This window comes from Oncorhynchus gorbuscha, linkage group LG08 (assembly GCF_021184085.1).
Source record: "Oncorhynchus gorbuscha isolate QuinsamMale2020 ecotype Even-year linkage group LG08, OgorEven_v1.0, whole genome shotgun sequence".
Taxonomy (NCBI): Eukaryota; Metazoa; Chordata; class Actinopteri; order Salmoniformes; family Salmonidae; genus Oncorhynchus; species Oncorhynchus gorbuscha.
In genome coordinates, this window is record NC_060180.1 from 30,144,287 (window position 1) to 30,216,375 (window position 72,089).

A 72,089-nucleotide genomic window follows, 5' to 3' on the forward strand; every position below is an offset into this window, starting at 1 on the left:
TGATTTATTCCTTCATTATGAAATGCAGTCATGTTTTGTGTCTATAAAGCTGGCATCTACACATTTCTATCTATCTACATAACTGACAGATACAGCAACCTGGACTCGGGTGTAGACAAAACAGAGTAAATGTAAATCCGGGACACTGCAATTGGTATGATATGTTATGTTTTGTATTGGTATGTATTCATTTGTGGATGTCCATCATCCATTTCATATGGTATGTTATGAATTACAATTCGTAGGATGTATTAAAGTTGCTAATTAGCTAAAATGCTAAAGTTGTCCGTGATAATATTAGAACACGCAACCTTTGGGCTGCTATTTTTTGTGTTACACACTCACCCAACTTTAGTTTTGGCCTTAATTAACCTTCTGTTTTATGTAACCATACCAAACAAAACTAATCACACTAATTTGCTTGTCCCAGATTTACGTTTACTATGTTACGTCTAGCCTATGAGACCATGCTGGGTATAGAGCACAGGTGGCCAGTGGCACCTTAATTGGGGAGGACGGGCTCATACTAATGGCTGGAACTGAATCAACAGAATGGTATCAAGCACATCAAAAACATGGTTTCCATGTGGTTGACACCATTCCACTCACTCCATTCCGGCCATTATTATGAGCCGGCCTCCCCTCAGCAGCTTCTTGTGGTATTGAGGTAGATCAGGTTTGATTATGATGTCAGTTATTACAATGTCATAATATTTCACCACAATCTTCCCTTGGTTTTAGAAAATCAAGTTGTTCAACAGCCTTAAAAAAACAGGAAAAATCAAGTCGTTACATCTTGGGTCGATACCAGAGAAGATAGTATAGGAGAGCATTTCAATTGACCTCCCCTTGATACTCCCAAGGAAATGTATGAATGAACACATCAACTTTTGTTTCAATATTCATTCTTCCAAAGAGCAGCACAAATATTCATTTTGGAATATTTCAAAATCCGACAACATAGCAATGTATAATACCACAAATATCCATTGTATTACTAATATACACTGAGTGTACAAAACATTTGGGACACCTGCTCTTCCCATGACAGACTGATCAAGTGAAAGCAATGATCCCTTATTGATGTCACCTGTTAAATCCACTTCAAATCAATGTAGATGAATGGGAGGAGACAGGTTAAAAAAAATGTTTAAGCCTCAAGACAATTGTGACATGGATTGTGTGTGTGCCATTCAGAGGGTGAATGGGCAAGACAAAATATTGAAGTGCTTTTGAACGCGGTATGTTAGTAGGTGCCGGGAGCACCAGCAACGCTGCTGGGTTGTTTATGCTCAACAGTTTCCTGTTTGTATCAAGAATGATCCACCACCCAAAGGACATCCAGCCAATGGCAGGCCAGTGGTCTAAAATGGGTCACAGATGAAAGAGGACAAAGGAAGGTTGACACGAATTGTGCAGAGCAACAGACGGGCGGGAAACAGTTAGTCAACTGACAGTCCAGTACAACATTGGATCCAAAGACCAATAAAATAATGCACAACTCGTCGTACATTGACACAAATTGGGTAGAACAGCAGACAACCTTATAGAGTTGCGGCTGCAGTGGGCTCAGGAACAAAAAACACTGGATACTGGAGAATTGGAAAACATTGCATGGTTTGATGAATCCAGTTCCTGCCATTTAATGCTGATGGGAGGACTAGGGTATGGAGAAAACAACGAGTACATGCATCCATTATGCCACGTGTCAACATTGCACACAATGGGCCCATTGGTAAAAGTGGAGCAACATTTCAGGACATCTGAGGGCCAGCCAACGAGAGCGTACAGGTCGCAATGGTGGGTAGTATATGGGGCTTTGGTGACAAAACGTATTGCACTGTGATAGACTGGAGGCTATTTTGTAAATGACATCGCCAAAGCCGAGGATTGGTAGGATGGTCAGTTTTACAAGGGTATGTTTGGCAGCATGAGTGAAGGATGCTTTGTTGCGAAATAGGAAGCCAATTTTAGATTTAACTTTGGATTGGAGATGTTTGATATGGGTCTGGAAGTAGAGTTTACAGTCTAACCAGACACCTAAGTATTTGTAGTTGTCCACGTATTCTAAGTCAGAGCCGTCCAGAGTAGTGATGTTGGACAGGCGGGTAGGTGCAGGTAGCGATCGGTTGAAGAGCATGCATTTAGTTTTACTTGTATTTAAGAGCAATTGGAGGCCACGGAAGGAGAGTTGTATGGCATTGAAGCTTGCCTGGAGGGTTGATAACACAGTGTCCAAAGAAGGGCCAGAAGTATACAGAATGGTGTCATCTGCGTAGAGGTGGATCAGAGACTCACCAGCAGCAAGAGCGACCTCATTGATGTATACAGAGAAGAGAGTCGGTCCAAGAATTGAACCCTGTGGCACCCCCATAGAGACTGCCAGAGGTCCGGACAGCAGACCCTCCGATTTGACACACTGAACTCTATCAGAGAAGTAGTTGGTGAACCAGGCGAGGCAATCATTTGAGAAACCAAGGCTGTCGAGTCTGCCGATGAGGATGTGGTGATTGACAGAGTCGAAAGCCTTGGCCAGATCAATGAATACAGCTGCACAGTAATGTTTCTCATCGATGGCGGTTAAGATATCGTTTAGGACCTTGAGCGTGGCTGAGGTGCACCCATGACCAGCTCTGAAACCAGATTGCATAGCAGAGAAGGTATGGTGAGATTCGAAATGGTCGGTAATCTGTTTGTTGACTTGGCTTTCGAAGACCTTAGAAAGGCATGGTAGGATAGATATAGGTCTGTAGCAGTTTGGGTCAAGAGTGTCCTCCCCTTTGAAGAGGGGGATGACCGCAGCTGCTTTCCAACCTTTGGGAATCTCAGACGACACGAAAGAGAGGTTGAACAGGCTAGTAATAGGGGTGGCAATAATTTCGGCAGATCATTTTAGAAAGGGTCCAGATTGTCTAGCCCGGCTGATTTGTAGGGGTCCAGATTTTGCAGCTCTTTCAGAACATCAGTTGAACGGATTTGGGAGAAGGAGAAATGGGGAAGGCTTGGGCGAGTTGCTGTTGGGGGTGCAGTGCTGTTGACCGGGGTAGGAGTAGCCAGGTGGAAAGCATGGCCAGCCGTAGAAAAATGATTATTGAAATTCTCAATTATGGTGGATTTATCAGTGGTGATAGTGTTTCCTATCTTCAGTGCAGTGGGCAGCTGGGAGGAGGTGTTCTTATTCTCCCTGGACTTTACAGTGTCCCAGAACTTTTTTGAGTTAGTGTTGCAGGAAGCAAATTTCTGCTTGATAATGCCCCGTGCCACAAGGATAGGATTGCATCCCTGTGGAATGCTTTCGACACCTTGTAGAGTCCATGTCCCGACGAATTGAGGCTGTTCTGAGGGAAAAAGGATGTGCAACTCAATATTAGGAAGGTGTTCCAAATGTTTTGTACACTCCATGTATATTGTATTTTTCCTTAGAGTCAATCTCTGACTACTATCCTTCAAACAGCACTAAGCATGACATCACTTTCCTATGGTAATGAAGAAACCTAAATAAAAGGCACGCATTTCTTAACATTGCAAGGTGGATGGATACTCATTCAATAGATATGACATTTTAATCAATGTCGATTTTTATTGTGCTTCAAATGCAAGAAAGAATTTATAGAATATTTGTTATTAAATGTTTACATTATTTTAAGGATACTTGAAAAATACAATGTTCAGACTGGTATGTTGACAATATTGGTCTTACAGTGAAAAAAACATTATTTGTGCCAATTGAGCTGAGCAACGGGTTTAATACAGAGCGCTGGTGAGTCCTTACTCCACCTACTCCATTCTCTGCAATGCAATACACAGCATATGAGTTACAATATTGGTCTTACAGTGAAAAATAAGTAGGGTCTGTAGAATCTGTATGGTATAATTTCATGGGCATTGAATAATACGGAGTGTTGCTGGCCTTTTACTACACCCATTCCATAGGACACAATGCACATCGGCAGTCTTTTTTTACCCCTCTAAGCCAATATGTAATTTATAGGCCAACAGTGTATTGCGTTGGGACTGTTGGAATGGGTGGAGTAAAAGTGCTGGCTGGGTATGTAGACTCAGTCCCCCCAAGAAATAAAACCCTATTTAGATTCTACAGACCATATTGAGTAATCCCTACCCCACTTTTACAGTGGCATTATATTTCTTCTCTATAAACCAATATGTAACTCATATGCTTTGTATTGCATTGCAGTGAATGGAGTGGGTGGAGTAAGGACTCACCAGCACTCTGTATTAAACTCATTGCTCAGCTCAATAGACCAATTTAAAGTTGTGTAGACGAGTAATCCAATTACATATACTTGTATTTGACTAAAAGTGTATTTCTTTACGTATAGCTTCGACAAACCATTTCTGTATGGACTTCGCTTTGTGCACAGGGGCAGCCAAGAAGAACGTGTTCAAACATTCATTCATTCCTTGTGCTGTTGAACTACTTAATGCAAAGTCAATTGTATCGGTATATGTACTTATCTATCGAGTACAGTTGGGACAGTGGTCGTTTGTGACTGAATTAATTAATGTCTTCCATGTTGTTAGTATATGTAACATGATGGACTGACTGGTTTAAATGTGTATGATGTGAGAATGTATGTATGTGAGAATGTATGTGAGAAAAATGTTCATCCTGGATGGACGATAAAGTTTTCTTCTATTCTATTGTCATGCTGAAACAGGAACGGGCTTTCCCCAAACTGTTGCCACAAAGTAAAAAGTACAGAATCTTCTATGTCATTGCATGCTGTAGCATTACGATTTCCCTTCACTGGAACTAAGGGGCCTAGCCTGAACCATGGAAAACAGCCCCAAACCATTATTCCTCCTTCAGCAAACATTACAGTTGGCACTATATGCATGCGGGCAGGTAGCGTTCTCAGCAAAGTCGCCTCTTCACTGTTGACGTTGAGACTGGTGTTTTGCGGGTACTATTTAATGAAGTTTCCAGTTGAGGACTTGTGAGGCATCGGTTGCTCAAACTAGACACTAATGTACTTGTCCTCTTGCACAGTTGTGCACTGGGGCCTCCCACTCTTTATATTCTGGTTAGAGCCAGTTTGCGCTGTTCTGTGAAGGGAGTAGTACACAGCGTTGTTCGAGATCTTCAGTTTCTCGGCAATTTCTCCCATGGAATAGCCTTAATTTCTCAGAACAAGAAGAGAATGACGAGTTTCAGAAGAAAGGTCTTTGTTTCTGGCCTGTAATCAAACCCACAAATGCTGATGTTCCAGATACTCAACTGGTCCAAAGGAGGCCAGTTTTATTGCTTCTTTAAATCAGAACAACAGTTTTCAACTGGGCTAACATAATTGCAAAACGGTTTTCTAATGATCAATTAGCCTTTTAAAATGTCAAACTTGGATTAGCTAACACAACGAGCCATTGGAACACAGGAGTGATGGTTTCTGATAATGGGCCTATTCCATAAAATAAATCAGCCGTTTCCAGCAACAATAGTAATTACACTGTATTTCTGTATTATTTTAATGTACAAACAAATGTTGCTTTTCTTTCAAAAAACAAAGACATTTCTAAGTGACCCAAAATTTTTGAACGGTAGTGTACGTGTTCGTGAGATATATTAGCGTGTAGCCCAAACTGTTCAGACGCTACAGACAGAAGTTGGCAGATCATCTGTACCGACTTCAAACGAGTACCAAAACGCTTGTGGGGGTCGTAGAGCACAACATTGTGTTCGTGATAGTTTCATCTTTCCATATAGGGGTAACAGTTTGTAGGTCGTTCACAGACATTTTCGTGAGAAGACTGATATTTTGGAATGTCTCATGGTCTGACAAACACAGCTCTGGCTCTGCCACCTTTCACCGCAGATGCGGAAGTGCGACATCGGCGGATTAAGACGTGAAAATCGTCTCTTTGGGGTTACAAATAAAAGTACGTCAAATGATCAAGACATTTTCTTAAAAGGTGGTTGCAATGCTGTGAAAAACAGTTGTACTGCATATTCCCCGAGTTTAACGTGTCTTTGTAGGGGGACTCTTATTTTGAATTAAAAACATCTGCATAATTTCCTACTGCCACAATAACAGTATTCAATTTCTAGATACATTGTCAGTTACATGTAAAATGTCTGAATTCAAGTAGATCCCAGGTATAAACAAATAAATGTGACATTTTCATTAATAGCACCCCCCCAACCCAACGACTACAGTAACTCAGATCCGCTTCTCCCTCTCTTTCCCATCTCCTCGCCATCAGTTAAAATGTTTTTTTTTGAGCCTCAAATTCCTCTCCATCAACCCAGACTTCTCCTCCTCTGCCTCACCCTCACTACAAGTAGTCAGGTGTGAGTCTCCTCTCCCCTTCTCCTTACTCCCATTATCTGTAGTCTGGTTTAAGTCTCCACGTCCCCTCCTGCCCCTTTGCCCTGTGGAAGTTACAGATGTTTCGGAGTAGTTCTCTGAAGACAGGGGTCTGGGTGTGGGTCAGTCTGGGGGTGAAGTGGTCCAGGACCTCCTTGGTGCTGGCCTGTCCATCCACAGCTCCCTGGAATGCCACAAAGTTTCTCAGCTCCACCAGGAGTTCATCGTGTTCCGTAGGGGGGGCAGGAGGGCCTGAGGGGATACGGGCACCCCCCTCTTCCTCTTCTCCTTCATCCCCTTCTCTCTGGGGCAGGCTGAGGTGGTTCCTATCTTTCATGCGGGCCAGTAGAGTGGAGGAAGAGAGGGGGGCCGTAGTAGAGGAAGAGCCTCCCACCTCTACCCCTTCTCCACTGAAGTGACCCCCTGGGATGGGTTTCCTAGCGATGGTTTTCTTGATGATGGCAGCATCCTACACAGATAAAGCAGACACACTGGGTTACAACAGAGAACAGAATAATGAAGAACATGGAGAACAGAGAATATCTGACTATATGTTTCAGCAGGGTCATGTTCATTAGGCACCTAACAGAGGTAAACAGACCAAAACATGGAGGGACTTCCTGAATGTGTCCAATAAGAAACACAAATTTCCATTTCCATCTGCAGGTTCCATCAAGTTGAATTTAACACTTTTTAAAGACCTGTTCAATGCCAATTGAAATGTAATTTAATACCAATTGAGGTCTGCTAATATTCCCATATTTCTTCACACCGTCACTAATAGAAAAAAATGTGTAGGCTAACCATCTTCTGATGGCATTCACAGTGCTTTAATAAAGATGTGCAATAGACTACTGAGATGGTATTCAAAACTTTTTTCATCTAGGCAGGAATGCATGATTCAAGATATGTTGATGTGCACTGCAACCTAATCCTGTGATTGTAATGCATTTTAGGTTGACAATTAGTCCATTGTCATATTTTACAGTTAAAATAGGTCTCTATTTTTTGTTCAATAGAGATTCATTTTCCTACATCTTTACGTGCACTAATATCACAGATTAACATATTTGGTGTTAATTCACCTGGGTAAGTGGAAAATAAAAAACACATTAGCTAGATCACTACCTCGAAGTATAATTTTCACTGGAAGTAACCATGTTTTAATCTAACAGTAAAGTAATGACGAACCCCCCCCCCCCAAAAAACGTCGCTTCATAGCCTAATACCCAGTGAGGCTAATGCGCTCGCAGAGGCCGATGAGCTCGCAATGGACAATGCTAATTTTGCGTGCGCCGTATCGCAGATCCATATCTCGGTTGTAAAATAGACAGCTGAGAAATAAAAAAACAATATACCTGCACAAAGCTGAGAACATCCTCTCTTCAACTGTGACGAGTATTACCAGGGCCTTAAACTTTTTTCTATACCAGCCACTGTGGTTGGTAGATTAAAAATCTAGCAGCAACTTTGATTTGTTTTTGGCATAATTACACAAAGACAAAGAAAATGATGAGCATGCTTAGTAATGTTTCTAAAACAAGACATTTATTATTAGTAAGAAATAATGTGGTATATTGCTTGATTTAATATAATATTCTGTGACCTGAGTATTTTAACTAAACAAAAAAATCTGACAAAACACTTTAGCTGCCCCTTTAAGGTAACCTTGGTAACAGGGCTGCCGGAGTCATCACATGTTCCCGTGAGAACGTCACTAGTTGAGGCTAACAATGTCTCTTTTTGCTAGCAGCGAGAGCAAACTCAAACATTGAAAAGCAACCTAGCTTGTGAACAAAACAATGTAAATAGCCAAGAAACACGAGGACAAAGTCTCACTTTAGTAGACTTCAGAGTACATTAGACCAACTTTTATGCCTGTACCCAATAAAAAAACAAATCTTTCAGTGGTCACAGCCCCCCAGACAGGCAGAGTTGCTGTTGCAAGGGTGGGATTGCTACAACCTTAGGATTCAGATTTCTTTGTGTATTAGTAGATATGAAACAAAATGGCAGAAATACTTTGAAAACAGCTACTGCAGCATTTATTTTGCTATAAAATCACACACTTTAAAAAAAATTAAACACTCACACTGTAGAGCCCTGAGAGTTACCACACGCCAATGTGGCTGGTGAATTAGACATTCTTACCTACCAATGCCAAAATCTACCTGCATTTGTCAGGTGGCGGGTGTTCATTTTATGCCCTGAATATTACACAGGATTGCTGTGTTTTTCTTATCGCTAGAATCAGAACACTTTTTTTCCTCCAAAATAAGTGCAGTGGAAAAGGAAGTTAAAAGTGGCTCGCTCATTATCACTGCAGCAGGTCCTGGCGAAACAGGAACATGGGCAGACACTTTCATTAGAGGAATTATGAAGACAATGCACTATACTGTTTATTTTGCTGTGGTGGCAACAATAAGCAGCTGCACAACATTGCGGAAACACAGTCGTCTCCGGTTGAATTTTTTAAGACCATTGAAAACTGACATTAAGACATTTTAAAAGCCTTTCATTTAGCTAAATTAATTTAAAAACATTTTTTTTAAGGACCAGGAGACACCCTGTGAAAAACATTTTATTTTGTGTGCCCTAATACAAATATGTTGTCTACCTCAGTGGTGTTGAGGTGTGTAGTTACCTTGCATTTGTCCTGAGCTGGGACAACTGTAGCAGGAGGAGCAGACAGCAAAGGATTCTTCTTCTGACCAAACCTCTTCCTGTAGACACACACAACCACCCACACACCTATTCAAACTACAATACCCATAATCCTCCACTCAATGTGGAAGTCTACAGTGATAGCCTGTGTGTGCGTGTACCTGGCTGGAGCTGGGGCAGGTTGGTTGTAGGGCAGTCTACAGTGTTGTCTGGAGACCTTCAGAGCTTTCAAAGCGTCTTTAGCTACTCTGTTAGCTTCAGCTTCCACCAGGACAAAGTCTGGGTTAGACGCCTCCATGATGGAGTCATGCTGCATTACACTGTGGATACCTAGAGAGGAGAGGCCGAGAGAAGAAGGTTAAAGAGGCACTGGGTAGCTCTACTTTACCCTGTGATTGTAGGACAAAATCATTGACACAAATTGTGGTTTAAACACCACATAGAAAAAAAACACACACGCAAAAACACCGTTTGGTTCATGCTAGTTCATCTTCTACGGTTTAAACGAAGAGCTTCACCTTCAGTCCAACAAAACTTCACCTGGCAAATAATGCCTCATGTGCAGAGGTACCCGATTTCTTGAAACGCGTAAAGGAAAGTACGATAACACTTTATAATAACTTTCCTGAATAAGCATTAAAGCGACATAACTACCAACAAAAATATATTTCATTACTTGTAAACATGTATTAACATAAAAACATACCCGACTTCTTGAAGAGTTTGGCCAGTACGTAGTCGTCGCTCTGTCTCTGGTCCTGTTTCTCCGGCTGCTCCTCGCGCTCCTCTTGTCCTTTGTAGCTCCTCTTCTTCACCAGGTAAGAGATGCGATGACCCTCGACCTTGGCCTGTTTCTGATTCCCGTGTTTGTTTTTAGGTCCTTCTATTGTCGAGTCACAGTGCTTCCTCTTCTCCCGGTGTTTGTAGGGACTGGGGCCAGGTCCTTGAGACTCTCTGTGTTTGTGTGGACTGTGTTTGTCTCGTTGTTTCTGTGTGCTGGGACTGACGGAGTTCGTGTGTGAATGTTTGTGTGGGTTTGGGCTGGTCACGGGTGAGTCTCTGTGTTTGTGGGTCAGAATGGAGTTTTGGTCTCTGTCTGGGTCTGTGAGTATATGAGCATTGCTTCCCTCCTCCCTAGAATGCTGTGTGTCACATTCTGTCTGGGACTGTCCAATAGGAATATCTGCCTCGCCCTGGTTGGCTTCCTGGCTGTCCTTATTGAGAGAGATGTTACTGCGAAGGGGGGTGGTCCTGTCTCCAGGCCGGGGCGATGGGGAAGGGATGGCTCCACCTCCAGTGGAGCTAACATTGTGATTGGTTACAGAGTGTCTATGGTTAGACCTTGGTCTGACTGGCTTCTTAGGAGCTTGGACATCAGAACCGGTGCCTACACAATGAGTGGAAATAAAAACGAGTGGAAATAAAAATGAGTGGAAATAAAAACAGGCGGAACCGTGTGTGTGTGTGTGTGTGTGTGTACCTGCAAATATAGCGCTGGTCTCAGTGCCCTGCGTCCCGTCAGGATTAGATAGGGTAAACAGCTCGTAGATGTCGTTGGACTTGAAGAAGCGTCGCTGTTTGGGGTCCTTCAGAATGCGGTTGGTCAGGAAGTGTTTGAAGATTTGCCTGAAGGGAAAAACACCAGAGGTGAATATTAACACAGTCTCTCCTGGTGGTGTTGGGAGGAGAATCTCAATAGTTCAGTTTATCACAGGTGAAGAGCTACTTGAAACGTGGACACAGTAAAAGGTCCAGAAGTAATTGTAGCCCTGTGGTCGGTCAGCTGTTTGTTCACCCACACACACAATTGCTAATAACCTATCTGCAATCGCCGACTATATGTGACAAAGTGAAAATCTGAAGCCCCGACCCTAACCCGATAATATAGAAAATGCGCTGTATGCTACAGTCCGATGGGCGGGATGATTTTGAGACCGGTTACTGCTTATAATTTCCAACTTCTTGGTAGGCTATTTGGGAGTCAAAATTTTGCCAACATTTGGTGTATAATTTTACTGCAAGAAATGCTCAATTCTGCAGGAGTTAATATGCGAGAGGTTATAGATTTCAGTGTCCACTTAACCAGTCTGAATAGTACGCTACAGTTCCCTTTGACGTGCCATAGGCCTATTTGACAACCTGTCTTGTGACTGTGGAATTTGTATAGTGCTCTCACAACGACACACATAACATAGCCGGCACTGCTATCAATATATATTTTTTAACCACTTCACCAAATCTTTCCCAAACATGACTTTTCTGGCCTCGCTTCTCTAACTTCAACTCTCCATTGAACATAAATTGTTACATTTACGTTTTTCCACTTGATGCATTCAACTCAGACATGGTTCTTTCTGCCTAACTTTTCCCAGCAAGTGTTCTATGCCACTAGGGGCTCTAAAACTATTGTTATACGACCAACACGTACGCTTACAAGTCACTCCCTTGGCCTCCCTTCGCAAGAAGTGCCCGTGACACACTCAGTGGAGAAGTGGTCCAATGAAGCAGAGGCTACATTTTACGGGACAAGAAATGTGTTTCGGGACTTCGCCAACATCGCCAACTTTTACCACCCCGTCACCGGCTTCATCAGAAAGTGCACCGATGATGTTGTCCCTACAGTAAAGGTCAGATGTTTTCCCAACCAAAGGCCCTGGGTTAACACTGAGACACACGTTCAACTAAAGGACAGAGTCACACTACACATAGGGCTATTGCAGCCAACGTAGCTAACCGTGAGGCTAAGGAAGTAGCCACGGTCACATGACGAAGTCCCGCTACAACATCCGTAGAACCCCCAAACATGCAAAAAAGACGATACAGGAATAAGGTGGAATCCTATTGCACTGGCTCCAATGCTCAATGCATTGGGCAAGGACGAAAATGCATTACGGATTATAAAGGAGAAACCAGCCAACCGTGAGCTACCCAACGATGCCACTCTACCAGATGATCTTCAAGCCTTTTATGTACTCTTCATTGACAATTACCGCAAGCCTTGCATAAGGGCTCCCGCTGTTCGGGATTACTCGCTCTCCGAGGCTGACGTGAGTAAGACCTTTAAACGTGTCAACACTCATAAGGCCACTGAGCAAGACAGAATACCAGGGTAGGAGCAGACCAGCTGGCAGGTGTCGTAACGGATATTTTCAACCTCCCCTGTTGCAGTCTGTAAATCTCCACATGCCTCAAAATGACCACCCATCGTTCCTGTTCCCAAGACATCTAAAGTAACCTTCCACAGTGCCCTGTAGCGCTCACATCTGTAATCATGAAATGCTTAGAAAAGGCTGGCCATGACACATCCACACCATCACCCCAGACACCCTGGAGCCACTCTAGTTTTCATACCGCCTCAACAGATCCACGGACGACCCCATCTCAATTGCACTCCACACTGCCCTTCCCACTTAGACATGAAGGGGAAAATCCTATGTGAGAACGTCTTTTATCGACTATGGCTTAGCGTTCAACACCAAAGCCCCCTCCGAGATTGTCACCAAGCTTGGGACCCTGGGACTGAACACCTCCCTCTTCAACTGGATCCCGTCTTGACCGGCTGCATCACTGCCTGGTGTGGCAACTGCTCCACCCTTGTCCGCAAGGCCCTACAGAGGGTGGTGCGGACATCCCAGCACATCACTGTGGGCGAGCTCCCAGCCATTCAGGACATACACACCAAGCAGTATCTGAAGAAGGCCCCAAAAAATTGCCAAAGACTCCAGCCAACCCTGCCATAGACTGTTCTCTCTGCTTCCGTCCAACAGGCAGTACCAGAGTATCAGGTCTCGGACCAATAGGCTCCAAGAGAGAGCGAGAGCCTCTACCCCCACCGTGGACTGTATGCACTGACAGTGCACACGCTCACAGGTCTCAACCCAAACACGCATACACTGACACTCACCACCACCCTGCTGCTGTAATGTTTACTACTGTGATTTATCCATCCTGCGACCAGTCACTTTCTCCTAATCCCTGCCTACATGTACACATCTACCTCAGTTAATGCAGTATACCTGCACCTAAACTGTATTTCTCGTGTTTGTTTTTATAGTTCTCCTATTTTGATATTGAATTACTGCACTGTTGAGAAGGGTTTGCAAGTTAAGCATGCCACTGTACTTGTGCATGTGACAAATAAAACTTGAAACTAGAGCGCTTGCAACGTCAGCGTCGCGGTTTCTTTCGTAAGTCCATATACGAAATTGTATGCACGAAATACTGTAAATCGCTTTGGCTGAAAGCATCTGCTAAAATGGCATATTATATCATAATGGGGCCTGAGAAAGTAAATGTTACCCTTCTTGATGCCTTTGGCTAAATGCAGCGAGCTCAGATATATGCAAAGTCTGTATTTGAACCCCTCAGGAAGTGAGTGCTAAACCTCGGTGATTGGCTAGTGATATGAATAAAGTGTCCCTCCTTCCCTTCCTACCTGTGGTAGATCTTCTCCTCAATGGTCCCGGCGGTCAGTAGTCTATAGACAGTCACCTCCTTTTTCTGACCGATCCTCCAAGCTCGCTCTCGAGCCTAGAGGACAACAACACAGGGACATGGGGGTGAGAGTGTGATAAGAGTGTGTGTGAGATCCTCCACATACGCGCATCGAGCCTAGAGGACAACAACACAGGGACATGGGGGTGAGAGTGTGATAAGAGTGTGTGAGATCCTCCACATACGCGCATCGAGCCTAGGGGACAAGACAATAGCAGGAGATTCATGGTTAGGCAACGACTGACTGGTCACAGATATGTCTGTGTACCATGGAGTCTGTCGACCCTATGGTCAGCGGTGTGTGTACCTGTGTGTCAGTGCTAGGGTTCCAGTCGGGGTCATAGATGATGACTCGGTTGGCTCCGGTCAGGTTGACTCCCAGCCCCCCCACTCTGGTGGTCAACAAGAACACAAAGATAGACTTGTCCTGGAGAGGAGGAGAGGACAAATTAGGATATAATGGTGGTCAAAGCAAAACAATTTCTTATAGTACTTTTTAAAATCACTCATCAGGACACGTCTGATCATGGGACCATATGCGAAGATACCCAAAGACACTGGGCAGCAGGCTAGACAATATGACGTTTCCACGCTAGCAATCTAACCCCCAGCGCTAAGATTTTTTTACTGAAAGGTCTTTTCACACTACTGAGCCGAATCGAGACGATCCAAACCTCAGCTGTACTGAACAGGCCTGATTACGCGTCAACCATAGTTGCTGGTTTCATATTTTCACAATGTGAAAAGGAAATATCTGAGCCAGCACAGTTTGGTTCAGGTCTGCAAGAAAGACCCTTACTTCGTTGTATCGAGCGATGAGAGGCTGTCTGGAGGCGATGGTGGTGGTACCATCCATTTTCACATAGGTGTAGCCATTCTCCCTCACAAACACCTCCAATATCCCCAACATCTAGAAAGAGACGGCGCGAAAGAGAGGAAGAAAGAGTTGTGGATTAGGCCTAACAGGATTGTCAAATTAATATTCTATGGAACTTGAGACCCACCTAGTCATTGTGTCTCCCCCCCCCACCAGCACACACATACCTGTCTGGACTGTGTGAACAGCAGGACTCTGTGTTGCTGTTTAAACCAAAGTCGGAGCAGTGATTCCACCACCATCAGTTTGCCGGAACGTTTCCAGAAGCCAAAGTGTTCCTCTTCAGTCAGTTGGTCCTCTGGTATACCCTTCAGGATCTTGGGACCCCCTGAGAACAGGTCCGGGTGGTTACACATCTTACGCAGTGCTATCAGGCCCGAGAACACCTGGAAATGAAGTATAAAAACACAATATATAAATGCATTAATAAATAAAACAGTCACTGTGAACTAGGAGGATAGTGTTCCCCAACTTTGTGGTAGAACTGTTTTATTTGTCAGTCGATGTGTCACAGGATAGCTCACAAAACTTAAGGTTGATCATAGCACAAAAACATTTGGTAAACACAGCATTGATCGATTTTTTGCTTCTACCTGGTTAGGATCTACAAAAAGAAGCAAGCTAGAAAATAATATGCTTTCCAGTCAACAACATTACATTTGATTATATTTCCATGATCATATTGATGTTGGTCCCTTTAAACAAACACATTTTCAGACTAATTATTTCCATAAGGGTCCTAATGAATGATCCGACATAACTAATTCCCTGCAGAAGGCAAAGAGTGCGTTGTGCGTTTGCAGTGCACTAGCCAAGTGCTGCATTAGTAATGTGGGTTAATGGATTCAGAGACCACATCAAGGAGAGGACTGACCACTGAGAGTGTGTGTGCGCGCGCACAAGGAAATATAGAGCAGTGATGAAGAACGGTTGGTGTAAAAGCCTTTCCTCGGGTCAGAGATACACTCAAAAACCACTGTAGAGCATTCCTCTGACCAGGCATCAGTTATCATACCACTGACCTTACATATCCTAATGTGAATGACACACCGAGATAACATACAGGTCCCTATAGAAAGCTTTATGCATGCAACATGTCGAGCAAAACCCATAGAATGGCATATCTCAACATTATAGACCATCTCGGGTAGTACTCCAGTGTTTGTGTTAAATTATGAATAAGGCCCATCTTTTTCCTGGAAGAATAACCGGCTTAACCTGAACTAGGTACTCGTCTTTCAGTGGGATGCCAGAACGTGCATTTCCAATCCAGATCATAACTTGAGATATATTAGCCCCGATCCACCATCCTGACCACTGCACTTTTGTTTTCGTTTTCACAGTGAAACAGAATGTAAGCTCGCAAGATCAGGATGGTCGTACGAAACAATATATATACATGGGCCTTAACATGAAAATGAAAATCAGCCTATGGTTACAGCACAATAATTTGTATAGACAGACAATTGACTTGACTGTTCAAAGCCAAAAGGTCAATCAATCAAAAAATGTTGATAGATACAATTCTCTGATCAATAACAAAAAGAGCCTCAGTGCAGAAAGAGGAGGAGGAGAGCCAGCTAAGAGGTAGATGAGAGGATATGGAGAGAGACTCGCCTGCATATCTCCATTCAGTATTTGGTAGACCTCTTTGGAGTCCAGATAGCCCTGATACACCTCACGCTGCGCCTCTGTTAGCCTGCAAAACAAAACCTGGAGAAACACAAGCCTTCACTTTAAAACCCCTTGATGAAACAAGTGTGTGAGCGGAAATCAAAGACAAGAGGTTTCAGCCTAGAGGCTCTGTCCCAAGGGAGACAATTAATGAACTGAACAGAATAGTGTGTGTGTGTGTGTGGGGAAATCTGACCGGCAGCATTTGAATTTAATGGACATTTGAGAAGTTTACCAGACCCACATGCATTGGGTGCGTTACCTGATTATGGCGTCCACTCACGGTGCTCAGAATGACAGAAATCACATTTAGAAATCACATTTATCTCCCCAATTTTTGTGATCTAATCTTGTATCATCGCTGCAACTCCCCAACGGGATCTGGAGGCGAAGGTCGAGTCACGCGTCCTCCGAAACATGACCCGCCAAGCTACGCTTCTGAACACACGCTCGCTTAACCCGGAAGCCAGCTGCACCAACGTGTCGGAGGAAACACCGTTCAACTGACGACCGAAGTCAGCTTGCAGGCACCCACCGCCCAAACCCTCCCATAACCCAGATGTCGCTGGGCCAATTGTGTGCCGCCCTATGGGACTCCCGCTCACGGCCAGTTGCGAGATCGAATCCCAGGCTGTAGTGACGCAGCAATACTGTGATGCAGTGCCTTAGACCACTGCACCACTCAGGAAGCCCATGGTTATCATCGTAACACAACATGCAACGGTGTGCACTTCTTACCGAATTCCGATGCGCACTTAGAAGATGTTGGAATAACTGCCACAATGTACTTTCCCTCAGCTTTTCCTCATGAGGACTCCAGATGTGGCCAGTGCAATAAATTGCAATGTTTGTACTGTGAGACGCCTAAGACAGCGCTACAGGGAGACAGGACGGACAGTTGATTGTCCTTGCAGTGGCAGACCATGTGTAACAACACCTGCACAGGATCGGTACATCTGAAAATCACACCTGCGGGACAGGTACAGGATGGCAACAACAACTGCCCGTGTTTACACCAGGAACGCACAATCCCTCCATCAGTAGTCAGACTGTCCGCAATAGGCTGAGAGAGGCTGGACTGAGGGCCTGTAAGCCTGTTGTAAGGCAGATCCTCACCAGACATCACCGGCAATAATGTTCCCCATGGGAACAAATCCACGGTCGCTGGACTAGAAAGGACTGTCAAAAAGTGCTCTTCGCTAACGAGTCGCTCTTTTGTCTCACCGGGGGTGATGGTCGGATTCGCGATTATTGTCGAAGGAATGAGCATTACACCGAGGCCTGTACTCTGGAGCGGGATCAATTTGGAGGTGGAAGGTCCGTCATGGTCTGGGGCAGTGTGCGTCAGCATCATTGGACTGAGCTTGTCATTGCAGGCGATCTCAACGCTGTGCGTTACAGGGAAGACATCCTCCTCCCTTCCTGCAGGCTCATCCTGACATGACCCTCCAGCATGACAATGCCACCAGCCATACTGCTCGTTCTGTGCGTAATTTCCTGCAAGACAGGAATGTCAGTGTTCTGCCATGGCCAGCGAAGAGCCCGGATCTTTATTCCATTGAGCACGTCTGGGACCTGTTCGATCGGAGGGTGAGGGCTAGGGCCATCCCCCCCAGAAATGTCCGGGAACTTGCAGGTGCCTTGGTGGAAGAGTGGGGTAACATTTCACACCAAGAACTGGCAAATCTGGTGCAGTGCAGTACTTAATGCAGCTGGTGGCCACACCATATACCAACTGTTACTTTAGATTTTGACCACCCTTTGTTCAGGGACACCTGGGAAGCGTGCTACAATTACCAGTTGAGAAATACAAATAGTATAAAACACACAATCGAATTTAGATTTGTAACGGAATGATTGGGCTTATAAAAGCACAAAATTCAGTCCAGCAGCATTGAATGAGATTTTGAGAAGCTGTCCGACAGATTCTCCGCTCATAGGCTCTGTATCTGTACTTTTCTCCAAGACAAATTGGCCAGCGGCAGTTTTATTTATCAGCTAAATTTTTTAAAATTATAATAATTACAAAAATCTGCCAAAATCCGACCAATGGTGTAGGTTTGTGAGATCCAACCAGATATTAGCTAGCCACCCTAATGAAGACCTGCTCCTCTAATCAACGGAGAAACAAATGATTACACTAATGAACAATGTGCGCACAGGTGGTCTTGGCTGATTTCTTTTGATTTTCCCATGTCAAGCAAAGACGCACTGGGTTTGAAGGTAGGCCTTGAAATACATCCACAGGTACACCTCCAATTGACTCAAATTGTCCATTAGCCTATCAGAACCTTCTAAAGCCATGACATAATTTTCTGGAATTTTCCAAGCTGGATAAAGGCAGTCAACTTAGTGTATGTAAACTTTTGACCCACTGGAATTGGGATACAGAGAATTATAAGTGAAATAATCTGTCTGTAAACAATTGTTGGAAAAATGACTTGTGTCATGCACAAAGTAGATGTCCCAACCGACTTGCCAAAACTATAGCTTGTTAACAAGAAATTTGTGGAGTGGTTGAAAAACAAGTTTTAATGACTCCAACCTTAAGTGTATGTAAACTTCCGAAGTCAACTGTATACTACTGGTCAAAAGTTTTGAAACACCTACTCATTCAAGGGTTTTTCTTTATTTGATTATTTTCAACATTGTAGAATATTAGTGAAGACACCAAAACTATCAAATAACACATTCAATAATGTAGTAACCCCTTCCCAAAAGTGGTTAACAAGTCAAAATGCATTTTATATTTGAGATTCTTTAAAATAGCCATCCTTTGCCTTGACAGCTTTGCACACTCTTGGCATTCTCTCAACCAGCTTCAGCTGGAATGCTTTTCCAAGAGTCTTGAAGGAGTTCTCACATATGCTGAGCACCTGTTGGCTGCTTTTACGTCACTCTGCGGTCCAATTAATCTCAATTTGGTTGATGTCAGGGGATTGTGGTAAAGTAAACTTCTGACCACCTGGAATTGTGATACAGTGAATTATAAGTGAAATAATCTGTAAACAATTGTTGGAAAAATGACTTGTGTTATGCACAAAGTAGATGTCCTAACCAACTTGCCAAAACTATAGGTTTGTTAACAAGAAAATGTGGAGTGGTTGAAAAACTAATTTTAATGACTCCAACCTAAGTGTATGTAAGCTTCCGACTTCAACTGTATAAAACCTCTGGTAAAACCCCAAGATGTACCCATTAAAACTAGCAACGGTCATCAAAATTGAGAAGGTAAAAAACACATTCTGATAAATGTAACAGCTACATAATGAAGTAAGTCAACTCAATTTGTAAAAACCCATCAAATATGGACTATTATTGCACAATGAGAAAAATAAAATCTCAACATTTTGTTGGGAATTCAGGTATTTAATTGAATGTCAAATATAAAAATGTTGAGTTATTTGTAATCACACATGCCAACATTATTAATCCATATATTACGCTTTGTTGTCATTATCATCTAAAGAAACATCAACAACTTTCTAAATCGGCAAAGGGGAACACTTACTGGAAAGAGACCGTTTTCTATTCTCTCATCACGTACTGTAGTTGCCCATCAACTTTGAAAAACACGTGGGTCAAAATCCATGTTGTTCTACGTCTACAATATCTGATGGTACCGGCATCCTTTCCCCCCCGATAGTGGAAAGTCCGGAAGAAAAGGTGGTTTAGCACAGGTATGAATATGGTCCGTTTCTATTTTGAAAGCAATCGGTCAAGTGACAGCCAGTTGTCCAATGTATTATCCACTTCTCAAACACAGCCAAATAATGGTTAAGAATGGTGTATTCTCAGGTGGGCGTGGCTTGCGCCTTGCTATTAAAATGGCGCACAGGAACACGGACAGTCACCGCGAAAACGGAGCCGACTACGGGTTCAGTTACGGCGGGCGGACAGCGCCGATCTAGACGCGGCACAACTCATTAATGGGCACATTCTACATACCTGTGGTTCGTTGAGGTTTGCTTGGCATTGTGCAGGAACAGGTTTGCAGTGTGATACTGCCTTGTTCTTTATGCTAGTATTCTTATTTCCCAGTTCCTCAAGAACGTAGAACAGTAAACTGTAAAAAGAATTGCAAAAAAGACTACAGCCTTTTCTGGTATCCGCCACATGAGGGACAGAGACACGCACCTGTTCATTCTTGTCAGGTAAAGAGAGGTTGGCCTTCACGTCAGCCTTCATCCGTCTGAGCAGGTAAGGGTTAATGGTATCCCTCAGAACACACGCACACTTATACGCTGTCTGGACCTAGAAAAACACAAAAAGACAACGATTCAAGACACGCGCACAATTTTACACAGTCTGGACCTATAACAAACAAGACGCACAACAAAGAGTTACAACAAATGACAGCAAAGACACCAACACAATGGTTCAACAGCCCCTTGGGTAAACATACATGACACACACACGCGCCTTCTGAAGGGTCAGATGAACAAACACTTGACCACGACACCTATAATGGAACATTTGTCCTGGGGCATGTTTGTCGTTTAGCCCCCCCCCCACCTCCCTCTATCCACTCCTTCCCTCTCAGCAGATTGGGCCATTAAACATTGATCAGAGTGCTTATGGTGGTCTCTAGAGGGGGAACTCTCTCCCTTTCATCAGCTGCCTATAGTGTGTGATCCAGTAAACGGCTTCAGCCCAGGGTCACGATTTAACCCTTTAAACCGTTTGTTGTCATCCACCTCACTGGGGGGGGGGGGTGAGTGAGATCAGGGGGGACAGCCAGCAGGGGGCAAAAAGTGTTATAGCTGCAGGGCACTATATAACACAGAGCTAGAGAGGAGAGGGAGGAAGAAAGGGAGAGAGAGAGAGGACTATGGAAAGAAAGAGCGAGGGAGAGCAAGTTGAGGGTGGGGAGACGGAAGATGGACACAGATGGGGGGGTGAGAGAGAAAGAGAGGAGCGAGAGAGGGGTAGAGCTATAGAGAGAAAGAGTGCTTTGCCCGCTCATCATTTAATAACTTCAATAATTAGTAAAGGTTTTTTATTATCGACAGCGGAAACACGGATGGCCATCTAAAAGCAGCTAAATAATTAAATCCAGTCAATGTGTGTGTGTTACCTCTAGAGCCAGTTAAATAATTAAATCCAGTCGGTGAGTTATTAATGACTGGACACTAATGACTGAGGATCATCGTTTAGCAGCTCACCGCCTCTTTCTCTGTCCATCCCTTCTCACCCCCCCTGTCCATCCTCTTCCTCCCTCTCTTCATCCCCTACCTCTCTTCCATCCCCTCCATGTGAATAAAATCCTGATGTCAAATCCTGAGAAATGACCTTTTGTAACAATAGTAAGATCAACTCCCTTCTTCCAAAAATGACGAGAGCGCCAAATTGTGTGTCCGTGTGTTACCTGTACAGGTGAAGCGTTGCTGTAGCCCCCCATGGTGATCGGTACAGAGAACTGTTCCATAAAAATAGGCAGCGTGCCCAGTTTTCCAGGGAAGACAAAGTCAAATAGACTCCACAGCTCCTTCAGATTGTTCTGCATAGGACTGCCAGATAGAATGAACCTATGAGGAGTACGGAACTAGAGACGGAGAAAGGGAGTGAAAGAGCGAGAGATGAGGAGAGAGGTAGAGAGAGAGAGAGAGAGGGGTGAGTGTGAGAGAAAAAGAGGGTGAGAGAGGAGAGGTAGAGAGAGGGGTGTGTGTGAGAGAGAAAAAGAGGGTGAGAGGGGTGTGTGTGAGAGAGAGAGGGGTGTGTGTGAGAGAGAAAAAGAGGGTGAGAGAGAGGGGTGTGTGTGAGAGAGAGAGAGGGGTGTGTGTGAGAGAGAAAAAGAGGGTGAGAGAGGAGAGGTAGAGAGAGGGGTGTGTGTGAGAGAGAAAAAGAGGGTGAGAGAGAGGGGTGTGTGTGAGAGAGAGAGGGGTGTGTGTGAGAGAGAAAAAGAGGGTGAGAGAGGAGAGAGAAAAAGAGGGTAAAAGGGAAGAAAAAATCTTGATTAGCAGCATGGATGGAACAAAACACTATACCACATACTTATACTGTAGCTATCCAGGACCAGGGTTGCTGACCAACGGTTTATTGAGCTGTGTGAGGGTACCTGTTTGCAGGCAGTGGTAACTCCAGCGTGAGGGTTGCGGATCTTGTGTCCCTCGTCCAGTATAACGTAGTGCCAGCCGTCGTATCTCTGCAGGGTCTCCTGCATGATCCTCACGGCTGAATACGACGTTATCAAGACACCATGACATGCTGCCATCTCTGATATCAACTTCTCCTAGAGCGAGACAAATCAGCCCCCGCATCACTCTCAAGCGCCAAAATGACTCTCCGCCACACAGAGTGCCTACGCAGTTTCAACATTTAGATAATAAACCATTTCACCTTTCCATTGAGTTAACGATGGTGGATTGGTTGATTTCCAGTTAAGTACAGAAAAGTATCATCCAACCCATCAGGTATCTCCCTGCACCCTCATATGCCATGTCTTGAAATATGCAGACAGATTAAAAGTACATTTACAATGTAATACTTCTGACATTCACTAACTTTGGGACTTTATAGCATTCCCAGAAGGCATGGATTATTGAGTTATTGTTAGTTGTACTGTAGAATGAGAATATTGTCATGTGTAAATTTGAGTTTATTAAGCATATATTAACTGTAATTGTGTTATGTTCCAACATTCCCATCTTGTGCCAATGTCAGTTCTTTTTAAGTCTTGGTTCCAGTAGTATTTTTTCCTAGGAGATTGTCAGTAGTATAGGCTCTCTATAAGGTTTGGTATATCTTACCCAGCACATGAATATCCTATTCTGACTCAAATAGGGATCCCACAAGACTGGAAAGGGGGATACCTAGTCAGTTGTCCAACAATGTATTCAACTGAAATGTGTCTTCCGCATTTAACCCAACCCCTCTGAATCAGAGAGGTGCGGGGGTGGTGCTTTAAATCGACATCCACGTTTTTGCCTTCAATGTTGAAAAGATAACATTTACATTTCTTGAATTAAACTTTTGAAAAGATCTACATTGGTCAGTCCAAAATTGCTTTTTAATTCTGTCATGGAAATACATTTATTTCCTATTATCACGTCATTAAAAAGTTTCTATGCCTTTAGTTTTCCATGTAGACCAATTTATCTGTGAATTCTGAAAAGCTATACAAGGATTGTTCCATGGGGGTGTTTTTAGGGAGTGATATTGGTGCTTTTTCGTTTCGGTTTCTTCCATATTGTTACAGTGTTCTTAACTATGAAGTTGTTAATGTGCTTAGCTTTATCCTTTGATAATAAACACGTAAAATGATTCTGGGGATGAGCATCCTCTACATGTACCCAGTGTTCCTCTTTAGTGCACTTAAATAAACTCAGCAAAAATGGCCTTAGCCCTCACCCTCCGATCCAACAGGTCCCAGATGTGTTCGAGGGGATCCGGGCTCTTCGCTGGCCATGGCAGAACACTGACATTCCTCTCTTGCAGGAAATCACGCCTAGAACGAGCAGTATGGCTGGTGGCATTGTCATGCTGGAGGGTCATGTCAGGATGAACCTGCAGGATGGGAGGAGGAGGTCTTCCCTGTAACGCACAGTGTTGAGATTGCCTGCAATGACAACAAGCTCAGTCCGATGATGCTGTGACACACCGACCCAGATCATGACAGACCCTCCACCTCCAAATCGATCCAGCTCCAGAGTACAGGCCTCGGTGTAAAGCGCATTCCTTCGACGATAAACGCGAATCCGACCATCACCCCTGGTGAGACAAAACCGCGACTCGCCAGTGAAGAGCATTTTTTGCCAGTCCAGTCTGGTCCAGCGACGTTGTTGCCTGATGTCTGGTGAGGACCTGCATTTACAACAGGCCTACAGGCCCTCAGTCCAGCCTCTCTCAGCCTATTGTGGACAGTCTGAGCACTGATGGAGGGATTGTGCGTTCCTGGTGTAACTAGGGCAGTTGTTGCTATCCTGTACCTGTCCCGCAGATGTGATGTTTGGGTGTACCGACCCTGTGCAGGTGTTGTTACACGTGGTCTGCCACTGCGAGGACGATCAGCTGTCCTCCCTGTAGCGCTGTCTTAGGCGTCTCACAGTACAGACATGGCAATTTATTGCCCTGGCCACATCTGCAGTACTCATGCCTCCTTGCAGCATGCCTAAGGCACATTCACGCAGATGAGCAGGGACCCTGGGCATCTTTCTTTTGGTGTTTTTCAGTAAGTAGAAAGGCCTTTTTTAGTGTCCTAAGTTTTCATAACTGTGACCTTAATTGTCTACCGTCTGTAAGCTGTTAGTGTCTTAATGACTGTTCCACAGGTGCCTGTTCATTAATAGTTTATGGTTAATTGAACCATTAAAGCATGGGAAACAGTGTTTAAACCCTTTACAATGAAGATCTGTGAAGTTATTTGGAATTTCACGAATTATCTTCGAAAGACAGGGTCCTAAAAAAAGGGACGTTTCTTTTTTTTATTGAGTGTACATGTCGCAAGCAAAAGCCCTGGGTGGTTAATACACCTTCAGACTTACGTGCTGGCCAAACCAGACGCGCCTGTCTGCATGCGCACGTTGACTTTGTTCAGCCACACCAGAAGCGATTAGGACACGCAGATTGTTTTGATATCTCAAACTCTGAACCAATTATAATAATTTGTGTACAGGTCAAATTTGCATTAAACATTTATGACAATCTAGCTTGCTGTTGATAGCTAATTTGTGCTGGGATATAAACACTGGAATATTTTATCTGAAATACACAAGGTACTCTAACTCTGACAATTAATTCAGATAAAACGGTAAACCGAATTTGTTTCTTAACATCATTGCTCCTCCATCCTACAGGCTTCTTTTTCTTCGTTGGACTTGATATGGCGGTTGGCAACCAACTTTACAGCATTACTACAACCGACTGGAGTATGGACATCAGTTCATCTTTCAATCACCCACGTGGGCTCCTAAAAACCAATGAGGAGATTTGAGAGGCTGGACTTGAGTGTCACAAATAGAACCACCTATTTTCACTCGCTGTCTCGCGGGAGCAGTGTGGGTGCACTGATTGAATAACATGTATGTGTCCATTTATTTTGCGACGCGAGCAGTGTGGTCAGCATTGTTAGGAAGATATAAAACGTTACTTAATTCTTTGACTTTTATTTGCCCTTTAAAAAGAATGTATTCGGTGGGGTAAATTGGTATTACAGAGAATAAAAATAAAAATGTATGTATTGTGTAGAACAGATATGCTTGTCTTTCAAGAAGAAGAGGGAATTGTGTCAGCTCTACTCATTACATTTCTATCATTGAAAACATGTCACCTTCACTGAACTCCAGTCCTCACACCGCCAGCTGATGGTGACGCATTACTTCGCAGTACCATAGAGACTGGTTAATTAAAGGTGCATGTGGAGTTTGTAGCTCTTCACTATTAAAGAAGGGGGAGGCATGAGGAGCCAACTCTGCATAATCCGTTCTTTGGTGCCTCCCCAAAGGAAACCCCTTTTAAAAAAAATACTAAAAAAATAAATAAAAAACTTGCACCCCCAGAGGGGTTGGGTTAAATGTGGAAGACACATTTCAGTTGAATGCATTCAGTTGTACAACTGACTACAGTAGGTATCCCCCCCCCCAGCCCAGCCTGCATCACCCATTAATCACTGTGTCACACCCACACAACTTGCTGGGTGCGATCTACAGTGTAAAGTAATTAATATCTACCAGTGTACCACTAATTAATTTACATCTCCCTCAGAGTGGAATCCTCCACAAAATGCTGACAGGAGAAAAGATACAGCACAAGAAAAACACCTGAATACACATCCCCTACCTTTGTTTGGGTGAAGGATCCCGTGTCGTGTAGGACAGCCACTCTGAATGGGGGCCACCAGGTGTGAAACTCACTGACCCACTGGTGCATGACTGTAGCTGGACACACTATCACTGTAGGACCTAGTCCTTGGTATCTGGAAAACACACACACACACACACATAGGATTAGGTAAAGTTCGTGGTTTGTGTTTCAGTCAGGCTGCTGGCATGTTATGGTTCATTCACACCGACATAAATAGCCAAATTAGGGCTGTGACAGACTTGGAAAATGAGGTTACGGTAGTTGGCCATTACCGTTCAGGTTCGTACACTTGTTACATGGACATGCGGCTTAATAAAACCCATTTGAAACGAGCAATTAACACTTCCCTATTATCATGGCATTTTATTCTTATTATTCGGGTTATTACAAATACGGAAATGCCAGGATGGAGGATCTGTTGCATATTGACACAACATTAAACAAAAGAAAGATATACAGTTGAAGTCAGAAGTTTACATACACCTTAGCTAAATACATTTAAAAACTCAGATTCACAATTCCTGAAATTTAATCCAAGTAATAATTCCCTGTTTTAGGTCAGTTAGGATCACCACTTTATTTTAAGAATGGGAAATGTCAGAATAAAAAGTAGAGAGAATGATTCATTTCAGCTTGTATTTCTTTCATCACATTCCCAGTGGTTCAGAAGTTTACATACACTCAATTAGTATTTGGTAGCATTGCCTTTAAATTGATTAACTTGGGTCAAACGTTTCAGGTAGCCTTCCACAAGCTTCCCACAATAAGTTGGGTGAATTTTGGCCAATTCCTCCTGACAGACCTGGTGTAACTGAGTCAGGTTTGTAGGCCTCCTTGCTCGCACACGCTTTTTCAATTCTGCCCACAAATTTTCTATAGCTTTGAGGTCAGGGCTTTGTGATGGCCACTCCAATACCTTGACAGTGTTGTCCTTAAGCCATTGCATTGTGCCACAACTTTGGAAGAATGCTTGGGGTCATTGTTCATTTGGAAGACCCATTTGCGACCAAGTTTTAACTTTCCGACTGATGCCTTGAGATGTTGATTCAATATATCCACATCATTTTCCTGCCTCATGATGCCATCTATTTTGTGAAGTGCACCAGTCCCTCCTGCTCCAAAGCACTCCCACAACATGATGCTGCCATCCCCGTGCTTCACGGTTGGGATGGTGTTCTTCAGCTTGCAAGCTTCCCCATTTTTCCTCCAAACTTAACGATGGTCATTATGGCCAAAACGTTCTATTTTTGTTTTATCAGACAAGAGGACATTTCTCCAAAAAGTACGATCTTTGTCCCCATGTGCATTTGCAAACCGTAGTCTGGCCTTTTTTTTATGGTGTTTATACTTGCATGCTATTGTTTGTACAGATGAACGTGGTACCTTCAGGCGTTTGGAAATTGCTCCCAAGGATGAACCAGGCTTGTGGAGGTCTTGGCTGATTTCTTTTGATTTTCCCATGACGTCAAGCAAAGAGGCACTGAGTTTGAAGGTAGGCCTTGAAATACATCTTCAGGTTCACCTTCAATTGACTCAAATTATGTCCATTAGCCTATCAGAAGCTTCTAAAGCCATGACATTTTCTGGAATTTTCCAAGCTGTTTAAAGACACAGTCAACTTAGTGCATGTAAACTTTTGACCCACTGGAATTGGGATACAGAGAATTATAAGTGAAATAATCTGTCTGTAAACAATTGTTGGAAAAATGACTTGTGTCATGCACAAAGTAGATGTCCCAACCGACTTGCCAAAACTATAGCTTGTTAACAAGAAATTTGTGGAGTGGTTGAAAAACAAGTTTTAATGACTCCAACCTTAAGTGTATGTAAACTTCCGAAGTCAACTGTATACTACTGGTCAAAAGTTTTGAAACACCTACTCATTCAAGGGTTTTTCTTTATTTGATTATTTTCAACATTGTAGAATATTAGTGAAGACACCAAAACTATCAAATAACACATTCAATAATGTAGTAACCCCTTCCCAAAAGTGGTTAACAAATCAAAATGCATTTTATATTTGAGATTCTTTAAAATAGCCATCCTTTGCCTTGACAGCTTTGCACACTCTTGGCATTCTCTCAACCAGCTTCAGCTGGAATGCTTTTCCAAGAGTCTTGAAGGAGTTCTCACATATGCTGAGCACCTGTTGGCTGCTTTTACGTCACTCTGCGGTCCAATTAATCTCAATTTGGTTGATGTCAGGGGATTGTGGAGGCCAGGTCATCTGATGCAGCACTCCATCACTCTCCTTCTTGGTCAAATAGCCCTTACACAGCCTGGAGGTGTGTTGGGTCATTGTCCTGTTGAAAAACAAATTTTAGTCCCTCTAAGCCCAAACCAGATGGGATGGTGTATCACTGCAGAATGCTGTGGTAAACATGCTGGTTAAGTGTGCCTTGATTTCTAAATAATTCACAGACAGTGTCACCAGCAAAGCACCCCCACACCACCTCCTCCATGCTTCATGGTGGGAAAAACTCAAATGCAGATCATCCGTTCACTCACACCGCGTCTCACAAAGACACGGCGGTTGGAACCAAAAATCTCCAACTTGCACTCCAGACCAAAGGCCAAATTTCTACTGGTCTAATCCATTGCTTGTGTTTCTTGGCCCAAGCAAATCTCTTCTTCTTCTTCTTGGTGTCCTTTAGTAGTGGTTTCTTTGCACCATGAAGGACTGATTCACAGTCTCCTCTGAACAGTTGATGTTGATCTGTGTCTGTTACTTGAACTCTGACTGGTAACTCATAAACTTATCCTCTGCAGCAGAGGTAACACTGGGTCTTCCATTCCTGTGGCGGTCGTCATGAGAGCCAGTTTCATCACAGAGCTACACATGGTTTTTGCGTCTTATAGTAATAGTGGACTGTATTTTCTCTTTGCTTATTTGAGCTGTTCTTGCCATAATATGGACTTGGCATTTTACCAAATAGGGCTAACTTCTGTATACCTCCCGTACCTTGTCACAACACAACTGACTGGCTCAAACACATTTTATTTTATTTAATCTTTATTTAACTTGGCAAGTCAGTTAAGAACAAATTCTTATTGACAATGACGGCCTAGGAACAGTGGGTTAAATGCCTTGTTTAGGGGCAGAACGACACATTTTTACCTCGTCAGCTCGGGGATTCGATTTAGTAACCTTTCGGGTTACTGTCCCAATGCTCTAACCACTATGCTACCTGCCATCCACATTGTGGAAAGAAATTACACAAATTAACTTTTAAAAAGGCACATCTGTTAATTGAAATGCATTCCAGGTGACTACCTCATGAAGATGGTTAAGAGAATGCCAAGAGTGTGCAAAGCTGTCATGATTAAAAAAAAAAAAAAAAAAAAAAAAAACTTGAATGAGTAGGTGTTCCAAAACTTTTGACCCGGTAATGCGTGTCTACCGGTACTCTATGCCTATCAGTTGACTTCCCTGTAATACAAAAAAGCAACACAGATCCTATTTTGACGCACAAAACCATTCAAATGAAATCCGATGGGTTTTCTACTTTACCCAAAATATTCACATAATGTCACAAACCCTGCTGTTGCAGCCATTCGATGGTAGTGGCATAGAAATATGTTCTTCAAAGAGAGGACGCAGTAATGAGACAAAGTAGCCTAAGCTACTGAAAAAGCCAAGATTAAATCATGACAGGAGCGTTTGATTCTTAAACCCCCCCATAAAAGCACCTGTCAATCAAATGCCACATGCGTTGATGCCACAAGCAATAGAATGAAGATGTAATTGACAACGATTAAGATAGAAAGAAATACATGCAACATGCCCATATGTTGGTCATAGTGACGTGGATCAGAAAACCAGTCAGTATCTGCAGCGCGACACATCTCCTTTGCATAGAGTTTATCAGGCTGTTGATTGTGGTCTGTGGAATGTTGTCACACTCTTATTTAATGGCTGTGCGAAGTTGCTGGATCTTGGTGGGACCTGGAACACGCTGTCGTACACATCAATCCAGAGCATCCCAAACATGCTCAACTGGTGACATGCCTGGCGAGTATGCAGGCCATGGAAGAACTGGGACATTTTCAGCTTCCAGTAATTGTGTACAGATCCTTGCGACATGGGGCCGTGCATGAACATGCTGAAACATGAGGTGATGGCAGCAGATGGTCTGCCATCTGCCCTGTACAGTTGAAACCGGGATTCATTTGTGAAGAGCACACTTCTCCAGCATGCCAGTGGCCATCGAAAGTGAGACTTTGCCAATTGAATTCAGTTACGAAGTCGAACTGCAGTCAGGTCAAAATGATGAGCTTCTCCGATTTGGTTTTGGACAGTTTGGGCAAAAATTATTCGGCTGTGCAAACACACAGTTTCATCAGGGTGGCTGGTCTCAGATGATCGAGCAGGTGAAGAAGCCGGATGTGGAGGTCCTGGGCTGGCATGGTTATACATGGTCTGCGGTTGTGAGGCCGGGTTGGACGTACTGCCAAATTCTCTAAAACAACGGAGGCGGCTTATGGTAGAGAAATTAACATTAAATGATCTGGCAACAGCTCTGGTGGACATCGGTGGCATTATGTTGAGTAACAAAACTGCATATTTTAGAGTGGCCTTTTATTGGCTCCAGAACAGGGTGCACCTGTGGAATGATTGTACTGTTGAATCAGCTTCTTGATATGCCACACCTGTCAGGTGGATGGATTATCTTGGCAAAAGAGAAATGCTCACTAACAGGGATAAACACATTTGTGTCCCAGATTTGATTGAAATAAGCTTTTTGTGCATATGAAAGATTTCTGGGATCTTTTATTTCACGGGACTAACACTTCGCATGTCACGTTTATATTTTTGTTCAGTGTGAATGGATGTAAAAAATAATAATAAAAAAAAAAATGACTTTGTTGACTTACTGTGTGACGTGAAGAAGAAAACAAATGACAGAAGCCCAGCTTATTAGTGGTGGTGAGTTAAGACAATCAGAAATCAGACATCCCCAAACGGGCACTTTCCTACATTTACCGTCCAGGTACTTGTGTGAGCGCTCAGGCGCGCACACTGCGTAAAAATTACCAGGAAAGAGAAACAAGACACAAGCTCATTGCTTACATGGAGCAGGTCAATTATGCTATGTAATAAACCAAAACGTGTTTTCCATAAATGTAGCAAACAACATTTCTACTCCGAGAATGAGAACTATAAATGAATGACAGGGTTTATCAATAAATTGTCTGTTTTACAAATGGTAGGCTACCACATGGGCATTCATAAAAGTGCTTTGCGGGCCAACACAGTATTTTACATTTACATTTAAGTCATTTAGCAGACGCTCTTATCCAGAGCGACTTACAAATTGGTGCATTCACAGTCTAGGATACTATTCTACTTAAGAGGGGCGGCAATTTTATTTTACTCGCATAGGGCGGTATATTGGCCAGGACCGGGCAGATATGAGGATTGGCACATTGTCCATTTGACATAACATTACCGCATTACAGGCCTCAGAGCCAGAACAACCTTGTCGACTGCTTTAAAAAAAAAGATGTATTTATTTATTTACTAGCAAGCAATGAAAACGTGCATTGTATTAAAGAAAGTTGACAAATCAAAACACTTTTTATTGAAGTGTCATAGCCTATAGTGTTCTAAAGCTGCCTGAGCATCCAAAGGACAGTTAAAGAGGAGGATGTAGACCGTTTAATGGATAGACTAAGTTAGCAAAACAATTGATTATAGTCATTAGTAAACACCCCCACTATTAGGCAAAGTTTAGCTACACGACAATAGATTTTTCTAATTATTTTTTTTATTTTAAATTTTACCCCCTTTTTCGTGGTATCCAATTGCTAGTAGCTACTATCTTGTCTCATCGCTACAACTCCCGTACGGGCTCGGGAGAGACGATACACAACCCAACCAAGCCGCACTGCTTCTTAACACAGCGCGCATCCAACCCGGAAGCCAATGTGTCGGAGGAAACACTGTGCACCTGGCAAACTTGGTTAGAGCACTGCGCCCGGCCTGCTACAGGAGTCGATGCGCGATGAGACAAGGATATCCCTACCGGCCAAACCCTCCCGAAACCGTACGACGCTATACCAATTGTGAGTCGCCCCACGGACCTCCCGGTCGCGGCCGGTTACGACAGAGCCTGGGCGCGAACCCAGAGTCTCTGGTGGCACAGATGGCGCTGCAGTACAGTGCCCTTAAACACTGCGCCACCCGGGAGGTCCACGACAATATAGTTAATACGATTTTTTTTTTAATCCGAAAAATGAATGTAGGCCTATTTCGACGGTTGTGGATAAAGAACGTTATAACAAAATAACCGTCAAAACCGTTGAGACGGTTTTACACGGTTATTAAATTATCGTCACAGCCCTAACTGCCATGAACTTCTGCTTGGTGGAAACCATTGATAGAGGCATAATTGAGTTTGCAAACAATCAATTTGTGGACGTTGACAGCAGACAGAGTATTGACCATCAGAGAGGTTCAATCCCTCTGGAGTGTGTGTGTGTGGAACCAGTGGGCCCCGCCTTCAACATGCTTTAATGTGGTTCACGTTTAATTGGCCCCCTCTGCCCCTGTGACCACGTCCACTAAGAATCACACACACACACACACACACACACACACACACACACACACACACACACACACACACACACACACACACACACACACACACACACACACACACACACACACACACACACACACACACACACACACACACACACACACGTGTCATGTCCACGTTTCCTTTGGTGTCTGCAGTAGAGAATGAGGGGAGTCTAATAATTGAAACATGTTTAATAATTCAGACTAAAACTCTCCAGCACAAATCACCCTAATGAAATATTCATTACTACACAGACTCCCAGTCTGAACACACGATAACGGCTAGAGTTTGTGTGTGTTCGTGCGAGCGTCAGACCTGGGTCCGAATCATAGACTTAGTTAGACGACAAATCTTTGTAACTGTCCCATTATGGCATCTGTGGGCATGAGCAGCACAATTGAGGCCATCTCCATTATAAAGTAGTTAATTTTCTTCTTCTACTACTACTACTGAATTGGTAAACAAACTGAAAGGGTGCATACTGCCACCTGGAGTCTGTTGTTTGAACAGGTATAAAGCCAAGGTTGGCAATTTAAACCACCTGCGGTAATGTAATGTTTGCTCACAAGTATAATTATTTGGCTGATCCCTGCTGATGAGCTGGATGGAATTGTGTGATCCTTCATTAACCCATAGGAAGTTCCACCCAGAAGACTACTTTAAAAAGTCCTCAATGGCAATGTCCATGGAAAAATGTATTATTTCCAAGGAGTGATCTCCATCCATCTTTAGGATCCAAATACTTGATCTGTGTCTGATTGAGCTTGCCTGTTGCAATGGAACTAATATAAAAGCTCAAATAATGCAGACCCCACCCTCCTGGCCCTCTCGACAGGCTAGAGCAAATGCTTAAAGTATTTGCAAGACTTCAAATAATAATTTAACCCAGGTCAGGTGTACGTGTGTGCATGCCCGTGTACCTGTAGTTGGACCCTCGTGTGCGTAGTTTGCTGTAGCTGAGGCCAGCCAGGAATGCGATGACTTGGATGGTTTTACCCAGACCCATCTCATCCCCCAGGATTCCCCCTGCCTGCTGGCAGTGTAGCTCCCACAGCCACCTTACACCTGTCTGCTGGTACCTGGAACACACGCACACACAGAAAGAGACAAAAGACACACACAGCTGTTAATACACGCACACGAACACGAACACACGCACACACACACACACACACACACACACACACACACACACACACACACACACACACACACACACACACACACACACACACACACACACACACACACACACACACACACACACCCCCCCGTCTGTCAAAAATCCACCCCCGCCCAAACACAAAGAGCACAGTGTATGTGGTGGTAAATTAATCGTTAGGTCATTGTCAGTAACGATTCCAGATAAAGAGACCGAAAGTGTAGAGACTGATCAGCTGTGAGCCACTTTGCTCACTTTCTACTTGAGTACTTTTTTACTCAACTCAGACTCAAGTTACTCAACTGAATACAGTCCAAAACAATCTGCCTGCTTTGAGTTCAATACGCTTCACTTATACTTACAATGATGTTCTGTGGTGATGATAAAACCAAATCTAAAACTGAATGTGTTCTTTTTTAATAAACTGGTCCACACACACACACGCAACTTATTATAATCATACTTTATGTATATAACCATTTACACTATCAGAGTTCATATTCAACAGGTATCAACATAAACATTAGTCATAAACATGACAAAATACAGTGGCAATTGGGAAAAGCTGTTACTTTGTTTGTTACTTACTTGAAGAGTTTATTCCAGAGGAATCCAGGCACTTTGAATCCTTCATCAAACTCAGCATCACTCTGGTCACTCTCCTCCTCTCCTCTCTCTCTCTTCTCCTCCCTCTCTCTCAGCCGCAGCCGCCTCCACCGCCTGTAAAAAGAGAAAACAGTCATCACTACTGTCATCCTCTCCCTTTCCTCTTCCTCTTCCTACAGGGGAGCAGGTGCTACTGTCACATAAGTCACTATAGCCCCGCCACCCCCCGTCTACACACTCTTGTATTGACTCTCCCTCAGCAATCTCCCCAAGGCCCAACAGTCCCATCTGGATCTCTCCCCCTACAACACGAGGATCAGGATCAGGTCCCACCTCTAATTTCATTACACTGATCGTAGATCAGCACACCTACTATGAGACGCTTTATGAATATGGGCCCAGACCCTTATGTGCATCTGAGCAGCAGAGATGTCCCATGCTGAAACAAGACCACTAAACATTTGCGGCCCGAACCTTGCTCTTTAAAATCCAAAGGGATGTGTGAGTAATTGGTGTAATCACCATCAGTTAGCATAGGGAATTCTTAAGCCGCTTTAAGGAGGGCAATCTAAGGCAGTTGAATTTTTATATATATATATTTACATGGTCTTTTGTGACATTCTTGAACAGATAGAGAGAAAAGGTGATAGTGAGGAAAGATAGAGGCTGTGTCAAAGTGCAGTAGGCCGGATTCAAACCTATGCCGGCATAGACGTGTGCCGGAGGCTACGGGATTACCACTAGACCAGCCAGGACACGTGTATTTTTAATAGACTAGCTGCATAGAGCGAGAGGGCAGTTAGTGGCAGAGTCGTCACACAGCAAATGAAGATTGATACAGACAATTAGTGGAGTGGGTTCCCTAGGAAAGGTGTGAGAGGGAGAGGACCGGAATCCATCTTCATTTGGTCCTGGTCCTGTCACTAAGGCTGGGAGACTGCTGCTCTTTGCTGGCCTGCTGAGACCAGCCACACTAATTAAGTCAAGGCATCGGCTCAGGTTATTACGCTTTTCTCTCTACACACTTCCCTTCCCCTCTCTCCTTTCCTTCTTTCTCTCCCCCTGTCCCCCTCTTGTCCTTTCTCACTCCATTCCCGTCCCTCTCGCTCTTCTTAACCGCTCTCTCAGCCTCCTGAGTCATTCCACCTCAAAAAGCACAAGAAAGAGGATTTCGAAACAGATAAGATAAGCATTCCTGAAACATTATTTTGTTGAAATATAATTTGATCTGAGAAATTAAGCTATTTGACTGCACCCAAATTGTCAATTTAAATTGATAGGATTCATAGTCAATGAATGCGATTTGGACCATAATTCTTCCTAACAATGAGTAAGACATGGGGAATCTAATAAAACAATTGTCAAGAGCCACCTACGAACCACCCACAGCCCACGCCAATCCCACTCCATCAACCAGTATACCATCAGCTTTGACATGCTGCTGCTTGGAGTATTACTTCATATTTTATAACGTATTCTCTGTGAATTTGGTGCTGTTCCCCTGTTTAGAGAAATTAGCCAATGAAGCCGCTTGCATCAGTGTGTTCCACAAGTACTAGGTTTAAACAAAATTGTGGAAGGAGCTGTGTTTTTAGCAACCTCAGGTACATACTAATGCTTTGATTCCATCTGAAATACACACCAAAGTTATTGAATACTTTATCGAGGTTATCTCCCAGATTGGAAACATTTGTGTTATTGCGTAAGACATGATTTTACAAATTAAATTACTGAGAATGTATGAATTCAATCTATTGTATAAACTGCCTTAATTTTGCTGGCCGTCATTGTAAATAAGAATTTGTTCTTCGCTGACTTGCATGGTTAAATAAAGGTTAAATAAAAAAATCTTAGCAAAGAGCAATTTCTCAAGCAAGAATTTCTCTAGGACTTTCGGGGAGTAGTCTGAGTGGGGAGGGGAAACTGAAATCTAGCTGTTATTGGCAGAGAGGTTTAGAATTATTTCTTAACTCATTTACGGGGCAGGCCAAAACTCCATCCCATGCTGAAAATTCAGGCAGTCTTTTCAAACAGCGCTTACACTAAAAGGGCTATCATAATTTTCACAATACTATTCCACCTTCATAGTGACGAAAAGTATATCAAACACAGGCAAATCATGTATCAAACACAGGCAAATCATGTTTGACTGCATCTTTAAGGTAAAATTATCATTAAGTAGGGCCCTATAAAATCAGTTATATTTTTTGCCTAATTCCATTTTCGATTTTTGGGTGTAGAAACCTTTTAATTGAAGTGTGCACCTAACAAGAAACCTTTTAATTGAAGTGTGCACCTAACAAGAAACCTTTTAATTGAAGTGTGCACCTAACAAGAAACCTTTTAATTGAAGTGTGCACCTAACAAGAAACCTTTTTTTAGATGTGTTTTTGTAGCGCACATGTGATGGTAGAGTTTTCAAACCAAATACCCACTGGATTAATGAAAAGTATCATTAAATTGTGCCAGATAAGCAAAGGCTACTTTGTAGTTCACATTTAATTGAGATTTGTTTTGACCAGAATAATGTTTTCATTAGCATCAACACTAAAAGCTACACAAAGTTGTTGAGACACACACACTCTCGTTGCCTCTTCAGAAAGTTGCAGGAAATACGGATCACTGATGCATTCTGTTCATGTCTTATGATAAACTTGGGATAATTCATTTAATACATTTAGTTGATTCCCTACTAAGGTTAGGGCTGGGTGATATGGCCAAAATATTATGTCACTGTATTTTTTAAATATATATTTTTTTACAGTATGACATATTTTATGTTTATTTTTTACAATAAAAGTTCTAAATGTGCTTTATGAGTAGTGCGTGACTCTAGGGTAGCAACACATACATTCTAAGTGATATCAATGGGTCTTTCCCACTTCTGATTGTTTTATAGCGTTCAATTCAACTTCAACCCACAAAAGTCATAATTTTCATCAATTCCTGCATTTGAGATAATTTCCACACTGCCACATAGAGCTGCACGATATGGGCAAGTAATCTGGGCCTTATTTTTAACCATATGTTGCAATTTGTCTTGCAATTTAGAGCAAAACACTTAGGTTAACTGTTGGAATCATGGGAATAGAATGTCAATTCTAATTATATAGTTAGAATATAATAGTGGGCACTTTTAATACAGTGTTGTTTGAAATTACAATGAATGAAAATGCCAGGGAGGAGTTATTGGGACAGGTTAGGATAGCTGTTTCTTAGGGAACCCTATAATCTTTGGCTACATTGAATGTTCTCTCTTAGCAACTTCATGTAGCTAAAATATTCTTCCTTTGCGTTTACCTCTTTAATTTAGAAGACACTGTTGCACAAACATGCTGATTTAGGTCTACACAATCATTGGTATTATCAGGCAGTATAGCTAAGTACGCTTGCTCTTACTCAGTACATGCATTAGCTAACTAGAGATTAGTATTAGCGGCTAACAAGATTTAGGAACAACTTGCTAAGAAAAGACAAACTAGCTGTTTGCAGATGTAAGAAACAAGCTAACAGTGTAATTATAGAATGCTAGTAGAGTTATATTAAGAAGCAAAGTGACAACTGCATTGTTGTCATCAACAGTGTGGCGTATGCTGCACTGACCACGCAGACTGAACGCAAGTGTCTCGTGTAGTGATGGGTCTTTTGAGAACGAGTCGGCTCTAAGAGCCGGCTTGTATATCAGAAGAGGCGAATCTACTTATAAAAAATATATATATATATGAATAATCAAAAGATTTAAATGAATAGAAATAACTAATTCAAAGAACTAAAAAAATAATAATAATAATAAAATAATAATAATAATAATAATATAGGCTTAAATGCTCAAGCGCACACACATTCGTTCTGACTGTCTGCTCAGACGAACAGCCTCACCTGTTGTTCCTGTCAATCAGACACGCAGTGTCAACCAATGAACCAAAGATGCGTGACGGAGGGCCGAGCCAACTCACTCACAGTCACACACTTAGCAGCTGAGGAGAGGAAGGACAGCTGTGAAAAGAGCTGGAAAATGAGTTGGAAGCAAAGTAGCATTTGGGTGCATTTCATTAATGTAGACAATGTTAGAGCACAGTGTAGAATTTGTCAAAACAAGATCTCATATAAAGCACCTCCACACGGTTCCACTCAGTCAAGCACCACCTCCACACGGCAGATGCCACTCAGTCAAGTAGGCCTGCACCAGCACCTCCAACTGTGTATCCACTCAGTCAAGAGGCTGTAGTGATAGTGGTGGAGCCAACACCTCCACACGAGAAACTAGCGGGCCTGCTAGTGATAGTGGTGGAGCCAGCACCTCCACACGTGGAGATGTATCCACTCAGTCAAGTAGGCCTACTCCGCGACCCACAGCAACGCAGTCTTCTATGGACCAGTTTATACCAAAGTCTATGTCTGAGGCAAAACTAGGCCAAATTGATATTGCACTGGCTAAAATGATTGACACCGATTAGCAGCCATTTTTGATCGTGGAGGACAGAGGTTTTAGAAATGATAGCAATAGTCCAATGTACACAATTCCAAGCAGGAAACCCTTTCAAAATCAATTATTCCACAACTGTACGAGAGCACACAGGCTTTAGTACGGGAAAGAGTCCAAATATCTACTGCAGATATCCCTTAGCAGATGCCATAATGGAGGTACGATACTATTTGGAGGAGCCACTACTCCAAAGAACTGCAGATCCTCTGAGCTGGTGGAAGAACAAGGCCTCTGTCTGCCCAAGGCTTACTAAAATCATGACAGGGTGCATAGTGGCCACATCCGTTCCCTCAGAGGGTCTTCTCGAAAACGGGACAAATAATTACTGAGAGGAGAAACTGAATCAGCCCCTAGGAAGTGAGGCAGCTTTCATTTCTGAATGCAAATCTCTCAAAAGCAAAATATGGTCAGCATTGCTGTGTGCTGCTGGTTATAACATGGCAATAAAGGAGAGAAAAGAGGGACCAGTTTAATGTTTAAAGTGGGATGCTGCAGTTTTGCACCTTATTTATTTTTCTTTGATATGGTGCAATATTCTATTATTATGCTGTTCAGATTCTATTCGTTTTGAATGGTTAGATGTATATGCACTTTGTTTATATACAGTAAAAAAAATACTTTAAATGCAAATGTTTAATAGCATTATTTTTAGCAACGAACCAATGCATGTTTAAATAAATTGTGGTTAAGGTAGAGTTTGATTTCATTTAATAATTGAATTAGAATTGTTTTAAAATCATCGCAAACGGTTTGACTTGAAAAAATACAAAACATAATTTTTTTAAAGAGCCGTTTGGGAGCCAAAAGAGACTGCACTTTTTGGTGAGCTGAGCCGAACGAGCCAGCTCACTGAACAGAGCCGGAATGCCCATCACTAGTCTTGTGGTTGAGGAACATCAAATGCGCTCCTTGAGTGACAGGGGGCGTGGCTAGGTCTGAGTGGAAAGCGGCACAGAGATGACCCAAGTAGCGAAGTAAACTGTAAAAAAAATGGACGTTACACACTGCCTATCACATTTAACAAACCAAACATTCAAATACCGGTATAGGAGGTCAAGTAAAAAACACAAACCTGTCCGTGCATCAATACCGGTTTTACCGCCCAGCCCTAACTACGGTCCAAAATGTTGTTTGTTTGTTTGTTTTATTCCTTTTTAATGCCTGGATTCCGTAAGGGCCCTAATTATCATGGATCTGAATGAGTCTCTCCACTACTTATTGCTGCAGTGATGATTCACTGTCGTCATCGAATATTTTCAGAATTTTTCTGCAGATAATTGCAAAAAGGTAGGCCTAACAGTAGCCTATGCAAATTAGGGAGCCAAATGAGTGGCTCTCTCACCGGGCTCTCTCTAAATAGCCTAGTTTAATATTAAGTGGAAAAAGTAGCCGGTTGAAAACGAGTAAGTAACCGGTTGATTAGCCGCAGCCGGCACGAATGGAAAACAGTGCTTCCATTATTTACCAGAAATGAGTGTGAAAGTACAAAGTTTCTCCCACTAGATGCTGCTGTTCCTGATACTTTTACCCATTTTGCTGTGTTTATTAAATGGATATAACATTTTCTTAGCTACTTTAAGTAAAAAAATATATATATATATTTTGCTGATGGTGAAAATAAATTGTGCCGTCATCCTCACAATTCAACCCAGTCCTCTATGAAAGCAATTCAGTTTGTCCTTCTCTTAGGCTAAATTTGTGTCCAGGAAAACGGCCCCTCTGTGTGTGGTTTATTCCCTTTAAAAAAAGGTGTGGATTAGTTAGACCAACAGCAGTTCTAATGGTTTCAATGTTATGTTATCTAATGGTCTTCAAAGAGTCCCAAACACTGTATACACTGCATAGTTTTCTGCAAGGGTAATTGTATTTGGCTGGGTGTAAAGGGAAATGTCACTAAATCACACTACATATAGAGATGTTTTCTAATAATTGTGTTGAAAAACATACAACTGCCATGCAATGGTTTATAATTGGATTATTTTTATTAGGACTCTCACAACATTTTAGAGACACGAGCCCATTTCGCCATCACAGTTTTGGGCTTGTAGAAAAAGCCTTCATATGAACTGCCATTTGGACTATTTAAGGAGAGTTGGGTTGAAGCATTCGGTTGCTCAGAAAAGGACAAACTGAATTGCTTTCATAGAGGACTGGCTTGACCACACAATTTATTTTCATCATGAGCAAAAGCTATTGGTTTTCTACCCAAAGTTGCAAAGAAAATGTTGCGATCCATTTAATAAACACAAGAGACCAGAAACATTGATAAAAGGGTGTGCTGGCAGCAGCAGGAAGAGCGGCATCTAGTGGGAAACACTAAACACCAAATTATGGTAAATAATGCAAGTGACTTCAATGGCTAATTCCCTCTAAATGGGGGGGGGGGGGGGGGATAACAACCAGATTCACAGGAAATTACATCACAAGGGATGAAGAAGCAATACTGCAAACCACATCTTTAAACTACACTGAACAAAAACACAAATGACACGTAAAGTTTTGGTCCCATGTTTCATGAGCTGAAATAACAGATCCCAACAATGTTCAATACGCACAGAAAGATTATTGCTCAAAAATGTTGAGCACAAATTTGTGTACAAACCCTGTTGAAGAGCATTTATCCTTTGCCGAGATAATCCATCCACCCGACTGCGGCGGTATATCAAGAAGCTGATTAAACAGCATGGTCATTACACAGGTGCACCTTGTGCTAGTGACAATAAAAGGCCACCCTTAAAATGCGCAGTTATGTCACACAACGCCGCAGACGACTAAAGTTGAGGGCGCGTGCAATTGGCATGCTGACTACAGGAATGTCCTCCAGAGCTGTTGCCAGAGAACGTAATATTCATTTCTCTCCCAAAGTTGTTTTAGAGAATTTGGCAGTACGTCCAACTGGCCACACAACCACAGACCAAGTGCATGGAATCGTGTGGGCGAGCGGTTTGCGGATGTCAATGTTGTGAACAGAGTGCCCCATGGTGGCGGTGGGGTTATGGTATGGGCAGGCATAAGCTACGAACAAACACAATTGCTTTTTATTGATGGCAATTTGAATGCACAGATATACAAGGATCTGTACACAATTCCTGAAGGTGAAAATGTCCCAGTTCTTCCATGGCCTGCATACTCACCAGACATGTCACTCATTGAGCATGTTTGGGATGCTCTGGATTGACGTGTACAACAGTGTGTTCCAGTTCCTGTCAATATCCACAAACATCGCACAGCCATTGAAGAGAAGCGGGACACCATTCCACAGGCCACAATCAACAGCCTGATGAACTATATGTGAAGGAGATGTGTTGCGCTGGATGAGGCAAATGGTGGTCCAGTCAGTATCTGCTGTGTTTTCTGATCATCGTCCCTAATTTGTTTTATTTAAAAAGGTATCTGTGACCAACAGATGCATATTTATATTCTCAGTCATGTGAAATCCATAGTTTAGGGCCTAATAAATTTATTTCAATTGACTAATTTCCTTATATGAACTGTAACTCAGTAAAATCTTTGAAATTGTTGCATGTTGCGTTTATATTTTTGTTCAGTATACTTGTTAAACATAGAAAACTGATACTGTATACTTTGTTATTGGGGTGGGATTGGTGTGTGTGTGTGTGGGGGGGGGGGGTCCTGTGCATAGCTTTTGACCATTTTATTGGATTTCTAATGTTGTACCAGGTTTCGATACTGCGACCAGTTTGACTTGGCAATGCGACAAACATTGATAATCTGGTTAGTTTTTGGTTCACAATTAGCTTTTTTAATCATCATGATTTATTTAAACAGTAATGTGCAATTTACCAAAAATCAACAACAGCACAGGAATGCCTATGGCAGCGTGTGTCAGGACTCGATGCTGAACAGTTTGTGCCTAGAAAGTTTGTTATATCGAGTACTTATCACACGCTCGCTGCACTCATATAGCCTATAGATATTCTGTCGGGCAGTTGGTTGTTGCGTGGAGCGAAGACCGAGAGCGGTAGGGGTAGGAAAGATGTTCCAAGTTCTGATATCTACCAGTAAATGCCAAGGCGAGAATGTGTATGCAAATCAGGAATTTAAAAAGTTCAGTCTCGTTAGAATATTTGCAATGCGCAATTCAGTCATCATGGAATAGCCTATCTTGAAAATCCGACATTGCCTCTAGGCTCTTTGGTCCTTGAAGTCATTTAAGTTATGGTATCCAATTTAGAAGTTTTACTGCTCCAATATAATTATTCTGCGATTTCTGTTCTGATCAAATTTTCTGAGAGATATTGGCACTTCCGTTTGATTCCCGCCATCTCAAATGAAGGGTGTTTGCCCTAGTCTGTTGCGGTAAAAACCATATGCGGTTATTATAAGCAAGACAACATCGAATGTTGCCTTCAACTTGGTGTTCCATTACAAAGGGAATCAGGTTTTTAATAGCTTTTCGTTTTAACACATGATACAGTATTCCCTCAACATCTCAAATGGCGAGACTGACTAGCTACCACATGGACAGACTTCATTAGTGTGTGTGTCGGGAGAATGCAGTCGATTTAGTCAGACAATGCCAGCATTATTTCAACATATTTTAGAACGTAAAAATAGTGTGAATGTCAATGCAGCGGGTAGGCCTATTAAAAATATTATGCATGTTATTTTATATACATTTTGGGCCTATTATAGGCCATTACAACAATTCAATAGGAAATGACAATGAAGTGCTTGAAAAAGTCCTTTAAAGTCCTTGAATTTGACTTGCCAATGTCTGTATGAACCATGCATAGGCTACTTGATCAGCCCGCAACTGAAAGATACAATTATCGTGATATTGTTAGAGGGGTAAAGATAAAGAGTTTTGTTCGGGGGCCAGGCAAGTATTAACCCTGCCGAAAGGAACATAGTGGAATAGATAGAGTATTGCTCCCAGACGCACACACATCAGCAGAAGAACTAGAAAAGTATCCTATGCCCTACTGGCAGAATCATGATCATTTGAATCAATCGAGTGGCCATTTGTTTTGAAAACTCCATCACAAGTGTGCTACAGAGACACCACTTGAGCAAAAACCAGCATTTTTCCCCCAATTCTGCCCTCTAGAGTATTTCGCAGAAATGAACACATGGCACTTAAAAATCTGAAATTAAGAAATGTTGCACTTTATTTTAACACTATTTTCTATGCCGTTGCAGTAAATCTATCCACATCGATGTAAGAACACAAGGGCATGCTAATTTAATTATCCCAGTTCTGTATGGATTGCAGGCACATTATGGGACACAGGCCAAGTCATTATCAAATCATGTGCTGGTGCCACCAACTGAAAAAGTTGGTAACACCAGTGCCACCAGTTGGAAAAAGTTAGCTCAGAACCTTGCTTACTCATTGTTATGAAGAATTATGGTCCAAATCGAATGTTCAGTACCATTTATTGAAGATTATATGAATCTTCTAAGTTAAAATGGACAATTTGGGTATAATACATTTACTTCATAGAGATCAAATTACATTTCAACAAAATAATATTTTCAGGAATGCTAATCTTATTTGTTTATAACTACAGAAACTATTTCAGAACAATCTGAGAGGTTGGGTGTCATGGCTTGCTGAAATGACAGGGAATGACCCCCCCTACCATCAGTACCCAGAGCAGTGATGTTGAATTATCATTCCAGCTGTGTAGCTTGTAGTGCAGAGAAAGGACACATGCCAACACTATTTAGTTAGTGTCTATAAATATGTCATCTTGTTAGCAGCGTCTTAATATTAAATGTGTGCAGTAGGATTGTGGGATATTTGGGGAGAACTTTTCTACAACATGCTACTCCAAATAACTCGATATCCGATATAATCGTTCCACACCGTTCATGACTAGATATCTAGTTAAAGGTGTAGCTAGTCACTGGTAGGTTAGTCCTGTAATTTGAATTTCCTTTGAAACTCAATTAAATGGATTTAATTTACGGGGGGGAATTAAGAGGTAAGGACTAACCTACGAGTGGTTAGGCTACACCTTTAACATCAGTTTTTCCACTACTACCTATGTTACTTAGATGGGACAAACTGCCCTGCCCTGCTCATCTATGTTTGAATGCGTTTTCATAGGAATGTTCTAAAGTTGAGGTTGGCAGCCTGGATGCTGATGAGGTAAATTTACAGGTAGAAGGTGTGTGTTTATCATATACTCTGTAAAGGCATGTTTTTGTTTTACCGTATCCTCTGTTTGTAGAATTCCACATCTCCATCGTCTTTCTTCATCTTCTCTTTTCCCTTTTTCCCTGAACCCTTGTCTTCCTCTGAGCTGTCGGGGTAATACTCCTCGTCACGCTCTCTCCTTCTCCCCTTCTTCCCCCCCTTTTCTCCACTCTTCTTCCTGTAGGGCTTTAACTCATAGTAGTCAACCTCATCCTCCTCTCCCCAGCCCTCATCTCGGTCCTCCCTCTCTTCTCTCTCAGGGTCCATCAGTTCATCACTGGGGAGGTACTCAGACCCCTCGCTGTCCATCTCATCTCCCCCAGCTTGAAGCTTCGTCCTGGGCTTGGGGATCAGCGTGACCCTCTTAGCCGGGGCCTTAGAGTGGGCCTTCAGAGCGGTCCTCTGCAGCTTACGCATTCGCTTCTGGAGATTCTTATCCACAGAGTAGGAGGGGAGAGCCTAGTAATGGTATGAATGATAAGCATAGTCATAATAATAATGATGAAATGCATTAAGATATAATGCTTTTCACCATAAGTATCCATAGAGTCACAGATTCAGGAATTAATGGTACCTAAATCTCCACACACACACACACACACACACACACACACACACACACACACACACACACACACACACACACACACACACACACACACACACACACACACACACACACACACACACACACACACACACACACACACACACACACACACACACACACACACACACACACACACACCGCTTCGTTGGTCTTTTTCCCTTCCTTGCCCACAGCAGTCTTCTTCTGCTTTAGGGGTGCAGGTCTCTTCCTGTCCACTGCCATCTTAGCTTGGTCCGCCAGGTACTGAACAATAACAATAAAACAATCAATCAACCTATCAACCGATCAACCAATCAATGAAAAAAATGATCCACCTACAGCGTCGAAGCCAGAGTTTTCAGACAGCATGAACTTGCGTGGTTCCTTCTTCTCCTCCTTCTGAGGGACCCTCGTTCCAAACGGTGTCATGTGACCCGTCCGGATTAGCTCCTCCCACTCAGTCTCCTGTTCCGGCATCAGCATACTGCCCAGAGTAGATGGGCCGGGCTCTGTTAGAACAAAACAGGTTCAATGTTTTAACATACTGTTGTTTTAACATTTAACATATTATATGTATATACTGTATTGTAATCATGATTCGTCCTATTGTAACTACTGCTGTACACACACGTTCTATTCATATACTGTCCGTACACACCATTATATATACACTGAACAAAAATATAAATGGTCCCATGTTTCATGAGATGAAATTTTAAAAAATCCCAGAAATGTTCCATACGCACAAAAAGCTTATTTCTCTCAAATGTTGTGCATAAATTTGTTTATATCCCTGTTAGTGAGCATTTCTCCATTGCCAAGATAATCCATCCACCTAAAAGGTGTGGCATATCAACAAGCTGATTAAAACAGCATGATCATTACACAGGGAGGGAAAATAACAATTTAATCCATTTTAGAATAAAGCTGTAACGAAACAAAATGTGAAAAAAAGTCACAGGGTTTGAATACTTTCTGAATGCACTGTGTAATTTGGTCTTTCTCCCATTCTTCTCTGCAGATCCTCTTAAGCTCTGTCAGGTTGGATGGGGAGCGTCACTGCACAGGGATTTTCAGGTCTCTCCAGAGATGTTTGATCGGGTTCAAGTCTGGACTCTGGCTGGACCACTCAAGGACTATCAGCCATCCTGCTTTGTCTTGGTTGTGTGTTTAGAGTCATTGTCATGTCTGAAGGTGAACCGTTGCCCCAGTCTGAGGTCCTGAACTCTCTGGAGCAGGTTTTCATCAAGGATCTCCTTGTACTTTACTCTGCTAAACTGTCCCTCGATCCCGACTAGTCTCCCAGTCCCATGTTTCTCATGGCTGAGAGTTCTTTAGGTGTCTTTTGGCAAACTCCAAGTGGGCTGTAATATGCCTTTTACTGAGAACTGGCTTTCGTCTGGCCACTCAACCATAAAGGCCTGAATGGTGGAGTGCTGCAGAGATGGTTTTCCTTCTGGAAGGTTCTCCCATCTCTACAGAGGAACTCTGGAGCTCTGTCAGAGTGACCAACGGGTTCTTGGTCACCTCCCTGACCAAGGCCCTTCTCCCCCAATTGCTCAGTTTGGCCGGGCGGCCAGCACTAGGAAGAGTCTTGGTTCCAAACTTCTTCCATTTAAGAATGATGATGGCCACTGTGTTCTTGGGGACCTTCAAATGCTGCTGACATTTTCCCAGATCTGTGCCTCGACATAATCCTGTCTCGGAGCTCAACGGACAATTCCTTCGACTTTATGGCTTAATTTTATACATTTTAGAACAAGGCTATAACATAATAAAATGTGAGAAAAGTGAAGCGGTCTGAAAACTTTCCAAATGCACCATATATAGAGTAGCAGTAAAAAGTTTGGACACACCTACACATTCAAGGGTTTTTCTTTATTCGTATTTTTTCTAAATTGTGGGAAATAATGAAATAACACATGGAATCATGTAGTAACCAAAAAGTGGTAAACAAATCCAAATGTATTTTACATGAGATTCTTTAAAGTAGCCACCCTTTGCCTTGATGACAGCTTTGCACATTCTTGGCATTATGGCAAGAACAGCTCAAATAAGCAAAGAGAAACGACAGTCCATCATTACTTTAAGACATGAAGGTCAGTAAATCCAGAAAATTTCAATAACTTAGAACATTTCTTCAAATGCAGTCGCAAAAACCATCATCAAGCGTTATGATAAAACTGGCTCTCATGAGGACCGCCACAGGAAAGGAAGACCCAGAGTTACCTCTGCTGCAGAGGATAAGTTCAATAGTTACCAGCCTCAGAAATTGCAGCCCCAAAAAATGCTTCACAGAGTTCAAGTAACAAACATCTCAACAGCAACTGTTCAGAGGAGATTGCGTGAATCAGGCCATAAATGTATTTATTTCATTTAACTAGGCAAGTCAGCTTAGCACAAATTCATATTTACAATGGCGGCCTACCCTGGTGAAAGCCGAACGATGACGGACCAATTGTGCACCACCCTATGGGACTCCCAATCACGGCCGGATGTGACGCAGCCTGGATTCAAACCAGGTCCTGCAGTGACGCGTCTTGCACTGAAGCAGTGTCTTAGAACACTGCGCCACTCGATTCATTGTCAAATTGCTGCAAAGAAACCACTACTAAAGGACACTAATAAGAAGAAGACACTTGCTTGGGCCAAGAAACACAAGCAATGGACATTAGACCGGTGGAAATGTGTCCTTTCATCTGTAGTCCAAATTTGCGATTTTTGGTTCCAACCGTCATGTCTTTGTGAGACGCAGAGTTGGTGAATGCATGACCTCCACATGTGGTTCCAACGGTGAAGCATGGAGGAGGAGGTGTGATGGTGTGGGGGTGCTTTGCTGGTGACACTGTCTGATTTATTTAGAATTCAAGGTACACTTAACCAGCATGGATACCACAGCATTCTGCAGTGATACGCCATCCCATCTGGTTTGCGCTTAGTGGGACTATCATTTGTTTTTCAACAGGACAATGACCCAACACACCTCCAGGCTTTGTAAGGGCTATTTGACCAAGAAGGAGAGTGATGGAGTGCTGCATCAGATGACCTGGCCTCCACAATCACCCGCCCTCAACCCAATTGAGATGGTTTGGGATGAGTTGGACCGCAGAGTGACGGAAAAGCAACCAACAAGTGCTCAGCATATGTGGGAACTCCTTCAAGACTGTTGGAAAATAATTCCAGCTGAAGCTTGTTGAGAGAATGGTTGAGAGAATGCCAAGAGTGTTCAAATACCAAGAGTGTGTTATCAAGGCAAAGGGTTGCTAATTTGAAGAATCTCAAATATAAAATATGTTTTGATTTATTGAACACTTTTTGGTTACATGATTCCATATGTGTTATTTCATAGTCTTGATGTCTAAACCCATGAATGAGTAGGTGTCCAAACTTGTGGTAATAATATATATACATATACAGTTGAAGTTGGAAGTTTACATACACTTAGGATGGAGTCATTAAAACTTGTTTTTCAACCACTCCACACATTTCTTGTTAACAAACTATAGTTTTGGCAAGTCTGTTAGTGAGTCAGAAGTTTACATACACTAAATTGACTGTGCCTTTAAACAGCTTGTAAAAATCCAGAAAATTGTGTCATAGCCTTAGACGCTTCTGATAGACCTTGAAATACATCCTACCTTCCAACTCAGTGCCTCGTTGCTCGACATCATGGGAAAATCAAAAGAAATCAGCCAAGACCTCAGAAAATAAAAATGTAGCTCCTCAAGTCTGGTTCATCCTTGGGAGCAATTTCCAAATGCCTGAAGGTACCACCTTCATCTGTACAAACAATAGGACGCAAGTATAAACACCATGGGACCACGCAGCAGTCATACCGCTCAGGAAGGAGACTGTCTCCTAGTGGTGAACGTACTTTGGTGCGAAAAGTGCAAATCAATCCCAGAACAACAGCAAAGGACCTTGTGAAGATGCTGGAGGAAACAAGTACAAAAGTATCTATATCCACAGTAAAACGAGTCTTATATCGACATAACCTGAAAGGCCGCTCAGCAAGGAAGAAGCCCAAAACCGCCATAAAAAGCCAGACTACGGTTTGCAAATGCACATGGGGACAAAGATGGTACTTTTTGGAGGAATGTCCTCTGGTCTGATGAAACAAAACTATAACTGTTTGACCATAATGACCATTGTTATGTTTGGAGGAAAAAGGGGGAGGCTTGCAAGCCGAAGGACACCATCCCAACCGTGAAGCACGGGGGTGGCAGCATCATGTTATGGGGGTGCTTTGCTGCAGGAGGGCCTGGTGCAATTCACAAAATAGATGGCATCATATGGGAGGAAAATGATGTGGATATATTGAAGCAACATCTCAAGATATCAGTCAGGAAGTTAAAGCTTGGCTGCAAATGGGTCTTCCAAATGGACAATGACACCAAGCATACTTCCAAAGTTGTGGCAAAATGGCTTAAGGACAACAAAGTCAAGCTACTGGAGTGGGCATCACAAAGCCCTAACCTCAAACCTATAGAAAATGTGTGGGCAGAGCTAAAAAAGTGAGTGAGAGAAAGGAGGCCTTACAAACCTGACTCAGTTACACCAGCTCTGTCAGGAGGAATGGGCCAAAATTCACCAAACTTATTGTGGGAAGCTTGTAGAAGTCTACCCGAAACGTTTGACCCAAGATAAATAATTTAAAGGCAATGCTACCAAATACTAATTGAGTGCATGTAGACTCCTGACCCACTGGGAATGTGATGAAAGAAATAAAAGCTGAAATAAATCATTCTCTCTACTATTATTCTAACATTTCACATTCTTAAAATAATTTAGAGACCATAGAGTACAGCAAATGTGCAAAGAATGGGACAAGGCAACCAAGATCCCTCTAGTGAGAAGTAACTCACCTTCGTCCACATCGTCCTCCAGCAGTAGCTCAGCCTCTATCTTCAGTGTGTCTTCTCCACCCAGGATGGCCTGTAGTCTCCTCTGCTTTGCTCTGATCTTCTTCAATTGCTTCTCCTGCAGAGAGACATCTTCATCTTGAATATCATCATCATCATCATAACCAGCCCCATCATCACTTATAAAGGACAGGAGGAGCATCAAATCAGGAGACAGAATGTGCTGCCCACAAGAGGATCTGCAACAAGTGGACACTAGTAAACTTAACAAGAGCTAATCCATTGAAGAACAGTGGATCACGGCTTACATAGCACAGCCGCATTCCTTACAGCAGTTTTCCTCACCTTGTTCTCTTTCTGCCGTCTGACAGACTCCATCTTCCTGTTAATGTCTTTACTGGAAGTAGCATAGGGAGTCAGCTGCTCTATGATCTTATTAATATGCTTCAGAGCTGCCATACATGACCTGGAACACACACACACATACATTAGTACAGAACTGACACATGTGCAGCCTGACCGATACCTGCTCCAACTACAATTATACCCCAGCACCTCTTCTGTACTCTACTGCTCTACCAACCTAGTTCTAACCCTTAGAGTTAGCTAGATTAACCATCACCCAGCCTAGCCAAAGGCCATACCTGACATCGTCTAGTACAGACTGGTACTCCTTCTCTGCCTCGGCCTTGGCTGCAGCCTGGCTGGCTTCGTGTATGGCCTGGTCCACCTGCTGCAAGACCCCCTGCTCCAACACATCCTGGTCGTACACGGCGACACCCAGACCCTGTAGCTCTGCAGCCCCGGAGCTGGCACTCACAGCCTGGATAAGCTGACGGTCAATGTGTAGCAGGGCTCCAGACTTCTTAATGGCTAAGAACAGAGTACAGACACACACAGTCACTGTCACTAAGAACAACAGAGGAGTAATGATATAATGGCACCATAGGTCTCCACAGGTTTATATGCCATTTAGCAGACGCTTTTATCCAAAGCGACTTACAGTCATGTGTGCATACATTCTACGTATGGGTGGTCCCGGGGATCGAACCCACTACCCTGGCATTACAAGCGCCATGCTCTACCAACTGAGCTACAGACCAATTGTTATTTATAACTTGTTTGTACACGTTTCTGCCACCTTCTCTAATAACCGAAAATAGCTTCTAGAGGTCAGGACAACGATTACTCACATCGTTCTAGCGAGTCGGACGTGAAGGATTTACTTCAGACTCCCGACAAGGCCCAAATCCCCTTAATTCGCATGAGAAAGAGACAGATATCGGGGACGTAGGTCGGGGTGCCTTATAAGGATCCGACAGACGAGTGTGTAATCTGTCTCTACCAGGGAAGCACAGCGGCGAGCTGCCCAGTGACACAAGCCTACCAGACGAGCTAAATTACTTCTATGCTCGCTTCGAGAAAAGCAACACTGAAGCATGCATTAGAGCATCAGCTGTTCCGGAAGTCTGTTTGATCATGCTCTCCGTAGCCGACGTGAGTAAGACCTTTAAACAGGTCAACATTCACAAGGCCAGACGGATTACCAGGACGTGTACTCCGAGCATGCGCTGACCAACTGGCAAGTGTCTTCACTGACCTTGTCAAACTGACATTTGCATACCACCCCAACAGATCCACAGAGGATGCAATCTCCATTGCACTGCACACTGCACTTTCCCACCTGGAAAAAAGGAACACCTATGTGAGAATGGTCCTTCTGTAGCTCAGTTGGTAGAGCATGGTGCTTGTAACGCCAGGGTAGTGGGTTCGATCCCCGGGACCACCCATACGTAGAATGTATGCACACATGACTGTCTGCTAAATGGCATATATTATTATATTTATTATTATAGAATGCTATTCATTGACTGCAGCTCAACATTCAACACCATAGTGCCCTCAAAACTCATTAAGTTAAGGACCCTGGGACTTAAACACCTCCCTCTGCAACTGGATCCTGGACTTCCTGATGGGCAGCCCCAGGTGGAAAGGGTAGGTTACAACACATCTGCCACACTGATCCTCAGCACAGTGGCCCCTCAGGGGTGCATGCTCAGTCCCCTCATGTACTCCCTGTTCACTCATGACTGCATGGCCAGGTACGACTCCAACACCATCATTAAGTTTGCCGATGACACAACAGTTGTAGGCCTGATCACAGACAACGATGAGACAACATATAGGGAGGAGGTCCGAGACATGGTCGTGTGGAGCCAGGATAACAACCTCTCCCTCAATGTGATCAAGACAAAAGAGATGATTGTGGACTACAGGAAAAGGAAGACCAAGTACGCCCCCATTCTAGTCGACGGGGCTATAGTGAAGCAGGTTGAGAGCTTCAAGTTCATTGGTGTCCACATCTCCAACAAACTCATGGTCCAAACACACGGTCCAAACACACCAAGACAGTCATGAAGAGGGCACGATAATGCCCATTCCCCCTCAGGAGACTGAAAAGATTTGGCATGGGTCCACAGATCCTCAAAATGTTATATAGCTGCACCATCAAGAGCATCCTGACTGGTTGCATCACTGCCTGGTGTGGCAACTGCTCTGCCTCCGACCACAAGGCACTAGAGGGTAGTGCATCACTGGGGAAAAGCTTCCTGCCATCCAGGACCTCTATACAGGACAGGTGTCAGAGGAAGGCTCTACAATTGTCAAAGACTCCAGCCACCCTAGTCATAGACTGTTCTCTCTGCTACCACACGGCAAGCGGTACTGGAGCGCCAAGTCTAGGTCCAAAAGGCTTCTTAACAGCTTATCCCTTCAAGCCATAAGACTCTAAAACAGCTGATCAAATGGCTACCCAGACTATTTGTACCCCCCTTTTACGCTACTACTCTCTGTTATTATCTATGCAGTCACTTTAACTCTCCCTACATGTACATATTAACTCAACTAACCTGTGCCTCCGCACATTGACTCTGTACCGGTACCCCTTGTATATAACCTCGCTACTGGTATTTTACTGCTGTTCTTTATTTATTTTTCACTTATCTTTTTTTTTTTTTTTTACTTAACATTTATTTTTCTTAAAACGGCATTGTTGGTTAAGGGCTTGTAAGTAAGCGCTTCACTGGAACATTTGATTTGAGTTTGTGAACAAAGACTATCCATCTTCTTACCACTGCTGCCCTCCCCAGATCCAGTGCTATCTGGGCAGGCCATTGCAGGCTGCTCAGTGTCCCCCTGGCTGGTCCCTGTGATGGAGATTGAGCATCCAGCGGTTCCCCTGTTGGCCCCATCCTCCTCCATTCCTCCCGGGGTGAGAGCAGCACTAGCCGGGTTGGAGAGGATAAGAGGAACCTGGTTCTCAGTATCTTCTACTGGCATCCTGTTGCATCTTGAGACAGAAAGATAAAACCATCTGATTCAACTGCAGTGCAAATACAGATACACAAGGGGAAAGAGATGTCAACAGCAAACAGCAAAATTACACATAGCTCTTTGATCTGGAGCAATGGCTATCCAGTTCAGAGACTATTTCAGCTCTAAACTACACACTTACCAGCAGCTAGATAACTAAATAGAATATGTCATGACTTGATTTGAAAATGATCAATTTAGCTCTCTCGAGCTGCTATAGTTATTCTACTAGATTAGGTCCAATAGCTAACGTTAGCTAGATTACAAACTCATCATTTGAACGTTAGCAGAGTTGGCTAACGTTAGTTAGCTATGTAACGTTTGCTAGCTAGTATCAATAACGTTAGCAGTTCACTCTGGTTTTATTTAGAAACTACAAGTTGCAACCTTACTAACTAGTTACATTCCCGAGCTAGTAGCTAGCTAATTAGCTAGATAGTTGTGTAAGGAACGTTGTCGAGAGCAAATGCATTGTTGACAGAAAAGAGTCTAGTCTCGATCAATGAAACGAGGCTGATATAACGTCTCAAAGTTCGCCCATTTCACCACTTACATTACAATTACATCGAGATACAAAAAAGTAATGTTAATGTCTTTAGCCTAGCTATGATACTTACAAATCGCCAAGTTACATAACATAGCTACCTGGTTACTCCTATTGTGATGCTTTCCACTAGATAGCACAGCCACAAAGTCAAATGAGCTATATCGTATACTTTTTTATACAAAGGTATGAAAACAAAAATGTGCTTTTTAGTCTTAATTTAGGGTTAGGTATAAGGTTAACCGTGTAGATAGGTTTAAAATGAAATTTTAAGAAGATCTTTTTTTTTCTTCTTCGATGAAGTTTAACGGCGGTTGGTATCCAATAAATGTGGCATTACCACCACCTACACTTATTTTCTATGGTATATTGGCGATTACACATCCCACCACCTACTATGCGGCGTGGAAACAGCGTTTCTTCTTCTTCGATAGGTGTTTAACGACGGTTGGCATCCAATTGTAATTGTGCACTACCGCCACCAGCTGGACGCTGTATTGTATAAGAAACAAAAAAAAACGTTTCGGGAAAAGGGTAAAGGACATCATACAAAATAAAGCACATCAACTAAGAAAACTAATCACACTTCTTCAATAACATTCCACTCCAAAATACATCTCTAAACAGGCTCAGGGGCCTGTGATGATGGTGCATTCACAGAGAGGATTTCTTGCAACACCGCAGCAGTGAAATCATGAAGACCCAAAAAACGTTCAGCAGCATTCACAGTGACTCCAATTTTCTTAGACTTCTTCTCCACTTGTGCTGTACAGTTTATGACCATTGCAATAAACAATACAATGTCCACCTTTTTAACAGGTAGCATTTCACTGTCCCTCGGTTGATGAGAAACCTTCAAATCAAATCAAATGTATTTATATAGCCCTTCGTACATCAGCTGATATCTCAAAGTGCTGTACAGAAACCCAGCCTAAAACCCCAAACAGCAAGCAATGCAGGTGTAGAAGAACGGTGGCTAGGAAAAACTCCCTAGAAAGGCCAAAACCTAGGAAGAAACCTAGAGAAGAACCAGGCTATGTGGGGTGGCCAGTCCTCTTCTGGCTGTGCCGGGTGGAGATTATAACAGAACATGGCCAAGATGTTCAAATGTTCATAAATGACCAGCATGGTCGAATAATAATAAGGCAGAACATTTGAAACTGGAGCAGCAGCACGGTCAGGTGGACTGGGGACAGCAAGGAGTCATCATGTCAGGTAGTCCTGGGGCATGGTCCTAGGGCTCAGGTCCTCCGAGAGAGAGAAAGAAAGAGAGAATTAGAGAGAGCATATGTGGGGTGGCTAGTCCTCTTCTGGCTGTGCCGGGTGGAGATTATAACAGAACATGGCCAAGATGTTCAAATGTTCATAGATGACCAGCATGGTCGAATAATAATAAGGCAGAACAGTTGAAACTGGAGCAGCAGCACGGCCAGGTGGACTGGGGACAGCAAGGAGTCATCATGTCAGGTAGTCCTGGGGCATGGTCCTAGGGCTCAGGTCCTCCGAGAGAGAGAAAGAAAGAGAGAAGGAGAGAATTAGAGAACGCACATTTAGAACCTTCATTGGTCGTGGTGGCTCAACTACTATTGTTTCTTCCCTGCCACTCAGAACTTCCAATTTTCTCACCGCCTCCAAATTGGACACACGCTGGACACTCCTTACCCTTGCCAGCTCATTCTCCTTCACCCTAAATGGCCAAGAATTCAGGCGCTTGCTCACATCCACAGTTGCAGCAATTCCCTTCAACTGGCATACGATATTCTTCCCTTCTGCACACACTTGACACATGACCAACTCTTTTACATTTATGACACTGAAGGGGCTTGTGCACAAAAGCTCTTACAGGGTATCTCATGAATCCTAACTTGATTTGAGAAAGGAGAGACTCTTCATCAAAGAACAGTAGGATGGATGAAGTGAACTTCTTTTCTCCATCCTCCATTACAGGTCAATCGACGTGCACCAACCACTCCATCGATGTCTTCAGTTACATCCTCTACCTTTGTTTGTTGCGCCACCCCAGAAATAACCCCCTTGATAGGCACTCTGCTACAAAAATCCATGCAGGCAACATTCCACTCCAATGTCTTTTTCAGTCTTTAAAACACCCTTCTTCTGTTCCAAAACATTCACGCAAAAAATAAGACCTGTTCTTGTTAGACTTACCAAATCCACACTTTCCTCCAACACGTTCCAGATTTTCCAAGTAGCATTGATCCAGAACCCTGACTCCGACCAAAAACGAGTCTAGTGGTTTCCTATTTTCCAACATAGCTTTCTTAACTTCTCTTGTTTTCATTTTTCATCGCCAATGTAACCCACTCATTCTCACTTTATTTACTATTAGCTTCACTTGACTCACTATCAGTTGCAAACAAAACCTCCGTTTCCGCCATCTTCCGTCCCGTCCTCAGTTCCGCTTCACATCTGCAAAAGGATTCCACAATTTTTTTTTAACACATAGGGTATATTTTGTCTGGCAGCAAACTTTTGCTATAGTTCGATTGACCGCTCGGACTTTTGCCACCACAATTTCCTTCGCCCTTACAGGGCCCTCCAGGAACCCAGGATCACGATCCCCACCAGAACTGCAACACCGCTAGTTCTTCTACACGCCATTCTTCAGTATACTCTGTTCGTCCGAACACACTTTGATACACGGCCAAATCCTTTACAATTTTTTTACACAGCGGTAGTTTGGGGACGCAAGCTCTTACGGAAAATCTTTCATAACCAAGGTTCACGTACTTAGGTAATTGCACTTAATCAATAAAACGACAGGACCGACAGACCTTCTTCTTTTTCTCCATTCAGCCTGCGGGTCAGACGCCGGGCACCAACCACACCAGGAATTATCTTCAGGTATTCAACCTAAACATGTTATGCAGGTGAGTGAGGACCCAAAAACGGTTTAACAGAAACAGAGTCTTTTAATGTCCAAACACAGGGAAGACATATATCCTCTTGAGATGTATCGATTGACAAAATAGACAACCCGCAGAGAGGGCGACAAATAAATCATAAAGTCCTCTGATCTTTACAGGAGAGTCCCCTTCTAGCGGCAGAGGAGAATAGCAGGGTTAGCGGCAACAGACTGCTGGTCTCTCCGGGTAGGCGCGGGTTGTAGAGGACAGAGGTACCTGATCACACGTAGCATCTGATGAAGAGGCAGATGACGACAGGACGGGACAAGGATGAAGCAAACGTGAATCTGACAAAGACAGAAGCAGAAACAGAGAGAGAAATAGAGACCTAATCAGAGGGAAAAAAGGGAACAGGTGGGAGAGAGTAAACGAGGTAGTTAGAGGAGATGAGGAACAGCTGGGGGAAGGAGAGGAAGAGAAGGTAACCTAATACGACCAGCAGGGGAAAACGAAGTGAAGAGAAAGAACAGGAACAAGACATAACATGACAATACATGACAGTACCCCCCCACTCACCGAGCGCCTCCTGGCGCACTCGAGGAGGAAACCTGGCGGCAACGGAGGGAATCATCGATCAGCGAACGGTCCAGCACGTCCCGAGATGGAACCCAACTCCTTTCCTCAGGACCGTACCCCTCCCAATCCACTAGGTACTGATGACCACGGCCCCGAGGACGCATGTCCAAAATCTTACGGACCCTGTAGATAGGTGCGCCCTCGACAAGGATGGGGGGGGGGGGGAAGACGAACGGGGGCGCGAAGAAAGGGCTTAACACAGGAGACATGGAAGACCGGGTGGACGCAACGAAGATGTCGCGGAAGAAGAAGTCGCACTGCGACAGGATTAATGACCTGAGAAATACGGAACGGACCAATGAACCTCGGGGTCAACTTGCGAGAAGCTGTCTTAAGGGGTGTCCTCTGATCTTTACATAAGAGTCCCCTTCTAGCGGCAGAGGAGAATAGCAGGGTTAGCGGCAACAGACTGCTGGTCTCTCCGGGTAAGCGCGGGTTGTAGAGGACAGAGGTACCTGATCACACGTAGCATCTGATGAAGAGGCAGATTACGACAGGACGGGACAAGGGTGAAGCAAACGTGAATCTGACAAAGACAGAAGCAGAAACAGAGAGAGAAATAGAGACCTAATCAGAGGGAAAAAAGGGAACAGGTGGGAGAGAGTAAACGAGGTAGTTAGAGGAGATGAGGAACAGCTGGGGGAAGGAAAGGAAGAGAAGGTAACCTAATACGACCAGCAGGGGGAAACGAAGTGAAGAGAAAGAACAGGAACAAGACATAACATGACAATACATGACAAAACATCCGTCTTCACTCCTGAGATGACTCCTTTGGCGGGTGCTCTACTCCAAAGTTCGAAATACAACATTCTATTGTCCGGATTTCTTTTGAGGCCAACTGCAATCTGCCTCTGCTCGTCAGCAATACAATGAATCAAAATAAGAACACTCCTGGTCACTCTGACAGACTCCCGTTTTTCCAAGCGAAAACTTTATTTTCAACACCTCAAACTGGTTTCCCACATCTGCATCCTTACTCAACAACCGCTTCCCAAAAAGAAGTGATTCGTTATCATTTGAGCACGCATCGTCCACTCCAATTTCAGACAATTATCCTCTTTGTTCCAGTTTTTTATATTACTGTTGTCCATTCAGAACATTTGTCAAATTTACTTGACCTGCTGCTTAACACCAAAACACCAAAAGAAAGATGCCCAGGCTCCCTGCTTATCTGCGTGAATATGCCTTAGGCATGCTGCAATGAGGCATGAGGACTGCAGACGTGGCCAGGGCATTACATTGCAATGTCTGTACTGTGAGATGCCTAAGACAGCGCTACAGGGAGAGAGGACTGACAGCTGATCGTCCTAGCAGTGGCAGACCACGTGTAGCAACACCTGCACAGGATCGGTACATCTAAACATCACACCTGCGGGACAGGTACAGGATGGCAACAACAACTGCCCGAGTTACACCAGGAATGCACAATCCCTCCATCAGTAGTCAGACTGTCCGCAATAGGCTGAGAGAGGCTGGACTGAGGGCTTGAAGTCCTGTTGTAAGGCAGGTCCTCACCAGACATCACCGGCAACAACGTCGCCTATGGGCACAAACCCAAGGTCACTGGACCAGACAGGCTTGTCAAAATGTGCTCTTCACTGACGACAACAACGTCGCCTATGGGCACAAACCCACTGTCGCTGGACCAGACAGGCCTGGCAAAAAGTGCTCTTCACTGACGCATGCCTAAGGCACATTCACGCGGTTTTGTCTCACCAGTGGTGATGGTCGGATTCGAGTTTATCGTCAAAGGAATGAGCGTTACACCGAGGCCTGTTCTCTGGATCGGGAACGATTTGGAGGTGGAGAGTCCGTCATGGTCTGGGGCAGTGTGTCACAACATCATCGGACTTAGCTTTATGTCTTTGCGGGCAATCTCAACGCTGTGCGTAACAGGGAAGACATCATCCTCCCTCATGTGGTACCCTTCCTACAGGCTCATCCTGACATGACCTTCCAGCATGACAATGCCACCCTCCATACTGCTCGTTCTGAGTGTGATTTCCTGCAAGACAGGGATGTCAGTGTTCTGCCATGGCCAGCGAAGAGCCCGGATCTCAATCCCATTGAGCACGTCTGGAACCTATTGGATTTGAGGGTGAGGGCTAGGGCCATTCTCCTCAGAAATGTCCGGGAACTTGCAGGTGCCTTGGTGGAAGAGTGGGGTAACATCTCACAGCAAGAACTGGCAAATCTGGTGCTGTCCATGAGGAGGAGATGCACTGCAGTACTTAATGCAGCTGGTGGCCACACCAGATACTGACTGTTACTTTTGATTTTGATCCCCCTTTGTTCAGGAACACATTATTCCCATTTATGTTTGTCACATGTCTGTGGAACTTGTTCAGTTTATGTCTCAGTTGTTGAATCTTGTTATTTTCATACAACTATTTACACATGTTAAGTTTGCTGAAAATAAATGAAGTTGACAGTGAGAGGACGTTTCTTTTTTTGTTGAGTTTAGAACATAAGAGTAAAAGCCTAATAACAAATAAAATAGTAATATTAATAAAAACAAAAAACAAATACCCTACCATTAACCCTACCCTCAATTAAAACCTACCACCATACGCCACTATTTAAATCTATTTAATGTTACCTCAGGACAACAGCTTGAAAGGATAGGATACCACCACTTAACACATCCTGTAACTCTCCTGACGTCAAGTCTCGCACACCCAAATACCTCTCTGCACACCACCACCTCAATTTTCTGTGCCTTATGTTCCATCCCTGCAGTTCAGTTGATAGCCATTGCTATAAATGCTAAAAATCCAACCTTTCTGAAGCATATATCACTTGTTGGCCTATCCCTCTGTGCTGGTACAGCCCTACTACTCACATCACTCCTCTCAGGATCCCTCCCCCTTGATCCATCTTCCTCTACTTTCTTCACTGCCTCAGCATACAACAACTTCTGCGCTATTCTAAACCTGGAAACCTCAATCCTGCCTTTCTGGTGCTGGACATTTCTGATCCCCAGCCCCATGGGGACCCTTACAATTAACACATACTGTACCACTAATTTCCCCAATACTACACATTGCTTTGTATCATGCCCTTCTGCACACTGCACCCACCTAGGAACCTCCCTCCTACACACTGTTGCCACATACCCATAAGCTTGACACCTGTAACAGCGTAATGTATTCAACACAAAGCTCATATGGGATAACCTATATATCCTAACATCGCTTTGTCGGGCAAAGACAAAAAAACAAAAACAACTCTAAATGACAGACACCACTCATGCCACCCTGTCTGCCGTCGCACCAAACAACGAGCATCACAAACACTCGGTGGAAGCCTCGCGCTCTGAGGAAGAGACATTTTAGAAATCGTCAGGGTTTATTACTTTGTGGTTGTGGTAACTAGTGACAACCGTAGAGCCTTGACTTTTCCCACATTTTGTTATGTTACAGCCTTATTTTAAAATGGATTAAATATTTTTTTCCCCTCATCAATCTATACCACAATACCTCTTAATGACAAAGAAAAAACGGGTTTCTAAAAATCATGTATTAGAAATTAAAACTCAAATATCACATTTACATAAGTATTCAGACCCTTTACTCAGTACTTCATTGAAGCACCTTTGGCAGCGATTACAGCCTCAAGACTTCTTGGGTATGACGCTACAAGCTCGGCACACTTGTATTTGGGGAGTTTCTCCCATGCTTCTCTGCAGATCCCCTAAAGCTCTGTCAGGTTGGATGTTGAGCGTTGCTGCACAGTTATTTTCAGGTCTCTCCAGAGGTGTTCGGACGGGTTCAAGTCCGGGCTCTGGCTTGGTCACTCATGGACATTCAGAGACTTGTCCCGAAGCCACTCCTGCGTTGTATTGGCTGTGTGCTTACGGTCATTGTCCTGTTGGAAGGTGACCATTCACCACAGTCTGAGGTCCTGAGCGCTCTGGGGCAGGTTTTCATCAAGGATCTCCCTGTACTTTGCTCCGTTCATCTTTCCCTCGGTCCTGACTAGTCTCCCAGTCTCTGCCGTTGAAAACATCCCCACAGCATGATGCTGCCACCACCATGCTTCAACATAGGGACGGTGCCAAGTTTCCTCCAGACGTGACGCTTGGCGTTCAGGCCAAAGAGTTCAATCTTGGTTTCATCAGACCAGATAATCTTGTCTCTCATGATCTGAGAGTTCTTTCGGTGCTTTTTGGCAAACTCCAAGCGGACTGTCATGTTGCTTTTACTGAGGAGTGGCTTTCTTCTGGCTGCTCTACCATAAAGGCCTGATTGGTGGAGTGCTGGAAGGTTCTCGCATCTCCACAGAGGAGCTCTAGAGGTCTGTCAGAGGCAGCTCCATACACCACCCACCACTGCGACCTGTATGCTCTAATCGGCTGGCCCTGGCGACATACGTCTCGTCGCCAGACCCACTTGCTCCAGGTCATCTATAAGTCTTTGTTAGATAAAGCTCTGCCTTATCTCAGCTCACTGGTCATGATAACAACACCCACCCGTAGACATACAACAACTCCTGCAACCAAAGACTCACAGAGGCAATCAATGAATAATGATTACTTGGAGAGAGAGAGAGAGAGGCCACAGTTTGGGGATGAGACTTCTGATTATATTTAATACACCCTATGTAAGGTAAAATTAATACATAGAAAGGTTTTATTAACAGTATTTTCTTTTGGGCAACAATTTAAGCATACTTGTTTGTGAAGCAGTTGGATAACCAGCAGAGGGGGCTGTCAGAGAGGCTGGTGTTTTTGAGATTATTGATGAGAGGTATGCTTTTTGTCCAGGGAAGCGTAGCTGTAATTGAGAACCTTGGTTGTGGCAGTTATGCAGCAGTGACGTTTTCGGAAACCAGACTGGAACTTGGAGAGGATGTGGTTATGGCTCAGGTAGTGTGTAAGCTGGGTGTTCATTATCTGCTCCAGGAGTTTGAAGAGACAGGAAAGAATGGATAAACGCAGGTAGCAGATGGGATCAGTGATATCACCACATTTGAACAGTGAGTGAACATACAGTGCCCTCGGAAAGTATTTAGACCTTTGACTTAGGTTACAGCCTTATACTAAAATGGATGAAATAGTTTTTTCCCTCATCAATCTACACACAATACCCCATAATGAGAAAGCAAAAACAGGTTGTTAGAAATCTTTGCTAATTTATTACAAATGAAAAACTTAAATATCACATTTACATAAGTATTCAGAACCTTTACTCAGTACTTTGTTGAAGCACCTTTGGCAGCCATTACAGCCTCAAGTCTTCTTTGGTATGACGCTACAAGCTTGGCACACCTGTATTTGGGGAGTGTCTCCCATTCTTCTCTGCAGATCCTCTCAAGCTCTCTCAGGTTGGATGGGGAGCATCGCTGCAAAGCTATTTTCAGGTCACTCCAGAGACGTTAGATTGGGTTCAAGTCCGGGCTCTGACTTGTCCACTCATGGACATTCAGAGATTTGTCCCGAAGCCACTCCTGCGTTGTCTTGGCTGTGTGCTTAGGGTCATTGTCCTGTTGGAAGGTGAACTTTCACACAAGTCTGAGGTCCTGAACACTCTGGAGCAGGTTTTCATCAAGGATCTCTATGTACTTTGCTCCATTCATCTCTCCCTTGATCCTGACTAGTCTCACATTCCCTGCCGCTGAAAATCATCCCTACAGCACTATGCTGCCACCACCATGCTTCAATGTAGGGATGGTGCCTGGATTCCTCCAGACGTGATGTTTGGCATTCAGGTCAAAGAGTTCAATCTTGATTTCATCACACCAGAGAATCTTGTTTTTCATGGTCTGCGAGTCCTTTATGTGCCTTTTTGCAAACTCCAAGCTGGCAGCCATGTGCCTTTTACTGAGGAGTCGCTTCCATTTGGCCACTCTACCATAAAAGCCTGATTGATGGAGTGCTGCAGAAATGGTTGCCCTTCTGGAAGGTTCTCTCATCGCCACAGAGGAACTCTGAAGCTCTGTCAGAGTGGCCATCAGGTACTTGGTCACCGGCCTGACCAAGGCCCTTCTCCCCCGATTACTCAGTTTGGCCAGGCATCCAGCTCTAGGAAGAGTCTTGGTGGTCCCTAACTTCTTTCATTTAAGAATGATGGAGGCCACTGTGTTCTTGGGACCTTCAATGTTGAAGACATTTTTTGGTACCCTTCCCCAGATCTGTGCCTCGACACAATCCTGTCTCGGAGCTCTACAGACAATTCCTTTGACCTCATGGCTTGGTTTTTGCTCTGTCAACTGTGGGACCTTATATAGACAGGAGAATGGGGTGTGTCTTTCCAAATCATGTCCAATCATTTGAATTTATGACAGGTGGACTCCAATTGTTATGCAGGTGAATGAGGACCCAAAAGCGACTTGGCGAAAACAGAGTTTTTAATCCAGTAAAGTAACTTTACAATCAAAAGGCATAATTCTACTCGTAATGACGAGAACAGACTGGAGACTTGATCAAGAACTGCAGGTTGCCTCGGGAAGGCACTTGAACGTAGCAGACTCAGACACCTGCTCACCACGCAGCATCTGAGGGAAACACGACACGACAGGGCGATACATAGACACAGCACGGTGAACAATAGACAAGGATCCGACAGGACAGGAACGGAAAACAAGGGAAGAAATAGGGACTCTAATCAGGGGAAAAGATAAGGAACAGGTGTGGGAAGACTAAATGATTGATTAGGGGAATAGGAACAGCTGGGAGCAGGAACGGAACGATAGAGAGAAGAGAGAGAGGAAGGGAGAGAGAAAAAGGGGAACGAACCTAAAAAGACCAGCAGGGGGAAAATGAACAGAGGAAAAGCAAAATGACAAGACAATCTAAGACAAAACATGACACCAATCAAGTTGTAGAAACATCTCAAGGATGATCAATGGAAACAGGATGCACCTCAGTTCAATTTTGATTCTCATAGCAAAGGGCCTGCATACTTAAATAAGGTATTTCGTTTTTTTTATGTTGAATAATTTTCCAAATTTCCAACAATCCCAAAAACCTGATTTCGCTTCCTCATTATGGGGTATTGTGTGTAGATTGAAGAAGGGATTTAAAAATATATATATTTTAGAATAAGGCTTTAACGTAACAAAACGTGGAAAAGGGAAGGGGTCTGAATACATTCCAAATGCACTTTATACCCTGCAGAGTAAATGGCAAACATAGCAATACAATTAACTGAAGTTATTTCCTCAGATAAATGGAGTAGTTACTATGAACTGCATTATGTTGTCTACAGTTTTACAACAGAGCCAGAAATGGTTGACGATGTCTTTAATCCAGACCAGAATGATGGATTGACCAGAAATCTTTCCTGCCTGTGTTTGGTAGAACAGATAATACCAGGGAGAGAAAGTCCATTACACATGACTGCACTTCTACCCAGACACCACCTCAATTAATTAATCAGCATTACTAAAGAAATGGTAATAAGTGCCTGGTATGCATATAATTTGTGCTTAAAAAGACTACTGGCCCAAAATCCTCATGATTAACATAGGCAATTTACATGACAGGAAAAGGACCGATGTGCTAATAGGATGAGTCTACTATCAGAGCATAACAGTCATCTCATTTCAATTGTTTTGGTGCAATCTCTGAATGTAGTTGTGTCCAAAATCAGCGCACTTCCAGAGACCACAGAGCAATCAGTTTTATTGGATGAGATTGTAATGCGAGCAATACCTCAAGACTAATATTAAAGAAGTCTCAAGGTATTGCTCGCCTGAGATAGAGTACTTCATGATAAGCTGTAGACCACAATATCTACCAAGAACGTTCTCATCTATATTATTCATAGCCGTCTATTTACCACCACAAACCAGCACTCAACGAGCATTATAAGCATTATAAGACCATAAGCAAACGAGAAAATGCTAATTCAAAAACTCTAGACCACCTTTACTCCACACACAGAGATTCATACAAAGCTTTCCCTCGTCCTCCATTTGGCAAACCTGACCATAATTCTATCCTCCTGATTCATTCCTGCTTACAAGCTAAAACTAAAGCAGGCTGTACCAGTGATTCGCTCAATACAGAAGTGGTCAGATGACGCGGATGCTATGCTACAGGACTGTTTTTCTATCACAGACCGGAATATGTTCCGTGAATCATCCAATGGCATTAAGTAGTATACAACCTCAGTCACAGGCTTCATCAGTAAGTGCATTGACGACGTCATCCCTACAGTGACCGTACGTACATATCCCAACCAGAAGCCATTGATTACAGGTAACATCCGCACCAAGCTAAAGGCTAGAGCTGCCACTTTCAAGGAGCGGAACTATTCCGGACACTTATAAGAAATTCCGCATGCCCTCAGATGAACCATCAAACAGGCAAAGCGTCAAAACATGACTAAGATTGAATCCTACTACACTGGCTCTGACGCACGTCGGATGTGGCAGGGCTTGCAAACTATTACGGACTACAAAGGGAAACATAGCTGCGAGCTTCCCAGTGACGCGAGCCTACCAGATGAGCTAAATGCCTTCATGCTCGCTTCATGGCAAGCAATACTGAAGCATGCATGAGAGCACCAGCTGTTCCGGACAATTGTGTGATCACATTCTCCGTAGCTGATGTGAGCAAGACCTTTTAACAGGTCAACATTCACAAGGCCGCAAGACGGATTACCAGGGCATGTACACAGAGCATGCGCGGACCAACTGGCAAGTGTCTTCACTGACATTTTCAACATCTCCCTGACTGAGTCTGTAATACCCACGTTTCAAGCATAGTCCCTGTGCCCAAGAATGAGAAGGTAAATTGTCTAAATGACAACCATCCCGTCGCACTCACGTCAGTAGCCATGAAGTGCATTGAAAGGCTGGTCATGGCTCACATCAACACCATCATCCCGGAAACCCTAGACCCACACCAATTTGCATACCGCCCCAACAGATCCACAGATAACGCAATCTCAATCTCACTCCACACTGCTCTTTCCCACCTGGACAAAAGGAACACCTACGTGAGAATGCTGTTCATTGACTACAGCTCAGTGTTCAACACCATAGTGCCCACAAAGCTCATCACTAAACTAAGGACCCTGAGACTAAACACCTCCCTCTGCAACTGGATCCTGGACTTAAAAATATATATATATTTTTTAAGTATTATCCAGCAAGGCACTTAACCCCCAATTGCTCCAGGGTCGCCTACGCAAGCTCTCTGGCAATTGGGATATGTAAAAAAAACAAATGGCACATCTCAAATGCACTGGTGTGTTTAAGGACCAATATCAACAATTGTTATTATCAGTAGAGCACGTAATGTGTAGTTACACTCACCGCATTTACTTTCTTGCCCAGATTTTTGCCGCGTGCCACATGTCAAGGGAATGAAGAATACAGAGTCCTTGTACTTTCCTTTCTCTGGATTTGTAAAGGAAGTAGGACAATACAGATTGGAATAATCACGTTCAAACTCAAAAACACACTTGGATAATTATGAACATGTCAACATGATGAAATGTTGTGCAATCACTTGTCAATATAGGTCCTACATACACCTAGACAGAGATGCACTTACTCATTAGTGCCGAAATCTGCATAACATGCGCCAGCGTAGATCTCCTTCAACTTGACCTCCGAGAGGAGCTCGTCAATTGTCCTAATAAAAGCCTGCGTTTCCACCACGACAGAGTTCCTCTGTGTCTCCCGCTTATCCACCGTGACAATGTGGATGATATCCTTCGACTCATTCTCAATGGTGATATACGTGCAAAACTGTACACGATAAACCATGAAAGGTATTGACAGATAAACAAATGAAAATCCAATCAAATTTGATTGGTCACATACATCTGTTTAGCAGATATTATTGCGGGTGTAGCGAAATGCTTGTGCTTCTAGCGCCGACAGTGCAGTAATAACCTAACAAGTAATATCTAACAGTTTCACGACATATACCCAAAACACACGGAAATCTAAGTAAGGAATGGATTAAGAATATATATACATGAACATGTATGTCAGAGCGGCATTGGACTAAGATAAAGTGGCATAGCATAGAGTACAGTTTATACATATGAGATGAGTAATGCTAGATACGGAACATTATTAAAGTGGCTAGTGATCCATTTCTAAAAGTGGCCAGTGATTCCTAATCAATGTCTACAGTCAACCGCCCCTGATGTGCTAGTGATGGGTGTTAAACAGTCGGATGGCCTTGAGATAGAATCTGTTTTTCAGTCTCTCGGTCTCAGCTTTGAGGCACCTGTACTGACCTCGCCCTCTGGATGATAGCAGGGTGAACAGGCAGTGGCTCGGGTGGTTGATGTCCTTTATTATCTTTTTTTGCCATATTATGGCATCGGGTGCTGTAAGCGTCCAGTAGGGTGGGAAGTTTGCCCCTGGTAATGCATTGGGCAGACCGCACCACCCTCTGGAGAGCTTTGCGGTTGTGGGCGGTGCAGTTGGCGTACCAGGCAATGATACAGCCCGACAGGATGCTCTCAATTGTGCATCTGTAAAAGTTTATGAGGGTTTTAGGTGCTAAGACAAATTCCTTTAGCCTCCTGAGGTTCTCCTGCTTCTTCTTCACCACACTGTCTGTGTGGGTGAACAATTTCAGTTTGTCAGTGATGTATATGCTAATGAACTTGAAGCTTTCCACCTTCTCCACTGCAGTCCCATCGATGTGGATAGGGGGCTGCTCCCTCTGCTGTTTCCTGAAGTCCACGATTATCTCCTTAGTTTTGTTGACGTTGCGTGATAAGTTATTTTCCTGGCACCACACTCCCAGAGCCCTCACCTCCTCCCTGTAGACTGTCTCATCGTTGTTGGTAATCAAGCCTACTACTATTGTGATGTCTGCAAACTTGATGATTGAATTGGAGGCGTGCTTGGCCACGCAGTCATAGGTGAACAGGGAGTACAGGAAGGGGCTGAGCACGCACCCTGTTGGGCAGTGTTGAGGATCAGTGAAGAGGAGGTGTTGTTTCCTACCTTCACCACCTGGGGGCGACCCATCAGGAAGTCCAGGACCCAGTTGTACAGGGCGGAGTTCAGACCCAGGTCCTCGAACTTGACGATGAGTTTGGAGGGTACCATGGTGTTGAATGCTGTGCTGTAGTCAATGAACAGCATTCTTTCATATGTATGCCTCTTGTTCAGATGGGACAGGGCGGTGTGCAATGTGATGGCGATTGCATCATCTGTGGATCTATTGGGGGGTAAGCAAATTGAAGTGGGTCTAGGGTGGCAGGTAAGGTGGAGGTGATATGATCCTTTACTAGTCTCTCAAAGCACTTCATGATAACAGAGGTGAGTGCTATGGGGCGATAATCATTTAGTTCAATTACCTTAGCTTTCTTAGGTACAGGGACAATGGTGGCCATCTTGAAGCATGTGGGGATTACAGACTAGGATAGGGTGTTGGCACTATTATGGAAAGTAGTGGCACATATATAAAGTGAAACACAATATACATATTCTTCTCATTTACCTGAGGAGTCCGTTCTCCCGTCAGCTAGAATAAACTACACACACAAAAAGGATGTTTAGTAATCAGAAAATGAAACACCAAAAGTGGTGTTCGATCCCCGGGACCACCCATACGTAGAATGTATGCACACATGACTGTAAGTCGCTTTGGATAAAAGCGTCTGCTAAATGGCATATATTATATAAAAGTAATGTGAGAACAAAATACATTACAAAGCTAATACTATGTTGATGACATAAAATATACTACCACTTCATATATGGATGACACATGGCGGTCAATGACTTCGGCCCTCTTCTCCTGCCAAAACGTAGTTGTTTCCAGAGAGCAGAATGTTGGTTGCCACAATGAAGTCACCTGCCTGCATACTGTACTTGAAGGTGCGCTGTGAGTTCCATATAACAGAGCAGGGGAGAAAGTGGACAGGAAATAGATATTCAATAAACCTCAAATGTAGTCATGACGGAAACCATTTGCACAAATCAAGTCAAGCACATTGCAATAGAGGCATTCCACTGAGATGTCAGGCTAAAGTCTAAACAGGACAAATATATAATCTGTTGGGAAAATTTGGACTGTAGGAACATCTCGAGTCATTCCAAAATGACTGCTGTTCCCCATGAGTTCTTCTTGAGCTCGAATGGTGGAAAGCCATCGCACTACACCAGTCACATAGTCTTTGTATGTGCACTTGTGTATAGGAAGCTGAAAAAAAGTAGAAAGCTGCCAAAAAATTATCATTGTAGGTGATAGACACATGCTGGCCAACAATGTCATCTTCACACATTACTTAATTACCCTGGAAACGACAGCACATCCAGTTCAGGAGACTCCATAACCATCGTCGGAGCTTTCAACGGAGCTATCATCGGAGCTATCCTCGGAACAGTCATCCTCTGGTTCCCAATCCTCATCGCTTGTCTCCTACTGGTCATCAGAAGGCACCCAGGTCTCATCTTAAGTCTATACTTGAAAACACACTTTTGCATATATAGTGTAAGTGTATATGGACACCTGTTCAAATGAGTGGATTCAGCTATTTCAGCCACACAAGTTGCTGACAGCTGTATAAAATCGAACACAGGCCATGCAATCTCCATATACAAACATTGGTAGTAGAATGCCACCTTTCCAACAAGTCAGTTCTTACATTTAACATTTACATTTAAGTCATTTAGCAGACGCTCTTATCCAGAGCGACTTACAAATTGGTGCATTCACCTTATGACATCGAGTGGAACAGTCACTTTACAATAGTGCATCTAGATCTTAAAGGGGGGGGTGAGAGGGATTACTTATCCTATCCTAGGTATTCCTTAAAGAGGTGGGGTTTCAGGTGTCTCCGGAAGGTGGTGATTGACTCCGCTGTCCTGGCGTCGTGAGGGAGTTTGTTCCACCATTGGGGGGCCAGAGCAGCGAACAGTTTTGACTGGGCTGAGCGGGAGCTGTACTTCCTCAGTGGTAGGGAGGCGAGCAGGCCAGAGGTGGATGAACGCAGTGCCCTTGTTTGGGTGTAGGGCCTGATCAGAGCCTGGAGGTACTGAGGTGCCGTTCCCCTCACAGCTCCGTAGGCAAGCACCATGGTCTTGTAGCGGATGGACTGCTAGAGCTGATCCGGTCAACTGTAAGTGCTTTTATTGTGAAGTGGAAACAGTGGAAACATCTTGGAGCAACAACGGCTCAGCCACACAGTAGCAGACCACATAAGCTCACAGAACAGGACCACGAGTGCTGAAGTGCATAACAATCCTCTGGCCTCAGTTGCAACACTCACTACCTGTCACGCCCTGGCCTTAGTTATCTTTGTTTTCTTTATTATTTTGGTTATTTCAGGGTGTGACATGGGTGATGTATGTGCTCTTGTCTAGGGGTTTTGTATGTTTATGGGGTTTCCTTTCTAGGTGTTTATGTAAGTCTATGGTCTAAGTCTAGATTGGTTCTCAATTAGAGGCAGGTGCTTCTCGTTGTCTCTGATTGGGAACCATATTTAGGCAGCCATGTTCTTTGTGGGTGGTTGTTTCTTGTCTTCTGTCTTTGTGTCTCTGCACCAGATAGGACTGTTTTGGTTTTTCACATTTGTTGTTTTGGTATTTTGTAGTGTTCACATTTATGGTCTTTATTAAACATGTTGAACTCTAACCACGCTGCATTTTGGTCCTCCTCTCCTTCAACGGAAGAAAACCATAACACTACCGAGTTCCAAACTGCCTTTGGAAGCAACATCAACACAAGAACTGTTCGTGGGGAGTTTCAGGAAATGGGTTTCTATAGCCGAGTAGCTGCAAGCAAGCCTAAGATCACCATGTGCAATGCCAAGCGTTGGCTAAACTCTGCAAAAAATAAATGTCCCTTTTTCAGGACCCTGTCTTTCAAAGATATTTTGTAAAAATCCAAATAACTTCACAGATGTTCATTGTAAAGGGTTTAAACACTGTTTCCCATGCTTGTTCAATGAACCATAAACCATTAATAAACATACACCTGTGGAACGGTCGTTAAGACACTAACAGCTTACAGACAATTAAGGTCACAGTTATGACAACTTAGGACACTAAAGAGGCCTTTCTGCTAACTCTGGAAAAACACCAAAAGAAAGATGCCCACGGTCCCTCATCTGCATGAACGTGCCTTAGGCATGCTGTAAGGAGGCATGAGGACTGCAGATGTGGCCAGGGCAATATATTTCAATGCCCGTACTGTGAGATGCCAAAGACAGCTCTACAGGGAAACAAGACGGACAGCTGATCATCCTTGCAGTGGCAGACCACGTGTAACAACACCTGCACAGGATCGGTACATCTGAACAATACAGGTACAGGATGGCAACAACAACTGCCCGAGTTACACCAGGAACGCACAATCCCTCCATCAGTGCTCAGACTGTCCACAATAGGCTGAGAGAGGCTGGACTGAGGGATTGTAGTCCTGTTGTAAGGGAGGTCCTCACCAGACATCACAGG

General features: G+C 43.5%; 1 protein-coding gene across 3 annotated transcripts; it reads right to left on the reverse strand.

Annotated features, from left to right (window-relative positions):
- Positions 1 to 5,348: 5,348 nt before the first annotated feature.
- Positions 5,349 to 54,630, reverse strand: ercc6 (excision repair cross-complementation group 6). 3 transcript variants are annotated; one of them, XM_046359104.1, is made up of 24 exons: positions 54,604 to 54,630; positions 53,423 to 53,640; positions 50,936 to 51,164; positions 50,637 to 50,757; positions 50,295 to 50,409; positions 45,769 to 45,938; positions 45,589 to 45,693; positions 44,857 to 45,299; positions 34,171 to 34,302; positions 33,341 to 33,499; positions 25,810 to 25,945; positions 22,091 to 22,264; positions 21,401 to 21,577; positions 20,170 to 20,286; positions 15,976 to 16,071; positions 14,526 to 14,744; positions 14,281 to 14,391; positions 13,789 to 13,908; positions 13,423 to 13,517; positions 10,468 to 10,613; positions 9,694 to 10,374; positions 9,149 to 9,317; positions 8,968 to 9,046; positions 5,349 to 6,792 (listed from the first exon to the last, which is right to left on the reverse strand). In XM_046359104.1, the coding sequence occupies exons 2-24, from the start codon at positions 53,628 to 53,630 to the stop codon at positions 6,340 to 6,342; spliced, it is 4,455 nt and encodes a 1,484-aa protein (XP_046215060.1). In that variant the 5' UTR covers positions 53,631 to 53,640; positions 54,604 to 54,630; the 3' UTR covers positions 5,349 to 6,339. The 3 variants fall into 3 exon arrangements, with proteins under 3 accessions (XP_046215060.1, XP_046215058.1, XP_046215059.1); XM_046359102.1 differs by lacking the exon at positions 54,604 to 54,630 and adding an exon at positions 54,309 to 54,586; XM_046359103.1 differs by lacking the exon at positions 54,604 to 54,630 and adding an exon at positions 54,281 to 54,586.
- Positions 54,631 to 72,089: the final 17,459 nt, after the last annotated feature.

Bases quoted from the DNA above. Each gene is read 5' to 3' on its own strand.
- ercc6 (XM_046359104.1), bottom strand. From the start codon at position 53,630: ATGCCAGTAGAAGATACTGAGAACCAGGTTCCTCTTATCCTCTCCAAC. The intron at 33,500-34,170 runs GTAAGTAACAAA...CGTGTGTTCCAG, and splicing joins CTCTGGAATAAACTCTTCAA to GTACCAGCAGACAGGTGTAA. The intron at 14,745-15,975 runs GCGAGTCTCTCT...CTTCATTTCCAG, and splicing joins TACTGAATGGAGATATGCAG to GTGTTCTCGGGCCTGATAGC.